We start from the raw sequence: 72,089 nt of genomic DNA on the forward strand, positions 1-72,089 counted from the left end.
AGATCTGTGTGGGCACTGGACTCTGATGCCCGTGATATACAATACCTGAGAGGAGAAGAGTGATTTGATCTGGTGACCCTTGTGTGTGATAGAACCCAGCGACAGAACCTGTGGGGTGTATGGGGTGAGACTGGTAGCTGTACCCCTTCTGCAGGAGTGCATTTCAGTGCGTGTACTGTAGAAGGGCATTTATCCTTGCACAAATATCCAGTGTCACACATCAATTAACTGGCACTGGGTGTTGCTTTAGCTAGCATTTATTGCCCATCCCTAATTACCCAGAAGGCAGTTAAGGGTTAAACACATTGCTGTGGGTCTGGAGTCACATGTAGACTAGACTGGGTAAGGATGGCAGTTTCGTTCCCTAAAGGGCATTAGTGAGCCAGGTGGGTTCTATGCTTCTATTTAATCCATCCTACCTGTGATCACAGCTGTTGATTCTGTGTGTCTGGGTGTTAATAGTCTCTGTCAGTTATTTCACCAACAGCATGAATATTCAGACAGTGCATTTGGAATTAAACCTCACTCTGAGTTGATCTTTGGGCTTTGAACATATTTTCTGTGGAATTTTAAAGGCAGTCATTGAACATTCCTGATGTAGTCAGACCATCATTACCTGTAGCTGTGTTAGATTTAACAGATTTCTGTCTGATTTGGAAATATTGAGGATCAGAAAACATAGCTCAGCAGCGAATAGAATCGCTAAAGTGTGGAAACAGACCCTTCGGCCCAACAAGCCCACACCTATCCTTGAAGCATCCCACCCAGACCCATCCCCTTATAACCCACCTAAGCTACACATCCCTGGGCCATGCGGACAATTTAGCATGGCCAATCCACCTCACCTGCACCTCTTTGGACTGTGGGAGGAAACCGGAGCACCCGGGGGAAACCCGCACAGACACGGGGAGAATGTGCAAACTCCACACACGCAGTTGCCTGAGGGTAGAATCGAACCCGGGTCCCTGGTTCTGTGAGGCTGCAGTGCTAACCACTGGGCCACCGTGCTCCTCCTTGTTGTCGGAACAAAGTCAACACAGATTGGAGATGTGTTACTTTCTGATTGAGTGTTGAAAGTTAAATGGTCGTATTGTAGGATTTTTGTAATGGCCTCTGCAGTTTATGAGCAGCTATCAGATTTTCTCCAGTTTCTTTCTGGTTAAATTAACTTTGCACGGAAGGTAGCTGCAGGGAGCACTGCCTTTGCTGGGTGTAGGACATTATTTCATTGTCAGCATAACGCTGGGCCTCTTCACTGTTTCAGCAGGAGCCTCTGACCTCTGGTGACTTTTGGTGTAAAATGTGACTATTTATTTCAAACGGGAAGTGGATCAGTAACAGAAGCATTTTGACGAGTTTTGTTTGGCCGTTCCTAGCTAGAATATCTTCCTCTGTCCAACCAACTGGATGGAACTTTAGAAGTAATAAATTCTCCTTTCTGTGAAGGCAAATGCAGCTCTCCTTATATTGTGTTAGCTCATAATTTCCTTAGCACTTTCATATAACCTTATTTTTAAGAAAAAGTAGGCACTTTAGCTAAATAATTGAGTTAAGTTGTTGCTAACTTGTATCGGTGATATCACATTTTGCTCCATCACCATTTGGAGAAGCAAAGATCTTTCTAAAAACATTCATTCACAGGATTGCCCATCCCTAATTGCCCGGAGGGCAGTTAAGAGTCAAACCACACTTCTGTGAGTCTGGAGTCATGTATAGATGAGAGCAGGTAAGGATGGCAGGCTTTCCCTCCCTACAGGGCTTTAGAGGACCAGATGGGGTTTTGCTGACAATGGTCATCATTAGACTCTGAATTCCAGATTTTATGTTCTATTGAATTCAAATTCCACCATGTGCTGGAGTGGGATTTGGTTCTTTCTATTTTTGTATACTTGTGGAGTGTGTGTGTTTGTGTGTGTTAGTGAGAAATAGAATGTATTTGTACATTTTGAATAGTTACAGCTTTTTATCTGGTTGGGTTTGTGCAATAGAAGTCCTTGTTTAATGGAAAAACACTTTGTCTGTTTTATTTCTCACAAAGCTGCACACCAGCCAATTTATAATGAACATAGAAAATAGAACATTACAGCACAGTACAGGCCCTTCGGCCCTCAATGTTGTGCCGACCTGTCATACCGATCTCAAGCCCATCTAACCTACACTATTCCATGTACGTCCATATGCTTATCCAATGACGACTTAAATGTACCTAAAGTTGGCGAATCTACTACCCTTGCAGGCAAAGCGTTCCATTCCCTTACTACTCTCTGAGTAAAGAAACCACCTCTGACATCTGTCCTATATCTTTCACCCCTCAATTTAAAGCTATGCCCCCTCGTGCTCGCTGTCACCATCCTAGGAAAAAGGCTCTCCCTATCCACCCTATCTAACCCTCTGATTATTTTATATGTTTCAATTAAGTCACCTCTCAACCTTCTTCTCTCTAATGAAAACAGCCTCAAGTCCCTCAGCCTTTCCTCGTCAGACCTTCCCTCCATACCAGGCAACATCCTAGTAAATCTCCTCTGCACCCTTTCCAAAGCTTCCACACCCTTCTTATAATGTGGTGACCAGAACTGTATGCAATACTCCAAGTGCAGCCGCACCAGGGTTTTGTACAGCTTCACCATAACCTCTTGGTTCCGGAACTCGATCCCTCTATTAATAAAAGCTAAAACACTGTATGCCTTCTTAACAGCCCTGTCAACCTGGGTGGCAACTTTCAAGGATCTGTGTACATGGACACCGAGATCTCTCTGCTCATCTACACTACCAAGAATCTTACCATTAGCCTTGTACTTTGCCTTCCAGTTACTCCTACCAAAGTGCATCACCTCACACTTGTCTGCATTAAACTCCATTTGCCACCTCTCAGCCCAGCTCTGCAGCTTATCTATGTCTCTCTGCAACCTACAGCATCCTTCGTCACTATCCACAACTCCACCGACCTTAGTGTCGTCTGCAAATTTACTAACCCATCCTTCTACGCCCTCAGCCAGGTCATTTATAAAAATGACAAACAGCAGTGGACCCAACACTGACCCTTGCGATACACCACTAGTAACTGGTCTCCAGGATGAACATTTCCCATCAACTACCACCCTCTGTCTTCTTTCAGCAAGCCAACGTCCGATCCAAACTGCTACATCTCCCACAATCCCATTCCTCCGCATTTTCTACAATAGCCTATTGTGGAGAACCTTATCGAACGCCTTGCTGAAATCCATATACACCACATCAACCGGTTTACTCTCATCTACCTGTTTGGTCACCTTCTCAAAGAACTCAATAAGGTTTGTGAGGCACGACCTTCCCTTTACAAAACCGTGCTGACTATCCCTAATCAATTTATTCTTTTCTAGATGATTATAAATCCTATCCCTTATAACCTTTTCCAACACTTTACCAACAACTGAGGTAAGGCTCACTGGTCTATCATTATCAGGGTTGTCTCTACTCCCCTTCTTGAACAGGGAAACCACATTTGCTATCCTCCAGTCATCTGGCACTATTCCTGTAGACAATGACGAGTTAAAGATCAATGCCAAAGGCTCGGCAACCTCCTCCCTGGCTTCCCAGAGGATCCGAGGATAAATCCCATCCGGCCCAGGGGACTTATCTATCTTCACCCTCTGAAGGATTTCTAATACCTCTTCCTTGTGAACCTCAATCCCACCTAGTCTAGTAGCCTGTATCTCAGTATTCTCCTCGACAACATTGTCGTTTTCTAGAGTGAATACTGTTGAAAAATATTCATTTAGCGCTTCCCCTATCTCCTCTGATTCCACACACAACTTACCACTACTATCCTTGATTGGCCCTAATCTTACTCTCATCATTCTTTTGTTCCTTAAATACCTATAGAAAGCCTTAGGGTTTACGCTGATCCTATCCGCCAACAACTTCTCATGTCTCCTCCTGGCTCTTCTGAGCTCTCTCTTTAGGTCTTTCCTGGCTACCTCGTAGCCCTCAAGTGCCCTAAATGAGCCTTCACATCTCTTCCTAACATAAGCCTTCTTCTTCCTCTTGACCACAGATTCCACCTCCTTCGTAAACCACGGCTCCCGCGCTCTACAGCTTCCTCCTTGCCTGACAGGTACATATTTATCTAGGACACACAGGAACTTTTCCTTGAATAAGCTCCACATTTCTGACAGATCACATCATTTAAAAACTTCAAAATCCTGCTGTGGTCAAATTAAGACGAGGGAGATGGAGAAGCTGTGTGTACCCATCCTCAGCAGATCACAACAGGGGTTTAGTTGATGTGGTATCATACTCCAGACTCGGCTATTTTGTTCTGTTCCTGCTTAACTTTTACAGCATGTCAAGTTTTAATCTTTAGGCTCTCCCAGATTGCAACCAGTTTAGTAGGTCCCAATGTTCTGTGTGTGGAGCAAGCTGTAATCCAAGATGAGAGTACAACAATGAGGGCCACAATGATGCAGAATCACACCACAAGGGGATAAGTTCATAGCCTGGCATTTGTGTGGCGTGAATGTCACTTGCCACTTGTCAGCCCGAGCCTGGATATTGTCCAGATCTTGTTGCATGTGAACACGGACTGCTTCAGTATCTGAGGAGTCATGAATGGTGCTGAACATTGTGTAATCATAGGCGAACATCCCCAACTCTGACCTGATGGTAGAGGGAAGATCATTGATTCAGTTCTCAGACACTCCTGGTGCCTCAAATGTCAGTAAATATAGTTTTGTAAGAGTAAGCAATATCTTGAATTTGTTTGTTCTCTATATGTAAAGATTGTACAGAATCAAACTGCTCTAGTGACTGTATGTATATGAAGGTTGTTTTATGAATAAAGTATGCTTTAGAACTTTAAACAGTGCAAGACAAGAAAAGTCTTGGTTTGAGATTGAAACAACCATTGTAGTTTGGTCTAAAGACCTCAAACAGGGGCTTTTCCCCCTTGCACCCTGGCAGCAGCTGGCCCCAGCTTTAGTGGGTCCCTCTGCACATAGTCCCAGGCCTTGGAGTGTGTCAGGGTCAGGGCCAACTCCTTGCTCTGGAGAACCAACACATTTCAGGCAGAGCTGATGGTCCTCCAGGCACAGTGATGTTGGTCTCAGTGTGCGTCCTGGGGAAACAGACCATACAGAGCCCCGCATCATGGAGCTGTTTGGGATGAACCTTGAAAAGGTCCACTGCATCTTTCTCCAGACTCACTCTGCAAAGGCACATTCCGGAAAGTGATGGCTTGCATGTGGAGGTATGCCATGGTGGGACGTTCTCCTCTTAGATGTGACTGTACCTTCAGTGCGATAATAATATGGGTGTTATACTTGGGAGGGTGAGTGAGTGAGAGAGAGGGAATGGAGCAGGAGACCATTTACACATCATGTTCAGACAGGGCTAAGTATACTTCTGGTTATTCAGACTTTTATTTGTGAGTGTCTGAGCAGGGCAGCATTTATTGCCCAGGGGGCAGTTAAGAGCCAACCACATTGCTGCGGGTCTGGAGTCACATGTAGACCCAGACCAAGTAAGGATGGCAGTTTCCTTCCCTAAAGGACCAGGTGGAATTTTCTTACAACAGTCTCATGGTCATCATTACACTCTTAATTTCAGATTTTTACAGAATTCAAATTCCAGCACCTGCTGTGGTGGGATTCGAACCCAGGTCCCCAGGGTCCTGGGTTACCAGCCCCATGACACAGTGTTACTGCGTCCCCATTGGCACCAATACGCGCTGCTGAGTAATGGAACGTTTGAGCACAGGTCCATGGAGACGTGGTCCTTAAAGGTACATGCCCTATACCACGATTGTTGATAACCAGAGAGACTTTAATTTAAAAAGTTCAGACAAAGAGCTGGGGTTTGGGGGGTGGGCAAGCAGGTGTTGGGAAGCAGGGGCTGGGGGCAGCAACGGGGCTTGAGAATTTGTTCAGACAATGAGTTGTTGTTATCTGGGAAGTGCTGACTCAAAGGGGTGTGAAAGCAGATTCAAAAGGCAATTAGAGAAATCTGTACAATAGAAAGCTCAGCAGGACAGAGCTGGAGGGGGAAGCAAAAATAGTGAGGCAGCTCTTTCAAAGGGATAGGAGACGAGTGATGGGCTGAATGGGGCCATCCTGTTCCATCTGATTCGATGATATTAACGGAGACGATCCCATCACCTTTGAATCCCATTGTATAGCCCAGTGTTTTGTCCTGTTACTGACACTGATGTCTGATCTTCCCTGCCCCAGCAATTTCTTTCTCCTCAGCTGTTGGCTCTTGAATACGAGGAACTCGTCCAAACCACCCCTCATTTCCCCAGGAAGGAATGCAGTTCCCTGTGAGGAAGCCACACACTGAGCTCAGGGTCTGGGTAATACACAGAGAGAGCAGTAAGCTGACGTGGAGACTGCGCGAGTGCCCACAGAGTGCTACAGACCCCCTGGATACAGCCATGGGACCCCTACTCATCCTGGTCAGTCTTTACCCTCTCATCTGGGCCTCCCACGTTAATCAACTTGATCCTAATGGGACCAATGTGTGTTCATCCACAAGGTAATCACTTCACTTCAATTTCTTACCGTAACTCCTCTCCGAATATACCAGGATCCCCAGTGATTCTTCAAATTATTCCCCGAATGTATCTTAATTTACCATCTCTATCTCTGTGTTTATCTCTTTTTATCACTAATCTGTTTGTCTGTCTGTGTCTCTCTCTGTGTCTGTCTCTCTGTGTCTCTCTCTCTGTGTCTGTCTCTCTGTGTCTGTCTCTCTTTGTCTGTCTCTCTCTGTGTCTGTCTCTCTGTGTCTGTCTCTCTCTGTGTCTGTCTCTCTCTGTGTCTGTCTCTCTGTGTCTGTCTGTCTCTCTGTGTCTGTCTCTCTGTGTCTGTCTCTCTCTGTGTCTGTGTCTCTCTGTGTCTGTCTCTCTGTGTCTGTCTCTCTCTGTGTCTGTCTCTCTCTCTGTGTCTGTCTCTCTGTGTCTGTCTCTCTCCGTGTCTGTGTCTCTCTGTGTCTGTCTCTCTGTGTCTATCTCTCTCTGTGTCTGTCTCTCTGTGTCTCTCTCTGTTTCTGTCTCTCTGTGTCTGTCTCTCTGTGTCTGTCTCTCTCTGTGTCTGTCTCTCTCTCTGTGTCTGTCTCTCTCTGTGTCTGTGTCTCTCTGTGTCTGTCTCTCTGTGTCTGTCCCATACTGTGTCTGTCCCACACCGTGTCTCCCACACTGTGTCTGTCCCACACTGTGTCTGTCCCACACTGTGTCTCCCACACTGTGTCTGTCTCCCACACTGTGTCTGTCCCACACTGTGTCTGTCTCCCACACTGTGTCTGTCCCACACTGTGTCTGTCCCACACTGTGTCTGTCTCCCACACTGTGTCTGTCCCACACCGTGTCTCCCACACTGTGTCTGTCCCACACTGTGTCTGTCCCACACTGTGTCTCCCACACTGTGTCTGTCTCCCACACTGTGTCTGTCCCACACTGTGTCTGTCTCCCACACTGTGTCTGTCCCATACTGTGTCTGTCTCCCACACTGTGTCTGTCCCACACTGTGTCTGTCCCACACTGTGTCTGTCTCCCACACTGTGTCTGTCCCACACTCTGTCTGTCCCACACTGTGTCTGTCCCATACTGTGTCTGTCCCACACTGTGTCTGTCCCACACTGTGTCTCCCACACTCTGTCTGTCCCACACTGTGTCTGTCCCACACTGTGTCTCTCACACTGTGTCTCTCACACTGTGTCTGTCCCACACTGTGTCTGTCCTACACTGTGTCTCCCACACTGAGCCTGTTCATCAGTGCGGCTGTGCCTCAGTTTGCCTGTCCTTTCATTTTCCTGTTTCTTACGGTGCCTTTCCGCTAGCCTGTCCCTGAGTTCGCCTGTCTCTGTGCCAAGCACCCTACAGCATTTCTCAAGCTGTAAACTGTGAGCAGCCATTGCCCAGTTGCTTGGGGTGGTTTGTTGTTCTCAGTGCCTGATGGAGCTGTGTATGTGACTCACACAGAAAGTGGGTGTATTGTGTTGAAGGTGTGATCTAAAGACCGACATGTTCTGCCTCTCTCTCTCTCTCTCTCTCTCTCTTTCTCTCTCTATTAAAACTGATGGGGCAACTACACAGAATGTGGTAATGATAGAGCAAGAGTGGCTGAGATCAATTTTGAAAAACTTTAAAAACTGGTATCATCACTAGCCTATTAATCCAGAAAAACCAGGACACATTCTGGGGACCTAGGTTTGAATCCCGCCATGGCAGATGGTGTAATTTCAATTCAATAAATATCTGGAATTAAGAGTCTAATGATGACCATTAATTCATTGTCGATTGATGGAAAAACCCATCTGGTTCACTAATGTCCGTTAGGGAAGGAAACTGCCATCCTTACCTGGTCTGGCCTACATGTGACTCCAGACCCACAGCAATGTGGTTGACTCCTAACTGCCCTCTGGGTAATTAGGGATGGGCAGTAAATGCTGCCTGGCCAGTGATGCCCAAATAGAGTTATTGTTGCACAGGCACAGGGCCTTCGGTGCAGCTCATGCAAAATGCCTTCTTCACCTGCAACTCCAACTTCAAGGAAATATGAACCTGCCCCCCCAAGGTCTCTTTGTTCAGTGACACTCCCCAGGACCTTACCATGAAGTGTATAAGTCCTGCCCTGATTTGAACTTTTCAAAATGCAGCACCTCACATTTATCTAGATTACGCTCCCTCTGCCGCTCCTCGGCCCTTCGGCCCATCTGATCAAGGTCCCTCTGTACTCTGAGGTAACCTTCCTCACTGCCCACTACACCTCCAATTCTGGTGTCATCTGCAAAGTTACTAATCATCCCTCCCATGTTCACATCCAAATCGTTTATATAAATGAGAGAAAGCCGTGGACCCAGCACCGATCCCTATGGCACACCCCCACTCACAGACCTCCAGTCTGAAAAGCAACCCTCCACCACCACCCTCTGTCTCCTACCTTCGAGCCAGTTCTGTATCCAAATGGCTAGCTATCCCTGTATTCCATGTGATCGAACCTTAATGACCAGTTTACCATGCAGAACCTTGTCAAATGCCTTACTGAAGCCCGTATAGACAAAAACAGAAGTTGCTGGAAAAGCTCAGCAGGTCTGGCAGCATCTGTGAAGAAAAATCAGTTAACGTTTCGGGTTCAGTGGCCCTTCCTCGTTTCTGTCTTGTTCCTGATTTACAGCATCTGTAGTTCTTTCAGTTTCCATATAGGCAAGGTCTACTGCTCTGTCTTCATCACCTTTCCTTGTCACCTCTTCAAAGGAAATCTCCTGCAAATGAACAGGAAATGTCTCTGTGTCCTGGTTTCCTTTAAATTTGATGACAGTTCCAGTAAAACATGGATTTATGTGTGTAATTACCCAATTCATACAGAACTGATAAAGCCCCAATCTGTTTGCATTCAACATATGTGTCCAAACCACCTAACAGATATCCACCCCACCCTGTAGAAACTCAAACCCCACCCTATAGAATCCAATCTCACTCTAAAAATGTAACAGCGTTTTATAAAAATCCAACCTCAGCTTAGAGATATACAGTATCCCTATGTAACTATAGTAACCCATCCTATAGGTGTCCCGCAGCAGTCTTTAGGAATGGTCTCTGTTAGGTCTGGAGGGTGTGGTGGGCAGAAAGTGTATAGATGGGAATAATGGGAGGGAAGGGGTTGAGGTGGGGTCGAGGGACAGAGCAGCACAATGAGGGAAATGTGTGGCAAGGAAGATGGAGGGAGATGGGGAGAGGAGATGGAGAAGGATGGGAGATGGGAGGGGTGGAGAGGGATGGATCGGGGGGACGGTGGAGGGCGATGGGGAGGGGTGAAGGGATTTGGGGAGGGGGATGGAGATATGGAGGAAAATGGGGAGGAGGAGGGGGATGGGTGATGGAGAGATGGAAAGGAATGGAGGATGGAGGGGTTGGAGAGAAGGAGGGCGATGGATAGGGGTATGGGGATGAAGTTGGAGAAGTGGAAGGGGATGGAGAAATGGAGGGGAATAGGAGGGAGATGGAGGGTTATGGAGACTTGCAGGGAGATGGGAAGGGATGAATGGCTTGGGGAGGGGTTGAGTCCTGGATTTGGGTATGGACCAAGTAACCTGTTTCTGAAACTCGATTGCTGAGACATGTGAATCAACCTTTGTTTGGCTCAGCTGGGAATGCACCAGCCAGTGTGATCAAAGGTCAACACAGAGAACAAGGAGCAGCCTGCAGCTCCCCCTGTGGGCCATAGGAATGTGAACTCACCTCCATCTCAGGCAACCAGCTAGTCCATTTCAAGCCCACCGACTCCCACAGCCACCTGGAATACACCTCCTCCCACCCACCCTCCTGCAAAAATTCCATCCCCTATTCGCAATTCCTCCACCTCTGCCGCATCTGCTCCCACGATGAGGCATTCCCACTCCCGCACATCCCAGATGTCCAGGTTCTTCAAGGACCGCAACTTTCCCCCCACGGTGATCGAGAACGCCCTTGACCGCCTCTCCCGCATTTCCCGCAACACATCCCTTGCACCCCGCCCCCGCCACAACCGCCCTAAGAGGATCCCCCTCGTTCTCACACACCACCCCACCAACCTCCGGATACAACGCATCATCCTCCGACACTTCCGCCTTCTACAATCCGACCCCACCACCCAAGACATTTTTCCATCCCCACCTTTGTCTGCTTTCCGGAGAGACCACTCTCTCCGTGACTCCCTTGTTCGCTCCACACTGCCCTCCAACCCCACCACACCCGGCACCTTCCCCTGCAACCGCAGGAAGTGCTACACTTGCCCCCACACCTCCTCCCTCACCCCTATCCCAGGCCCCAAGATGACTTTCCATATTAAGCAGATGTTCACCTGCACATCTGCCAATGTGTTATACTGTATCCATTGTACCCGTTGTGGCTTCCTCTACATTGGGGAAACCAAGTGGAGGCTTGGGGATCGCTTTGCAGAACACCTCCGCTCGGTTTGCAATAAACAACTGCACCTCCCAGTCGCGAACCATTTCAACTTCCCCTCCCATTCTTTAGATGACATGTCCATCATGGGCCTCCTGCAGTGCCACAATGATGCCACCCGAAGGTTGCAGGAACAGCAACTCATATTCCGCTTGGGAACCCTGCAGCCCAATGGTATCAATGTGGACTTCACCAGCTTCAAAATCTCCCCTTCCCCCACTGCATCCCAAAACCAGCCCAGTTCTTCCCCTCCCCCCACTGCACCACACAACCAGTCCAGCTCTTCCCCTCCACCCACTGCATCCCAAAACCAGTCCAGCCTGTCTCTGCCTCCCTAACCTGTTCTTCCTCTCACCCATTCCTTCCTCCCACCCCAAGCCGCACCTCCATCTCCTACGTACTAACCTCATCCCACCTCCTTGATCTGTCCGTCTTCCCTGAACTGACCTATCCCCTCCCTACCTCCCCACCTATACTCTCCTCTCCACCTATCTTCTTTTCTCTCCATCTTCGGTCCGCCTCCCCCTCTCTCCCTATTTATTCCAGAACCCTCTCCCCATCCCCCTCTCTGATGAAGGGTCTAGGCCCGAAACGTCAGCTTTTGTGCTCCTGAGATGCTGCTTGGCCTGCTGTGTTCATCCAGCCTCACATTTTATTATCAGAGATTCCTCCTTGGCTGTGTTGTCTCTCCTCACACAGTTTCAAAAGCCCTCATCACTCACACGCCCAGGTCTCATGGGCTTTTCTCGATTGGGGTTCATCCATCAAGGAGGCAACAGATTGAAGAACAGCCTTTCCTTAAATTCCCAGGCCATGGAACCAAATGCAGTGTTGTAGGGAATGCAGTATATATGGAATACAGCACATATGGAATGTAGTATATATGGAATGCAGCGTATATGGAATACAGCACATATGGAATGTAGTATATATGGAATGCAGCGTATATGGAATACAGCACATATGGAATGTAGTATATATGGAATGCAGTGCATCTGCTTTGTGACGTGTATGGGATGCAGAGTGTGAGAAATGCACGGTATCTGAAATGCAATGTATTTGTAATGCAGTGTATACGGAAAGCCATATGTTGTGAACGCAGTGCATATGGAATGCAGCACATTTGGAATGTGGTGTACATGGTATGCAGCATATATGGGATGCAGCATATATAGGATGCAGTGCCTACAGGATGTAGCGTATATGGGATGCAGCGCCTACAGGATGCAGTGTATACAGGATGCAGCATATATGGGATGCAGCATATATAGGATGCAGCGCCTACGGGATGTAGTGTATATGGGATGCAGCACCTACAGAATGTAGCGTATATGGGATGCAGCGCCTACGGGATGCAGCGCCTACAGGATGTAGCGTATATGGGATGCAGTGCCTACAGAATGTAGTGTATATGGGATGCAGCGCCTACAGAATGTAGCGTATATGGGATGCAGCGCCTACAGGATGTAGCGTATATGGGATGCAGCGCCTACAGGATGTAGCGTATATGGGATGCAGCTAATATGGGATGCAGCGCCTACAGGATGTAGCGTATATGGGATGCAGCTAATATGGGATGCAGCGCCTACAGGATGTAGCGTATATGGGATGCAGCGTATACGGGATGCAGTGTATATGGGATGCAGCGCCTACAGGATGTAGCATATATGGGATGCAGCGCCTACAGGATGTAGTGTATATGGGATGCAGCGCCTACAGAATGCAGTGTATACAGGATGCAGCATATACGGGATGCAGTGTATATGGGATGCAGCGCCTACAGGATGCAGCGTATATGGGATGCAGCGCCTACAGAATGTAGTGTATATGGGATGCAGCGCCTACGGGATGCAGCGTATATGGGATGCAGCGCCTACAGAATGTAGTGTATATGGGATGCAGCGCCTACGGGATGCAGCGCCTACAGGATGTAGCGTATATGGGATGCAGCGCCTACAGGATGTAGTGTATATGGGATGCAGCGCCTACGGGATGCAGCGCCTACAGGATGTAGCGTATATGGGATGCAGCGTATATGGGATGTAGTGTATATGGGATGCAGCGTATACGGGATGTAGTGTATATGGGATGCAGCGCCTACAGAATGCAGTGTATACAGGATGCAGCATATATGGGATGCAGCATATACGGGATGCAGTGTATATGGGATGCAGCGCCTACAGGATGCAGCGTATATGGGATGCAGCGCCTACAGAATGTAGTGTATATGGGATGCAGCGCCTACGGGATGCAGCGCCTACAGGATGTAGCGTATATGGGATGCAGCGCCTACAGGATGTAGCGTATATGGGATGCAGCACCTACAGAATGTAGTGTATATGGGATGCAGCGCCTACGGGATGTAGCATATATGGGATGCAGCGCCTACAGGATGTAGTGTATATGGGATGCAGCGCCTACAGAATGCAGTGTATACAGGATGCAGCATATACGGGATGCAGTGTATATGGGATGCAGCGCCTACAGGATGCAGCGTATATGGGATGCAGCGCCTACAGAATGTAGTGTATATGGGATGCAGCGCCTACGGGATGCAGCGCCTACAGGATGTAGTGTATATGGGATGCAGCGCCTACGGGATGCAGCGCCTACAGGATGTAGCGTATATGGGATGCAGCGCCTACAGGATGTAGTGTATATGGGATGCAGCGCCTACGGGATGCAGCGCCTACAGGATGTAGCGTATATGGGATGCAGCGTATATGGGATGTAGTGTATATGGGATGCAGCGTATACGGGATGTAGTGTATATGGGATGCAGCGCCTACAGAATGCAGTGTATACAGGATGCAGCATATATGGGATGCAGCATATACGGGATGCAGTGTATATGGGATGCAGCGCCTACAGGATGCAGCGTATATGGGATGCAGCGCCTACAGAATGTAGTGTATATGGGATGCAGCGCCTACGGGATGCAGCGCCTACAGGATGTAGTGTATATGGGATGCAGCGCCTACGGGATGCAGCGCCTACAGGATGTAGCGTATATGGGATGCAGCGCCTACAGGATGTAGTGTATATGGGATGCAGCGCCTACGGGATGCAGCGCCTACAGGATGTAGCGTATATGGGATGCAGCGTATATGGGATGTAGTGTATATGGGATGCAGCGTATACGGGATGTAGTGTATATGGGATGCAGCGCCTACAGAATGCAGTGTATACAGGATGCAGCATATATGGGATGCAGCATATACGGGATGCAGTGTATATGGGATGCAGCGCCTACAGGATGCAGCGTATATGGGATGCAGCGCCTACAGAATGTAGTGTATATGGGATGCAGCGCCTACGGGATGCAGCGCCTACAGGATGTAGCGTATATGGGATGCAGCGCCTACAGGATGTAGCGTATATGGGATGCAGCACCTACAGAATGTAGTGTATATGGGATGCAGCGCCTACAGGATGTAGCGTATATGGGATGCAGCGCCTACAGGATGTAGTGTATATGGGATGCAGCGCCTACGGGATGCAGCGCCTACAGGATGTAGTGTATATGGGATGCAGCGCCTACAGGATGTAGTGTATATGGGATGCAGCGCCTACAGGATGTAGCGTATATGGGATGCAGCGCCTATGGGTTGCAGTGTATATGGGATGCAGCGTATATGGGATGCAGTGTATATGGGATGCAGCGTATACGGGATGCAGTGCGTACACGGGATGCAGCGTGTACGGTATGCGGCGTATATTCAATGATCCAGTTTCTGGGAGACTGTCCTTAAGCTGCACAGGGTGCTCCAACATTAACAGCAGTTTCCCTGTTATTCTAGTGATCCGCCATTACTGAGCTGCTGTGCAGGCTGGAGGCAGCGAGGCAGTGAGTGCTCTGTCGGTACGTGCCTTTTACAATCTACAGTAAACATTGAAACATTCAGGTAAACCAAGGTGTTCTCCTGCGGCTGGGAGTGAATGGTAATATGCACCATCTCTGTGGTCAGGGACTGACATGGCACTGCCGTATGATTGGCTGTGCATTGGCAAGAGTCGGGTAATGCCATTGGTTGGGTAATCATTTGTTCAAAGCAGTGTGAACCGTTTGGTTGTGCGAGGAATCTGGAAGGGAATTGATTGGTCAGCGAGCTGACTGGATGTGATTGGTGGAAGCTGGGCTAACAGGGGATGGGTTGGCTGGTTACTTCTATCCAGGCAACAGATTATCCATCCCAGCCAGCCATGGTCAAAATTTACTTTCCACCCAAGTGTGTCGCTCTGGTTTCTAATAGAGTGACAAAAAAAACATCAATTATTACCAGTAACTTCCAATTCCCTCCTTAGTTTAGATTTTTTGACTCACTCATGGGATCTGGTGTGACTGGACCAGTACTTATTGTCCTTCCCTAAAGGGGATGGTGGGGGCGAGCTACCTTCTGGAACCACCTGGGGTAGATGTGTCAAAGTGGTCACACAGGATGGAGGGGGGACGGTGATATTAAACCAGGATGTGCTGGAGAAGCTCAGCGGCCTCTCACCACGTTTCGAGCGCAATGCGGCTGTTTATAAAGTCGTTTTTCGGAGCTTCTGCTCCTTAAAAGGTGAAAGGGAGGGAAGGTGTTTCTAGTTAAAAGTCACAGAGCGCAGAATCAGGCCCTTTCGGCCAACTAGTCCACACTGGCTACGTTTCCCAAATTAAACTGCCTGCGCTCGGCTTCTCTCCCTCTAAACCCTTCCCTCCTCATGTACCTGCCCAAATGCCTTTCAGATGTTGTAGCTGCGCCTGCACTTACCATGTCCACTGGCAGCTCATTGCACAAGAAAAAGTAGCCTCTCAGGTCCCTTATAAATCTTTCTCCTCGCACCTTAAAATGATACCCTCTAGTTTTGAACTCCCCTGACCTGAGGAAAATGCCTTTTCTATTCACCTTATCTAGGCCCACATGGTTTATTAAACTTCTACAAAGTCACCCCTCAACCTCCCACCTTCTGGTAACAAATGTTCCAGCCTATCCAGCCTATCCCTCCGATCCTGGGAAATAATTTCTGAGCCCTCTCCAGTTTAATAATACCCTTGCCCATAACAGGGCGACCAGAGCTGCATGCAGCGCTCCAGCTTGGGCCTCACCAACGTCCCTGTACAACCTCAACATGACGTCCCCCAACTCCTACACTCAATGGTCTGAGCAATGAGGGAAAGCATGCTAAATGCCTTCTGAACTACCCTGTCTACCTCCGATGCAACTTTCAACAAACTATATAGCAGAACCTTTAGGTCTCTCTGTCCTACAACACTCCCCAGGTCCCTACCATTAACTGTACAAGGCCTGCCCTTATCCTTTTTTAAAAAAATCAGTGTAGAAACAGGTACTTCGGCCCATTAAGTCCACACTGAACCTCACAGCATCCCACCCAGAACCAACCCCCTAATCTACACCTCCCTGAACACTATAGGCAATTTAGCATGGCCAACCCACCCAAAGCTGCACATCTTTGGACTGTGGGAAGAAACCCAGCAAACCCCACTAGACACAGGCAGAATGGGCAAACTCCACACAGACAGCCGAGGCTGGAATCGTACCCAGCTCCCCGGTGCTGTGAGTGCTAACCACTGAGACACCGTGCCATTTGTTCAACCAGAATGCAATACCTCGCATTTATCCAAATCAGACTCCATCTGCCCCTCCTCAGTCCATTGACTCAATTGATCAATATCCCTTTGTAATCTTCAATCACTTTCCTCACTGTTGAAATGAGATAAAAATGAAGTGAAACTGGAGATCAGCACAGCTTAGAATTAGAGGAAGTGGCGCTGACGGAGAAAGGAGTCAGAATGGTGCATGCAGTGGGCTGTAGCATTGAGAGTGGATTTCTGAATGTGAAGACAACACTGTTTAAGGGAGCTTTGGGTGTCTCACAGTTTCCTGTGATCCTGAGAGGATTTGAAGATTAGTGAAGCATCACACCAGCCTCGAAATGTTCACTCTGTTTCTCCCTCCACAGATACTGCTGAGTTTCTGGTTTGATTCCTGACCCTCCTTTGACTACAGTGTTGTGTTTTCGTTGCTCAGAGGCAGCTGGTGAATAGTGACGAGATCGGACAGTCGGCTGGGGCTCAGTAATCTACACTTCACACTCTCCCAAATTCACAGTGTGGAGTCACTAGATAACTGCCTGCGAACAGTTGGGGGGGTGAGATAACTCCTCAGAGGCCACTATCCCATCACTAACCTCTCAAATGTATCATCATGAGAAAAAAGCACTGCCCCTCAATAAAGTGAGGCATTCCTGGAATCAATATTCCTGACATTCTCCCTTTAATATCAGCCAGGGCTCCCTGATTGGACCAGACCCAGTCAGGGAACTCATATTCTATGAGGTCCACTTGGTTGACCTCGTTACAATCACTGCAGAGAGGTGGGATATCACAGGCCATTCATCCCCTATCCCCCTGTCGTAAGGGCTGTATTTAGGGCTTTGGGGTGAACGGGACCCAGCTCATGGGGTGGGAGCAGGGATTGTCAGGTGGAAGGTGTTGGGTTCAGATGAGACTCCAGTCCCAGACCCCACCTGCCCTCTTGGGTGACTGTAAAAGATGCCGCGGACCCTGTATTTGTAGAAGAGTTGGGCGGAGGGGTGCGTGTGGTGGTGCGGGGGGGGGTGGGTTTGTGACTGGGGCCAACAGTTACCCCGCCCCATTATCGGTAAGACTGGTGTCCCTGCAATCGTCATGTTGCTGTTGCTGTTTGTGGGATCCTGCTGTGCGCTGCTGCGTTCCCTGCATTCCAGCGGTGCCTGCACTTTTCAGCTGTGAAGTAGTTTGGGGCTGTTCGGGAGTTAGTGAGATCTTACCCTTCTCTGTGTGTGTGTGTGTGTGTGCAGCGATCTGTGAGGGTCCACATTCCTGTAGCCCGGAAGAGATCTGCATCCGGCCTGGTGTATGCCGCTGTCCCCCCGGATTCTTCGGAGCCAACTGCGTGACCAGTGAGTACTTCCTGCCCATCGAACCTCAGCTGACTATCCCCTTGCCCTGTGCCCTCTGGTCCCCAGGGTTGGCAGTGCTTTGAGCTATAAAACCCTCCCTCTGCTACCTCCCCTCACCACCCCACCACATCCTTTATAACTGGCTCCATGGGCCGCAGCCCTCCCTATCTCTGTAACCTCCTCTAGCACGTACCCTTCACTACTCCAACTCCATCCCTGGACCATTCCCCATCTCTCCGTCAGCTGCCTCAGCTCTGAGCTCCGGGGATTCTCTCTACATCCCTCTCCCTCCATCTGCCTCTCTCTTCCTTTATTCTTAACTCACACTCCTTTCAGCGAGTACAATGCCGGGGGCAGTGTGCCTCTGTCCTCATCGCAGTGTGGCGAGCTCCACATGAGTGTAGGTTGTTGTTGAACTGTAGCACCTGTCCTATCCACAGCTGCCCATAGGGGCTGGTCTGTCCCCCTCGCTCACTTCCTGTCCTGTTTGAGCTGGTGAGTGGAACCTAGGGTTTGGTCCTTGCTGTCCAGAGGTGTTGTGCAAACACATGAGTGTTTATCACAGTCTCACAGAGCTGGGGGCATTTACACAGAGCTGGGGGCACCTACACAGAGCTGGGGGCACTTACACAGAGCTGGGGGCATTTATACAGAGCTGGGGGCACTTACACAGAGCTGGGGGCATTTACACAGAGCTGTGGGATACTTACACAGCGCTGGGGCACTTACACAGAGCTGGGGGATACTTACACAGAGCTGGGGGCACTTACACAGAGCTGGGGGCATTTACACAGAGCTGGGGGCACTTACACAGAGCTGGGGGCATTTACACAGACCTGGGGGCACTTACACAGAGCTAGGGACACTTACACAGAGCTGTGGGATACTTACACAGAGATGTGGGATACTTACACAGAGCTGGGGGCACTTACACAGAGCTGGGGGCATTTACACAGAGCTGGGGGCTCTTACACAGAGCTGGGGCATACTTACACAGAGCTGGGGGCATTTACACAGAGCTGGGGGCACTTACACAGAGCTGGGGGCATTTACACAGAGCTGGGGGCACTTACACAGAGCTGGGGGCATTTACACAGAGATGTGGGATACTTACACAGAGCTGGGGGCACTTTCATAGAGCTGGGGGCATTTACACAGAGCTGGGGGCACTTACACAGAGCTGGGGGATACTTACACAGAGCTGGGGGCATTTACACAGAGCTGGGGGCACCTACACAGAGCTGGGGGCACTTACACAGAGCTGGGGGCATTTATACAGAGCTGGGGGCACTTACACAGAGCTGGGGGCATTTACACAGAGCTGTGGGATACTTACACAGCGCTGGGGCACTTACACAGAGCTGGGGGCTCTTACACAGAGCTAGGGACACTTACACAGAGCTGTGGGATACTTACACAGAGATGTGGGATACTTACACAGAGCTGTGGGCAATTACACAGAGCTGGGGGCATTTACACAGAGCTGGGGGCATTTACACAGAGATGTGGGATACTTACACAGAGCTGGAGGCACTTACACAGAGCTGGGGGCATTTACACAGAGCTGTGGCATACTTACACAGAGCTGGGGGATACTTACACAGAGCTGGGGGCATTTACACAGAGCTGGGGGCACCTACACAGAGCTGGGGGCACTTACACAGAGCTGGGGGCACTTACACAGAGCTGGGGGCATTTATACAGAGCTGGGGGCACATACACAGAGCTTGGGGCATTTACACAGAGCTGTGGGATACTTACACAGAGCTGGGACACTTACACAGAGCTGGGGGCATTTACAAAGAGCTGGGGGCACTTACACAGAGCTGGGGGATACTTACACAGAGCTGGGGGCATTTGCACAGAGCTGGGGGCACTTACACAGAGCTGGGGGCATTTACACAGAGCTGGGGGCACTTACACAGAGCTGGGGGATACTTACACAGAGCTGGGGGCACTTACACAGAGCTGGGGGATACTTACACAGAGCTGGGGGCATTTACACAGACCTGGGGGCACTTACACAGAGCTGGGGGCATTTACACAGAGCTGGGGGCACGTACACAGAGCTGGGGGCATTTACACAGAGCTGGGGACACTTACACAGAGCTGGGGGCATTTACACAGAGCTGGGGGCACTTACACAGAGCTGGGGGATACTTACACAGAGCTGGGGGCACTTACACAGAGCTGGGGGCATTTACACAGAGCTGGGGGCACTTACACAGAGCTGGGGGCATTTACACAGACCTGGGGGCACTTACACAGAGCTAGGGACACTTACACAGAGCTGTGGGATACTTACACAGAGATGTGGGATACTTACACAGAGCTGGGGGCACTTACACAGAGCTGGGGGCATTTACACAGAGCTGGGGGCTCTTACACAGAGCTGGGGCATACTTACACAGAGCTGGGGGCATTTACACAGAGCTGGGGGCACTTACACAGAGCTGGGGGCATTTACACAGAGCTGGGGGCACTTACACAGAGCTGGGGGCATTTACACAGAGATGTGGGATACTTACACAGAGCTGGGGGCACTTACATAGAGCTGGGGGCATTTACACAGAGCTGGGGGCACTTACACAGAGCTGGGGGATACTTACACAGAGCTGGGGGCATTTACACAGAGCTGGGGGCACCTACACAGAGCTGGGGGCACTTACACAGAGCTGGGGGCATTTATACAGAGCTGGGGGCACTTACACAGAGCTGGGGGCATTTACACAGAGCTGTGGGATACTTACACAGCGCTGGGGCACTTACACAGAGCTGGGGGCATTTACACAGAGCTGGGGGCTCTTACACAGAGCTGGGGGATAATTCCACAGAGTTGGGGGGACCTACACAGAGCTGGGGGCATTTACACAGAGCTGGGGGCACTTACACAGAGCTGGGTGCATTTACACAGAGCTGGGGGCACCTACACAGAGCTGGGGCACTTACACAGAGCTGGGGGCATTTACACAGAGCTGTGGGATACTTACACAGAGCTGGGGGCACTTACATAGAGCTGGGGGCATTTACACAGAGCTGGGGGCACTTACACAGAGCTGGGGGATACTTACACAGAGCTGGGGGCATTTACACAGAGCTGGGGGCACCTACACAGAGCTGGGGGCACTTACACAGAGCTGGGGGCATTTATACAGAGCTGGGGGCACTTACACAGAGCTGGGGGCATTTACACAGAGCTGTGGGATACTTACACTGCGCTGGGGCACTTACACAGAGCTGGGGGCATTTACACAGAGCTGGGGGCTCTTACACAGAGCTGGGGGATAATTCCACAGAGTTGGGGGGACCTACACAGAGCTGGGGGCATTTACACAGAGCTGGGGGCACTTACACAGAGCTGGGTGCATTTACACAGAGCTGGGGGCACCTACACAGAGCTGGGGCACTTACACAGAGCTGGGGGCATTTACACAGAGCTGTGGCATACTTACACAGAGCTGGGGGCATTTAGACAGAGCTGGGGGATACTTACACAGAGCTGGGGGCACTTACACAGAGCTGGGGGCATTTACACAGAGCTGGGGGCACTTACACAGAGCTGGGGGCATTTATACAGAGCTGGGGGCACTTACACAGAGCTGGGGGCATTTACACAGAGCTGTGGGATACTTACACAGAGCTGGGGCACGTACACAGAGCTGGGGGCATTTACACAGAGCTGGGGGCTCTTACACAGAGCTGGGGGATACTTACACAGAGCTGGGGGCATTTACACAGAGCTGGGGACACCTACACAGAGTTTGGTGCATTTACACAGAGCTGGGGGCACCTACACTGAGCTGGGGGCATTTACACAGAGGTGCAGTTACACTGCAAAGTTCCCCTTCCACAGCAGAGATGGCCAGTGGGGTTGAGCGGGGGCCTGATCTGAGATGTGTTTTAGTCCGGCACACGGGAAGAAACTGTCTGCAGGGCTGAGCGGCTCAGGAAGCCACAGGGACTCAGATTGAAGAGAGGTGATGATTGTAAGAAGGGGAAGTGAGAGGCCGTTTTTTATCTAGAGAGTAGTAATTGACCTGAGAGGGCTTCAGAAGGAGATTTAAAAGGAAATCAGAGACATGCAGGGCTCGGTGTTGTGGGTGGGTGCTGGGGGAGGGGGTGTGGATGAGGAGGACGCAGGGCATTGGGGCTAATTGGGAGGACACTTCCAAAGAGCTAGAACAGGGCATGATGAGCTGAATGGCCAGAGGTACCGCAACATGCTGACTGCACAAGGACCCCTCCTCTGCCTGGTGAAGCTGAATTTAATAGAATCAGCCAGGAGTCAGCTTCAGTTTTCCATCTCCCCCACTGATCTTTGAGGGAGGGGCTGGTTGGGAACAGTGCCCACGGCCAGCATGACCATAAGGAAGGGATAGCACTCGCTGATCTTCACTCTAAAACTCTACTCGACACCGACATACCACAGCAAGGCCCTTTGTGTTCAGCAGTGGTAGACTCAGAGTCACAGAAAAAGACCCTTCGGTCCAACTCATCCACGCTGACCAGATTTCCTAAACAAATCTAGTCCCGTTTGCCAGTGTTTGGCCCATATCCCTCTAAACCCTTCCTATCCATGTCCCCATCCGGATGCTGTTTAAATGCTGTAACTGTACCAGCCCCCACCACTTCCTCTGGCAGCTCCTTCCATACACGCACCACCCTCTGTGTGAAAAAGTTGCCCCTCAGGTCCCTTTTAAACCTTTCCCCCTCTCACCTTAAACCTATGCCCCTCTAGTTTTGGACACCCCCCCCCCCCGGGGTAAAGACCTTGTCTATTCACCCTATCCATGCCCCTCATGGTTTTATAAACCTCTATAAGGTCCCCCCTCAGCCTGTGACGCTCCAGGGAAAATAACACCAGTCTATTCAGCCTCTCCCTGTAGCTCAAACCCTCCCACCCTGGCAACATCCTCGTAAATCTTTTCTGAACCCTTTCAAGTTTCACAACATCCTCCCTGTAGCAGGGAGACCAGAACTGAACGCAATATTCCAAAAGTAGCCCAAACCACTGTCCTGTACAGCTGCAACATGACCCTCCCCACTCCTATACTCAACGCACTGACCAATGAAGGCAAGCGTACCAAACACCTTCCTCACCGCCCTGTCTACCTGCAACTCCACTTTCAAGGAAATATGAACCTGCCCCCCCAAGGTCTCTTTGTTCAGTGACACTCCCCAGGACCTTACCATTAAGTGTATAAGTCCTGCCCTGATTTGAACTTTTCAAAATGCAGCACCTCACATTTATCTAGATTACACTCCCTCTGCCATCCTTGGCCCATCGGCCCATCTGATCAAGGTCCCTCTGTACTCTGAGGGAACCTTCCTCACTGTCCACTACACCTCCAATTCTGGTGTCATCTGCAAACTTACTAACTGTCCCTCCCATGTAAACATCCAAATCGTTTATATAAATGAGAGAAAGCTGTGGACCCAGCACCGATCCCTCTGGCACACCGCTGGGTCACAGACCTCAGTCTGAAAAGCAACTCTCCACACCTACCCTCTGTCTCCTATCTTTGAGTCAGTTCTGTATCCAAATGGCTAGCTCCCCCTGTATTCTATGTGATTGAACATTGCTGACCAGTCTACCATGAGGAACCTTCTCAAACACCTCACTGAGGTCCATATAGATCACATCCACTGCTCTGCCCTCATCAATCCTCTTCGTTACTTCTTCAAAAAACTCAATCACGTTAGTGAGATATGATTTCCCACGCACAAAGCCGTATTGGCCATCCCTAATCAGTCCTTGCCTTTCCAAATACATGTATATCAGGTCCCTCTGGATTCCCTCCAACAACTTGCCCATCTCCGATGTCAGGCTCACCAGTCCATAGTTTCCTGGCTTTTCCTTACCACCTTTCTTAAATAGTGAGACCACGTTATCCAAACTCCAGTCTTCCAGCACCTCACTTGCAGCTATCCATGATACAAATATCTCAGCAAGGGGCCCAGCAATCACTTCCCCAGGTTCCCACAGAGTTTTGGGATATACCTGATCAGCTCCCACAGATTTATTCACCTTTATGCGGTTTGAGAAGTCCGGCACCACCTCCTCTGTAATAGGACATGTTTCAAGATTTCGCTGTTTATTTCCCCAAATTCTCTATATTCCAAATCCTTTTCCACAGTAAACACTGTTCCAAAATCCTCATTTAGTATCTTCCCCATTTCCAGTGGTTCCTAGCATAGGTAGCCTTTCTGATCTTTAAGCAGCCCTATTCTCTCCCTAGTCACCCTTTTGTCCTTAATGTATTTCTAAAAATCCCTTTGGATTCTCCTTAACCCAATTTGCCAAAGCTCTCTCATGTCCCCTTTTTTCCCCCGTCTGATTTCCCCATTAAATATACTCCTACTGCCTTTAAACTCTTCCAGGGAATCACTCGATCTCTACTGTCTTTAGCAGACATGTGCTTCCTTCTTTTTCTTGGCCGAAGCAAATAGCTGGTGAACTGCAGTGAGGCCCGTGTGGGAAAGCTGAGCAAATCAGGACACACCAAGTTGGTCAGAACCTGCCAGAATCAATCCCAACAGCCACAGGACAGCAGACCCTGGGGAAATTACAACAACAATAAGTTACATTGATCAAGCACCTTGAATGTGGTAAAACATGACAAGGCTCTTCACAGGAGCCTTTGCAAACTCATTCTGGCTCCATGTGATGTATGGGGAGATTAGGACGGATAGGAGGGTGTGTTTTAACAAAGGAGAGAGAGGGAGGCAGGCAGGTTCAGGGAGAGACTTTCCAAGCTCAGGTCTCAGGTAGCTGAAGGAGGATTGGGAGGAGAAACAGAGACTAGAATGGGACTCGGTTTGGGGTTTTTAAACATTTGTGGTTTCAGTTTTGATAAGGAGGATGTGATAACAGTGAGTGGCAATCCAACACCTCCAGCCTTGCACAGCTCTGATCACCCTGTGCTCACCCTCGGGCTCCCACAGCTGGGGTGGTCAATCACCTTTCTCTGGCCATTCTGGTTGCAGTCTTAATGGGCCACAGCCCCAGCTTCAGCGGGTATTACTAACCACCCCTATCCCCCACAGGACACTTTACCTGATTTCGCTATGCTCTGAAACATTACAAACTATTGTCACTGCATGGAAAAATCTAACAGACGCATATTACATTTATGTGTTATATCCTAACCTGACCTCCCTCAGGTACATAAGGGTCTGGGCTAACAGTGAAATGATCAGGTTACACAGGAGGAAAATTCTTCCTGTAGAGTGCAATGCTTCTGATGATCCCAGGGGAAGATGGAGTATGAAATCAAAAGACCCTCACATCACAGGATATGGTGAAAGCAGCAGCACATCTTCAAAGGTACAGGGGCATAGCTCATCACATCGTATAATGAGACAACATTCACTACTCCCTACGCATACAGATCAATCACATTCCATCTGCAACAGGTCCTTTCACCCCAGCTCCCTCTCTCTCTCTCTCACACACACACCTTCTCTCACACACACACACTCAGTCCCTCTTTCTTACACACACACACTCACTCCCTCTCCCTCTCTCACACACACAAACTCTCTCTCTCTCTCACACATACACTCTCTCTCACACACACACACTCTCTCTCACACACACACTCCCTCTCTCACACACACACACACACACCCCTTCTCTCTCACACACACACACACTCAGTCCCTTTCTCACACACACACACTGACTCCCTCTCCCTCTCTCTCTCTCACACACACTCTCTCTCTCACAAACATGCACTCTCTCTCTCACAAACACACACCCTCTCTCTCTCACACACACTCCCCCTCTCTCTCTCTCTCTATCTCATACACACACACACACACACACACACACACAGACTCCCTCTCTCTCTCTCCCTCACACACATTCACTCCCTCTCTCTCACACACACACTCACTCCCTCTCCGTCTCTCTCACACACACTCGAAACACACACACTCCCTCTCACACTCTCTCTCTCTCTCACTCACACACACACACACACACATACACACACACACACTCCCCTCTCTCTCTCAAACACACACTCTCTCTCTCACACACACTCTCTCTCACACACACACACATACTCCCTCTCTCTATATATCACACACACACTTTCTCTCACAGACAGACACACATTCCCCTCTCTCTCTCTCTCTCAAACACACACACTCCCACTCCCTCTCTCTCTCTCTCTCTCTCTCACACACACAATCTTTCTTTTTCAATTTAAATTCCATACTTTAGCTACTAATGTCTCTCACATTTTCTCTGACAGTCTCTGTTTTTCTCTCTCTCACACTGAGACCCACACCGTCGGATGGTCAGTGCTGAGGGAGTGGGCACTGTCAGAGGGTCAGTGCTGAGGGAGCGCCGCACTGTCGGAGGGTCAGTGCTGAGGGAGCGTCGCACTGTCGGAGGGTCAGTGCTGAGGGAGTGGGCACTGTCGGAGGGTCAGTGCTGAGGGAGTGAGCACTGTCGGAGGATCAGTGCTGAGGGAGCGTCGCACTGTCAGAGGGTCAGTGCTGAGAGAATGGGCACTGTCGGAGGGTCAGTGCTGAGGGAGCGAGCACTGTCGGAGGGTCAGTGCTGAGGGAGTGAGCACTGTCAGAGGGTCAGTGCTGAGGGAGTGGGCACTGTCAGAGGGTCAGTGCTGAGGGAGTGACACACTGTCAGAGGGTCAGTGCTGAGGGAGCGGGCACTGTCGGAGGGTCAGTGCTGAGAGAGTGGGCACTGTCAGAGGGTCAGTGCTGAGGGAGTGGGCACTGTCGGAGGGTCAGTGCTGAGGGAGTGGGCACTGTCGGAGGGTCAGTGCTGAGGGAGCGCCGCACTGTCGGATGGTCAGTGCTGAGGGAGCGCCGTACTGTCGGAGGGTCAGTGCTGAGGGAGTGACACACTGTCGGACGGTCAGTGCTGAGGGAGTGCCGCACTGTCAGAGGGTCAGTGCTGAGGGAGTGGGCACTGTCGGAGGGTCAGTGCTGAGAGAGTGGGCACTGTCAGAGGGTCAGTGCTGAGGGAGGGTCAGTGCTGAGGGAGCGAGCACTGTCAGAGGGTCAGTGCTGAGGGAGTGGGCACTGTCAGAGGGTCAGTGCTGAGGGAGTGGGCACTGTCGGAGGGTCAGTGCTGAGAGAGTGGGCACTGTCAGAGGGTCGGTGCTGAGGGAGTGGGCCCTGTCGGAGGGTCAGTGCTGAGGGAGCGCCGCACTGTCAGAGGGTCAGTGCTGAGGGAGTGACACACTGTCAGAGGGTCAGTGCTGAGGGAGCGGGCACTGTCGGAGGGTCAGTGCTGAGGGAGTGGGCACTGTCAGAGGGTCAGTGCTGAGGGAGTGGGCACTGTCGGAGGGTCAGTGCTGAGGGAGAGGGCACTGTCGGAGGGTCAGTGCTGAGGGAGCGCCGCACTGTCGGATGGTCAGTGCTGAGGGAGCGCCGCACTGTCGGAGGGTCAGTGCTGAGGGAGTGACACACTGTCAGAGGGTCAGTGGTGAGGGAGCGGGCACTGTCAGAGGGTCAGTGCTGAGAGAGTGGGCACTGTCAGAGGGTCAGTGCTGAGGGAGTGGGCACTGTCGGAGGGTCAGTGCTGAGGGAGTGGGCCCTGTCGGAGGGTCAGTGCTGAGGGAGTGACACACTGTCAGAGGGTCAGTACTGAGGGAGTGGGCACTGTCGGAGGGTCAGTGCTGAGGGAGTGGGCACTGTCGGAGGGTCAGTGCTGTGGGAGTGGGCACTGCCACCTGAGCTGAATGTAAAGGACTCCTTGGCTAATATTTTGAGGACGAGAAAGTGCTCTGTGTGTGTATGTTGTCTCACCTCCAGCATCATTGCAGCAAAATCCACCCTGTGCCCACATTAGTGTGAATCCGATTTCCTGTTCCGTTTGTCACTGGTGTTTGTGGGATCTTGCTGGGTAGAGTTTGGCAGCTGGGGCTTTGCTGTATTTGATTGGCTGTGTGAGGCACTGTCCTGTCAAGCGTGCGCTGAGGAGCTACGCGAATGCAGGAGTTTTTGTTGTTCTTTTGTTCCTGTCTCCCTGCAGAGTGCCCGGATCAGTTCTGGGGTCCGGATTGTCGGAATGTGTGCCCGTGCTATCCGAACGGGAGATGCGATGCGGTCACCGGGATGTGCTCGTGTTACCGGAGCCGCTGGGGGCCCCGTTGTAGCCGGAAGTGTGCCTGCGCCCATGGCCGGTGTGACAGCAGTACCGGGAGTTGCCAGTGTGAGGCAGGCTGGTGGGGGCACGACTGCAGCAGGGTGTGTCGCTGTGAGCCAGGGAAGTCGGCGTGTGACCCGCAGACGGGCAGATGCCGCTGTGCCCCCAGGTACTGGGGCACGCGGTGTAACCTGTACTGTTACTGTAACCACTCGGCATGCGACCAGTTAACCGGGGAGTGTGAGTGTAACGCCGGCTGGTGGGGGACCCTGTGTAATCGGCTCTGTACCTGCCAGCATGGATCCTGTAACAGCACCAACGGGCACTGTACCTGCCAGCCTGGCTACCAGGGCCCGAGCTGTGGCCAGCCCTGCACCGCCGGCCACTACGGGGAGAGCTGCAGGAAAAGGTAGGAGCTTCCTCACCCACCCACCCACCTCACACTCACTGACACACACATACTCACACTCACACTCACACACACACACACACACTCACACACACACACACTCACACTCACACTCACGCACACACACACACACACACACACACACTCACACACACACACTCACACTCACACTCACGCACACACACACACACACACTCACACACACATACTCACACTCACACACACACACATACTCACACTCACAGTCACACACACACACACACACACACATTCACACTCACACACACGCACACACACTCACACACACATACTCACACTCACACACACACACATACTTACGCTCACAGTCACACACACACACACACACACACATACTCACACTCACACACACACTCACACACACGCACACATACTCACACACACACTCACACACACATACACTCACACACACACATTCACACTCACACACACACTCACACACTCACTTACACTCACACACACTCACATTCACACTCACACTCACACACTCACTCACACTCACACACACTCACATTCACACTACACACACACACGCTCACTCACACTCACACACACACTCACACTCACACACTCACTCACACAATCACAAGCAGTGACTCACATCACACTCACACACTCACACTCACTCAGACTCACACACACTTTCACTCAGACTCACACTCACACACACGCACATGCTCATACTAACAGTCACACACACACACACACACACACACACACACGCACACATTGGGGAAAAGACACGAGATTGGGGAAAGGCAAGCTGCTATACAAATGCAGTGTGTTGTGGTTGCATTGTGAGCGTGGCTCAGTGTTTCGTACTGCTGCCTCGCAGCACCAGGGGCCTGGGTTCGATCCCACCCTCGGGTGACTGTCTGGGTGGGTTTTCTCCCACAGTTGGTGGGAATTGCAGGGTTACATGGATGGGCTGGGGCCTGGGTGGGATCCTCTTGGGAGGGTCGGTGTGGGCTGAATGGCCTGCCTGCACCCTGTAGGGACTGTATGTTGTGACGGTTTGCTGTAACAGTGTGTTCCCCCCCCTCCCAATGTAGGTGCAGTCACTGCAAGGAGCCAGAGCAGTGCTCCCCCAGTGATGGTTCCTGTCAAGCCTGCCAGCGAGGATGGACTGGGAGCCGCTGTGAGAGGCCGTGCCCCCCAGGAACACATGGAGCCAACTGCATGGACAGCTGCCCCCAATGCTGGCGTGGGGAACCCTGCAATCCTGTGACTGGGCACTGCCGAGCCTGCCCCAACGGCTGGTTCGGTCCCAGGTACGGTCTCCCCCACAAACCTCACTCGGTCTTACCAAACAGGTCGCCGGGACAGGCACAGAGGGCTCGGGCAAAACTGCGAATCCTTGCATTTCTGTAGCGCCGCCCACAGTCTCTGAAGCGCTGCTCAACACACTCGGGCCTTTCCTTAAAATGCCACGATCAGTTTCCACACAGCGAGTTCTCGAGGAAAAGAATTAGTGGACTCACAGGTTTTTCCCTTTCATCAGCGTTGAACATGCAACAGAGTCACAGAGAGGCTTGTAGAGTTCTCCAGCACAACAGACAGGCCCTTCGGCCCAAACTGCTCCATACCGACCAAAATGTTCAATATGGCCCATGTCCTCCTAAACCTTTCCTATCCATGTATTCATCCAAATATTGTTAATGCACCCACCTCAACCACCTCCACTGGCAGCTCATTCCTTATGTGTATCACCCTCTACGTAAAAAAAGTTGCCCCTCAGGTTCCCACGTGTTCTTTCCCTTCTTACCTTAAACTGATGCTCTCTAGTCCTCGATTCCCTAACCCTGGGAAAAAGACTGTGTGTTTCACCCTATCCATGCCTCTCATGATCTTATACACTTCTCTAAAATCCCCCCCCCCCAGTCTCCTACAGTCTAAATAAAAAGTCCTATCTTGTCCAACCTCTCCCTTAACTCAGTCCCTTGAGTCCTGGTAACATCCTTGTAAATTTCTCTCCACTCTTTCCAGTTTAATAATATTCTTCCTATAGCAAGGTGACAAAAACTGAACACAATACTTTATGTCCAACCTCAACGACATCATGTTCAACTGCAACATAACTTCCCAACTTCTACATTCAATATACGGAGTGATGGAGGCCAGTGTGCCAAAAGCCTTATTCACTGCCCTGTCTACCTGTGATTTCATTTTCAGAGAACTGTGCACCTGAACTCCAACTTCTCTCTGTTCCACTACACTCCTTAAGGCCCTACCATTCACCTTGAAACTCCCACCTTGATTTGACTTTCCAAAATGCAATACCTTACACTTAACTCTATTAAACTCCATTTGCCATTTCTCAGTCCACTTCCCCAGCTGATTAAAATCCTGCTGCAATTTCAGTTAACCTTCCTCACTGTTCACAATACCACCCATTTTAGTGTCAGCCGCAAACTTTCTGATCATGCCTTGTACAAAGAACAAAGAAAATTACAGCACAGGAACAGGCCCTTCGGCCCTCCAAGCCTGCGCCGATCGAGATCCTCTGTCTAAACCTGTCATCTATTTTCTAAGGGTCTGTGTCCATTTGTTCCCTGCCCATCCACGTACCTGTCCGGATCCATCTTAAAAGACACTAACGTGTCTGCGTCTACCATCTCCGCTGGCAACGCGTTCCAGGCACCCACCACCCTCTGAGTAAAGCACTTTCTACGCATATCTCCCTTAGACTTTCCTCCTCTCAGTTTGAACTCATGACCCCTAGTAATTGAGTTCCCCCACTCAAATCATCCAGTTCTCATCCAAATCATTGATATTGATAACAAACAGCAATGGGCCCAGCACTGACCCCTGAGGCACACCACTAGTCACAGGCCTCATGTCTGACAAGCATCTTCCCACTATTACTCTCTGCTTCCTACCATCGAGTCAATTGTGTATCCAGTTTGCCAGCTGTCCCTGGATTCCATGCAATCTAACCTTCCAGAGTATCCTAGCCTGTGGAATCTTATCAAAGGCCTTGCTGAACTCTGTACAGACTATGTGTACCACCCTGCCCTCATCAACCTTCATGGTCACTTCATCAAAGAACTCTAGCAGATTTATGAAGTATGATCTCCTACACACATAGCTGTGCTGACTCCTCTGAATCAAACCCTGTCTTTCCAAATGCATGTATATCTTATCCCTCTGAATCTTCTCAAGTAACTTACCTACCACAGAGATGAGGTGCACTGGTCTATACTTCTCAGGTTTTTCTTTGCAGCCCCTTCTCGAATAAGGGCACAATATTCACTACCCTCCAGTCTTCTAGGACCTCACCTGTGGCTAACAAAGATGCAAATATATCAGCCGGGGACCCCGCAATTTCTTATCTAGCCTCTTGCAGGGTTCTTGGATATATCTGATCAGGACCAGGAGACTTATCCACCTTCATACATTCTAGTACTTTCAACACCTCCTCTCATGTCATATGGATTGTCCCCAAGATATCGTCACTAACTTCCCCAAGTTCCCAAGTCATCATGTCTTTCCCCATAGTTGACATAGGGGAGAAATATTCACAGAGGCTGACCTCCTGCACTTTCACACCTCAATGCCCACTTTGGTCCATGAGAGGTCCTATTCCCTGTCTTGTTATTCTTTTTGCTTTGATATACTGAAAGAATCTCTTTGGTTTCGTCCTAGTCTTCTCAGCCAAAGCTAACTCATGCCCCCTTTTTGTCCTCCTGGTATTCTTCTTAAGTAAACTCCTGTATTCCTTGCATACCTCCCTCGATTCCAGCTGCCTGTTCCTCAGCCATGCTTCCTTTTTTCTGGTCAAAGCCTCAATATCTCTTGAGATCCAGGATTCCCTACTCCTGCCAACTATACCCTTCACCTTCACAGGAACATATAGACCTTGAATTCCAGCTATCACAGTTTAAAAGGCCTCCCACTTGCCAGAAGTCCCTTTCCCTGCAAACAAACTACTCCAATCAACCCTGTAAGCTCCCGTCTAATTCCATCAAAATTCGCCTTGCCCCAATTTAGAACTTGAACATGTGGACCAGTTTTATCCTTCTCCATAACGAGTTAAAAGTTAATATAACCCCAATAACTTCACTACATTCCCTTCTTGTTTCTTGGCTCTACCCACTTCGCCTCATTGGATGATCGCTCAGTTATATCATCTCTGACTACTGCTGTGATACTCGCCTTAATCAAAAATTCAACTCCCCCCTCCCCTCTTTTCTCCACCTCTGTCCCGCCTAAAGCACCTGTACCCTGGCACATTAATCTCCCTCCTTTAGCCATGTTCCTGTAAAGGCTATAATATCCCAGCCCCACATATCTATCCATGCCCTGAGTTCATTGGCCTTATCTGTCAACTCTGTTGTATTGAAATCAATGCAATTTTCCAACAGGCTCCCTGTCTCTGTTCTAGCCTGACCTGTGTCTTCAACTTACTGTTTCTGACTACTGTATCTTCTTCCAGCCTTGCACCTGCCTCCCTGCTGTTGAGGATCCCCCACTCTTCCAATCTAGTTTAAACCCTCCCTTGCGGCACCAGCAAATCTGCCTGCCAGGATATTGGCCCCACTCTGGCTTAGTTGCAACCCGTTCCTCTTGAATAGGTCACTTCTGCTGCAGAAAAGGTCCCCATAATCCAGGATGCTGAATCCCTGTCACCTGCACTAATTCTTTAGCCACGCATTCATCTGCCATATCCTCTTGTTCATACCTCACTAGCACACAGCACTGGAAGTAATCGAGAGATTACTACCATCAAGGTCCTGGTTTTTAACTTTTTTCCTAGCTCTGTATAATCACTGTACAGTACATCATCCCAATTTCTACATGTGTCATGTGTGTCACTGTGCTCAATGACTTCTGGCTGCTCACCCTGCCCCTTGAGAACATTCTGCTCTGAGACCTCCTGGATCCTGGCACCCAGGAAGCAACACACCGCTCTGGATTCCCGTCTGCAGCCACAGAATCTCCCTGTCGACCAAGTCTCCTATCACTGAAGTCCTGTTTACCTTCACCCTTTGCCGCTGTGCCTCAGAGCCAGTCATGGTGCCACTGGCCTGGCTACTGGTGCTTTCCCCTGAACAGTCATACCCCAAACAGTATCCAAAATGGTATAACACAGTGTGGAGCTGGATGGACACAGCAGGCCAAGCAGCATCTTAGGAGCAGGAAAGGAGACCTGAAACGTCAGCTTTCCTGCTCCTCTGAGGCTGCCTGGCCTGCTGTGTCCATCCAGCTCCACACTGTGTTACCGCAGATTCTCCATTGTCTCCTACTATCTCCAAAACAGTATACTTGTTTTTGAGAGGAATGGCCACAGGACATTCCTGCATCCTCTGCCTACTCCCTTTGCCTTCCTGGTGGTCACCCAGCTACTCCCTGCCTGCACTTTGTGTGTGACCAACTCACCAAAACTCTTACCTATGGTGTGCTCAGCATCTCCGATGATCCTGAGTGCATCCGGCTCCCTAACACGGTCTCCCAGGAGCTGCACCTGAGTGCATTTCCCACAAGTAAGGTCATCAGGGATGATGGACATCTCCCTGAGCTCCCACATCCTGCAGGAGGAGCAACTCACATCTGACATGCTCGAGAGGCTGAACAGGAAAGTTACAAACACTTCCAGTACTTTTTGCTCACCGCTGCTCACCAACGCCTCTCAAACCAAAGCCATGATGCCAGGCCCATAATGACCCACTCTTCAGTGCAGCAAACAACTTCCAGACTCTCATGTATGCACGAAAGTGATGCCTCTCACGAACTGTCACCAACGGAATTTACGAACCGTCCCACTTCTTCCAGTTAGACACAAGATACAGAGGACGGTCGGCTGCTGGGGGCCAAAGCACTGACCCTCCGACAGTGCCCACTCCCTCAGAACTGACCCTCCGACAGTGCCCACTCCCTCAGCACTGACCCTCCGACAGTGCCCACTCCCTCAGAACTGACCCTCCGACAGTGCCCACTCCCTCAGCACTGACCCTTCGACAGTGCCCACTCCCTCAGCACTGACCCTCCGACAGTGCCAACTCTCTCAGCACTGACCCTCCGACAGCGCCCGCTCCCTCAGCACTGACCCTCCGACAGTGCCCACTCCCTCAGCACTGACCCATTGACAGTGCCCACTCCCTCAGCACTGACCCTCCGACAGTGCCAACTCTCTCAGCACTGACCCTCCGACAGTGCCCACTCCCTCAGCACTGACCCTCCGACAGTGCCCGCTCCCTCAGCACTGACCCTTTGACAGTGCCCATTCCCTCAGCACTGACCCTCCGACAGTGCCCACTCCCTCAGCACTGACTCCCCAACAGAGCCCACTCCCCCAGCACTGACCCTCCGACAGTGCGACGCTCCCTCAGCACTGACCCTCTGACAATGCGGCGCTCCCTCAGCACTGACCCTCCGACAGTGCTCACTCCCTCAGCACGGACCCTCCGACAATGCGGCGCTCCCTCAGCACTGACCCTCTGACAGTGCCCACTCCCTCAGCACTGACCCTCAGACAGTGCGGCGCTCCGTCAGCACTGACCCTCTGACAGTGCCCACTCCCTCAGCACTGACCCTCCGACAGTGCCCACTCCCTCAGCGCCGACCCACCGACAGTGCCCACTCCCTCAGCACTGACCCTCCGACAGTGCCCACTCCCTCAGCACTGACTCCCCAACAGAGCCCACTCCCTCAGCACTGACCCTCCGACAGTGCCCAATCCCTCAGCACAGCTGTGTGTGTGTTTGAAATGAGTTGACCTGGCCTGACCCATGGGGATACAGGGGTCTGACCCAGGCTGTGCTGGGGTAGATATTGAATGTTTGATCTGGGAGTTGGTGCTCTCTCTCATTTCAGGCACATTTACCTTTCGCTTGTTTACAGGTGTGACAGTCGCTGTGTGTCTGGGATGTTTGGTCACAACTGTTGGTCCGTCTGTCCTGACTGTAACCACGGAAACTGCCACCATGTGACAGGGGAGTGTGTCTGCCATGAGGGATACACAGGGACCAGGTATGGAAATCCCAACGCCGCGTGTCAACACTAAAACCCTGAAACTGAGCTCCAACCACACTCCAAAACAAACAAACTGTGCAGGACACAGTGTTTATTCAGCAGGGTAAGGGTCACTCACTGTGTAACTGTACAGGGTACAGTGTTTATTCAGCAGGGTAAGGGTCATTCACTGTGTAACTGTACAGGGTACAGTGTTTATTCAGCAGGGTAAGGGTCACTCACTGTGTAACTGTACAGGGTACAGTGTTTATTCAGCAGGGTAAGGGTCACTCACTGTGTAACTGTACAGGGTACAGTGTTTATTCAGCAGGGTTAGGGTCACTCACTGTGTAACTGTACAGGGTACAGTGTTTATTTAGCAGGGTAAGGGGCACTCGCTGTGTAACTGTACAGGGTACAGTGTTTATTCAGCAGGGTAAGGGTCACTCGCTGTGTAACTGTACAGGGTACAGTGTTTATTCAGCAGGGTAAGGGTCACTCACTGTGTAACTGTACAGGGTACAGTGTTTATTCAGCAGGGTAAGGGTCACTCACTGTGTAACTGTACAGGGTACAGTGTTTATTCAGCAGGGTTAGGGTCACTCACTGTGTAACTGTACAGGGTCAGTGTTTATTCAGCAGGGTAAGGCTCACTCACTGTGTAACTGTACAGGGTACAGTGTTTATTCAGCAGGGTTAGGGTCACTCGCTGTGTAACCGTACAAGGAACAGTGTTTATTCAGCAGGGTAAGGCTCACTCACTGTGTAACTGTACAGGGTACAGTGTTTATTCAGCAGGGTAAGGGTCACTCGCTGTGTAACTGTACAGGGTACAGTGTTTATTCAGCAGAGTAAGGGTCACTCACTGTGTAACTGTACAGGGTCAGTGTTTATTCAGCAGGGTAAGGCTCACTCACTGTGTAACTGTACAGGGTACAGTGTTTATTCAGCAGAGTAAGGGTCACTCACTGTGTAACTGTACAGGGTACAGTGTTTATTCAGCAGGGTAAGGGTCACTCACTGTGTAACTGTACAGGGTACAGTGTTTATCCAGCAGGGTTAGGGTCACTCACTGTGTAACTGTACAGAGTCAGTGTTTATTCAGCAGGGTAAGGCTCACTCACTGTGTAACTGTACAGGGTACAGTGTTTATTCAGCAGGGTTAGTGTCACTCGCTGTGTAACCGTACAGGGTACAGTGTTTATTCAGCAGGGTAAGGCTCACTCACTGTGTAACCGTACAAGGAACAGTGTTTATTCAGCAGGGTAAGGGTCACTCACTGTGTAACTGTACAAGGAACAGTGTTTATTCAGCAGGGTAAGGGTCACTCACTGTGTAACTGTACAGGGCCAGTGTTTATTCAGCAGGGTTAGGGTCACTCGCTGTGTAACCGTACAAGGTACAGTGTTTATTCAGCAGGGTAAGGGTCACTCACTGTGTAACTGTACAGGGTACAGTGTTTATTCAGCAGGGTAAGGGTCACTCACTGTGTAACTGTACAGGGTACAGTGTTTATTCAGCAGGGTAAGGCTCACTCGCTGTGTAACTGTACAGGGTACAGTGTTTATTCAGCAGGGTAAGGCTCACTCACTGTGTAACCGTACAGGGTACAGTGTTTATTCAGCAGGCTAAGGCTCACTCACTGTGTAACTCTGCAGAAAGATTATGTGGTTCACAATCTAAGAGTTCGTTAATTTTGCGTGCCTCCTTCGTCTCAGGCCACAGCTGAATATCCCGTGACGATCTTTTGCTGTGTGTTTTATTTCGCTCCATTCCTCCAGGTGTAATGTTTCCTGAATATCCCGTGACGATCTTTGCCTGTGTGTTTTGTTTCACTCCGTTCCTCCAGGTGTAATGTTTCCTGCTTCAGTGGGTCTTATGGAGTGAATTGCTCCAGTTCCTGTCTCTGCCTCGGAGCTTCCTGTGACCCTGTGACCGGACACTGTCCTTTCAGTGAGTCTCTCCTTTGTTCACTCTCGCTCCTACCACTCACATTGGCCTTGCTGTGCCCGCTCTCACTGCACCCCCTCTAGCACTGAGCCTTGTTTCTGTGAACCCCCCTCCCTCGGATTGTTCTGTGCCCCTGTGCTTGACCAGGATGTCTGGATTCGCACCTATTTACACTGGGTAGGACACTGCCTCCTGAGTGAGCTGCAATATGGGCTAAAAACACAGGAGGAATCTCCTCCCACGGAGGACTTGTTTGATTTGGAAAAACAGGGTAGTCCTGAGATCATGGCTCATGCCTGACCATCCACCCTCACCATGTTCACCAACAGGCCACCTCTAGGTGAACTGTTCCATTGAGTATGGTTAATGGGTTGGGGGCCATGATTTGGAGGAAGGTGTAGGTGGTCTGATCAGCAAGTTTGCTGATGACACAAAAATTGGTGGAGTAGCAGATAGTGAAGGGGACTGTCAGAGATTACAGCAGAATATAGATAGACTGGAGAGTTGGGCAGATAAATGGCAGATGGAGTTCAATCTGGGCAAATGTGAGGTGATGCATTTTGGATGATCAAATTCAAGGGTGAACTATACAGTAAATGGAAAAGTCCTGGGGAGAATTGATGAACAGAGAGATCTGGGTGTTCAGGTCCATTGTTCCCTGAAGGTGGCAACGCAGGTCAATAGGGTGGTTAAGAAGGCATATGGCATGCTTTCCTTCATTGGGCGGGGTATTGAGTACAAGAGTTGGCAGGTCGTGTTGCAGTTGTATCGGACTTTGGTTTGGCCACATTTGGAGTACTGTGTGCAGTTCTGGTCCCACATTACCAAAAGGATGTGGATGCTTTGGAGAGGGTGCAGAGGAGGTTCACCAGGATGTTGCCTGGTATGGAGGGTGCTAGCTATGAAGAGAGGTTGAGTAGATTAGGATTATTTTCATTAGGAAGACAGAGATTGAGGGGGAACCTGATTGAGGTCTACAAAATCATGAGGGGTATAGACAGGGTGGATAGCAAGAAGCTTTTTCCCAGAGTGTTGGACTCAATTACTAGGGGTCATGAGTTCAAAGTGAGAGGAGGAAAGTTTAAGGGAGATAGGCGTGGAAAGTTCTTTACGCAGAGGGTGGTGGGTGCCTGGAACGCGTTGCCAGCAGAGGGGGTAGACGCAGACACGTTAGCGTCTTTTAAGATATATTTGAACAGGTACATGGATGGGCAAGGAGCAAATGGACATAGACCGTTAGAAACTAGATGACAGGTTAGACAGAGGATCTCGCTCGGCGCAGTCTTGGAGGGCCGAAGGGCCTGTTCCTGTGCTGTAATTTTCTTTGTTCTTTCTTTGTTCAATGTGGACCAGTTGTGGGGTTGGCAATGTCTGCACAATAGTCCCAGGAGAGAGGCGTCGGGAAATAGGGAATTGGGGCAGAAAGAGACCACTCAGCCTCATCCAGAGGGCCATCCCATTGAGTGAGAGGACACTGATGTGCGAACTGTCCACTTCGAACTGTCACCAATGATATTTCAGCACCTTGATTGTGAACAATCTACCCACTTTGGCCTCAATAAAATTCACACAATCTTTTTCCATTCCCTGTCAAGGGATAATTCGAAAGATGCATGAAAGGAACCAACAGATTCTCCTGGTTTCTGCTTTACATGGTGCAGAATGGGATTAGACTGGGTGGGATATTAAAGGGAGCGGGGAGTGAGGGGGGAGAGTGGGATTAGACTGGGTGGGATATTACAGGGAGTGGGGAGTGAGTGGGATTAGACTGGGTGGGATATTAAAGGGAGCGGGGAGCGACGGGGGGAGAGTGGGATTAGACTGGGTGGGATATTACAGGGAGTGGGGAGTGAGTGGGATTAGACTGGGTGGGATATTAAAGGGAGCGGGGAGCGACAGGGGGAGAGTGGGATTAGACTGGGTGGGATATTAAAGGGAGTGGGGAGCGACGGGGGAGAGTGGGATTAGACTGGGTGGGATATTAAAGGGAGCGGGGAGTGAGGGGGGAGAGTGGGATTAGACTGGGTGGGATATTACAGGGAGTGGGGAGTGAGAGGGAGAGTGGGATTAGACTGGGTGGGATATTAAAGGGAGCGGGGAGCGACGGGGGAGAGTGGGATTAGACTGGGTGGGATATTACAGGGAGTGGGGAGTGAGTGGGATTAGACTGGGTGGGATATTAAAGGGAGCGGGGAGCGACGGGGGAGAGTGGGATTAGACTGGGTGGGATATTAAAGGGAGTGAGGGGGAGAGTGGGATTAGACTGGGTGGGATATTAAAGGGAGCAGGGAGTGAGGGGGGAGAGTGGGATTAGACTGGGTGGGATATTAAAGGGAGCGGGGACTGAGGGGGAGAGTGGGATTAAACTGGGTGGGATATTAAAGGGAGCGGGGAGTGACGGGTGGAGAGTGGGATTAGACTGGGTGGGATATTAAAGGGAGCGGGGAGCGACGGGGGGAGAGTGGGATTAGACTGGGTGGGATATTAAAGGGAGCGGGGAGTGAGGGTGAGAGTGGGATTAGACTGGGTGGGATATTAAAGGGAGCGGGGAGTGAGGGAGGAGAGTGGGATTAGACTGGGTGGGATATTAAAGGGAGCGGGGAGTGAGGGGGGAGAGTGGGATTAGACTGGGTGGGATATTAAAGGGAGCGGGGAGTGAGGGGGGAGAGTGGGATTAGACTGGGTGGGATATTAAAGGGAGCGGGGAGTGAGGGGGGAGAGTGGGATTAGACTGGGTGGGATATTACAGGGAGCCGGGAGTGAGGGGGCAGAGTGGGATTAGACTGGGTGGGATATTAAAGGGAGTGGGGAGTGAGGGGGGAGAGTGGGATTAGACTGGGTGGGATATTACAGGGAGCCGGGAGTGAGGGGGGAGAGTGGGATTAGACTGGGTGGGATATTACAGGGAGCCGGGAGTGAGGGGGGAGAGTGGGATTAGACTGGGTGGGATATTAAAGGGAGCAGGGAGTGAGGGGGAGAGTGGGATTAGACTGGGTGGGATATTAAAGGGAGCGGGGAGTGAGGGGGGAGAGTGGGATTAGACTGGGTGGGATATTACAGGGAGCCGGGAGTGAGGGGGGAGAGTGGGATTAGACTGGGTGGGATATTAAAGGGAGCAGGGAGTGAGGGGGAGAGTGGGATTAGACTGGGTGGGATATTAAAGGGAGCGGGGAGTGAGGGGGGAGAGTGGGATTAGACTGGGAGCGGGGAGTGAGAGGGATTGGATGTTGCTGACATTGTGTGTGTGTGTGTGTGTGTGTGTGTGTGTGTGTGTGAGTGTGTGTGTGTGTGTGTGTGTGTGTGTGAGTGTGTGTGAGTGTGTGAGTGTGTGTGTGTGTGTGTGTGAGTGTGTGAGTGTGTGTGTGTGTGAGTGTGTGAGTGTGTGTGTGTGTGTGAGAGTGTGTGTGTGTGTGTGTGTGTCTGTGTGTGTGTGTGTGTGTGTGTGTGTGAGTGTGTGTGTGTGTGTGTGTCTGTGTGTGTGTGTGTGTGTGTGTGAGTGTGTGAGTGTGTGTGTGTGTGAGTGTGTGAGTGTGTGTGTGTGTGTGTGTGTGTCTGTGTGTGTGTGTGTGTGTGTGTGTGTGTGTCTCTGTGTGTGTGTGTGTGTGAGAGTGTGTGTGTGTGTGTGTGTCTCTGTGTGTGTGTGTGTGTGTGTGTGAGAGTGTGTGTCTGTGTGAGTGTGTGTGTGTGTGTGTGTGTCTGTGTGTGTGTGTGTGTGTGTGTGTGTGAGAGTGTGTGTGTGTGTGTGTGTCTGTGTGAGTGTGTGTGTGTGTGTGTGAGAGTGTGTGTGTGTGTGTGTCTGTGTGTGTGTGTGTGTGTGTCTGTGTGTGTGTGTGTGTGTGTGTGTGTGTGAGAGTGTGTGTGTGTGTGTGTGTCTGTGTGTGTGTGTGTGTGTGTGTGTGAGAGTGTGTGTGTGTGTGTGTCTGTGTGTGTGTGTGTGTGTGTGTGTGTGTGAGAGTGTGTGTGTGTGTGTGTGTGTCTGTGTGTGTGTGTGTGTGTGTGTGTGTGAGAGAGTGTGTGTGTGTGTGTGTGTCTGTGTGTGTGTGTGTGTGTGTGTGTGTGTGTGTGTGTGTGTGTGTGTGATGGTTTATTATGGTTCCACCTGGTCTGTGAACAGCCTTGGGATCTTGCTTTGCCCCTCAGGCAGAGGCCACCCAGCATTGTGACTCCTTTCCATTTTTTGCAGGTAAGGCGGGGATAGTGATCGCTGTCATCATGGTGACTCTGCTCATCCTGCTCTGCCTCCTGTGCTGCTGCTGCTGCTGTGGAAACGTTAGTGATGATCCCAAGAACAGGTAGGGGTGCCCACCCTGACCCCCCACCCCTGCGCTTTCTCCAGCTAATCTGGCCTGAGGCATGGGAAGATCCCTCAGCCCTGCACCCAGCATTCCCAAATCAGCTCATTCCATCGCTGGGTACAAGTGTCTGTGACACTCTCAGTGTCCGAATCCCACCCCTAACTGCCCCTTGAACTGAGGAGTTTGCTGGGATAGTTCATAGGGCTATTGAGTGGTAACCTCATTGCTGTGGGCCTGGAATCACGTGTAGGCCAGGCTGGGTGAGGATGGCAGATTTCCTTTCCCCTTAGAGACCTCCTCGAGCCAACATTACATTCCTAATTTGCTGCAGACTTCACATTTCACCATTTGCCTTTTGTGGGTTAAAAGCCCATTACCCTGAGGGGCGGTGGCGGGTCGGGTCGGGTTTGTGGATACCCAAGCCAGTCACATTACCATTACACCGCACCAACAACACACCACAGGGCATTTCACTGTGTCACACCCTCTGAGAGATTGACAGGCCTTTCAATCAGAGCCCGCATGAAGCCTCACACGTCTCATCGTGAGACCATTCAGCCCATCCCTGCCAGTGCTAGCTCTCTAAAAAGCTGTACAGACAGTTCCATATCCCTGCTGTTGCCCTCCCGTCCTGTAAATGTCTCCTTCTCAAACATTTACCCAATTCCTTTAAGCGAAGGTTCCTGTTAAATCTGCTCCCATGGCCCCATCATGCAGCACTTTCCAGAATCCTCATCTCCGTCTCCTTGGGTTTGCTTCATGATTACCTTCAGGGGTTCCTGTGGCCGTTAGTGGAAGCCATTTTCCCTGTTCACCCTCATCAAAACCCACTGCGAGCAGCTTCTCCTCTCTGGGGAGAACAGTTTCAGTGCCTGCAGCCTCTCATGGCCAAAGGTCCTTACTCCTGGGGTCTGGTCTCAAAATCTCCTCTCCTGTACACAGCTCCGAATAACCAGTATATCCCATGATGATGCACCGATTAACCCGGTGTTGGGGGAGCTGGTGACCTAGTGGTATTGTCACTGGGCTGTTAATGCAGAAACCCAGATGTTGTTCTGGGCACCCGGGTTGGAATCCCACCACGGCTGATGGAATTTAAATTCAATACAATAGCTGGAATTAACAATCTAATGATGACTGTGAATTCATTGCCAGTTATTGGGAAAGCCCATCTGGTTCACTAATGCCCTTTTTGGAAGGAAATCTGTCATCCTTACCTGGTCTGGCCTACATGTGAATCCAGACCCACAGCAACATGGTCGACTCTGAACTGTCCCCTGGGTAATAAATCCTGCCCTAGCCAGCGACACCCTCATGCCATGAATGAGTAATACAGGAAATATACTTTTTACTTTCTAGGCATTTATGGGATGTGGGAACAGGGGCAAGCCATTTGGCCCCTCTAACCTGCTCCAGCATTCAAATAAGATCACAGCCAATCTGGTTTTAGCCTCAATCCATTCCCTTGCCTTACAATCAATAGACCCCGTCTTCACTGAAGGGGTTGGAGGTGGAGCTGATCACCTCATACTCCAAGAGGCAGATACCAACCCCCCCCCCCGGTGAGCGAGAATGTGCCAGGGACAGGGGTGTGGGTGCGTTGCTGATGTTGCTCACTCTCTCCTGGTTGTTGGGGCAGGACGCCGGAGGAGGAACACAGTCCATTCGTGCGGATGAAACACCACGTCCACGGAGTTCTGCTCAATCTTGGTTCCGGAATGCCCTGCTTCTCGTTTGGAAATCAGAAACTTCCCAAAGTGACCGGTGAGTGGAGAGGTGGGCCCCAGCGCCCCCCCCCCCCCCCCCCCCCGACCCTGGCGTCAGTTCTGATCAGTAGCTTGCTCTGTTTTAGCGTAAACACCGAATAAACTCACCAACAAGCAGAGAGAGTGCTGCAGGAGCCAGACCTATCTGTGGAGAGAGAAACAGAATTAACGTTCTGGGTCCAGTGACCCTTCTCCACAACCAGCACTGAAGAAGAAGCATTGAAGACTGAAACGTTAACCTGGTCTCTCTCTTCACAGATACTGTTGTAGGAATCAGTTTGATAAACCTTCGCTGCACTCCCTTAACAGCCAGAACACCCTCCCTCAGATATGGGCTCCTACCTTGCTCTCAGCAAGGCTCCTATAAAATTACTGTAAGATGTCACTGCTCCTGTATCTCACTACAAAGGCCAGCGTACCCTTTCCCTTCATCACTGCCTGCTGCACCTGTAATGCTTATTTTCAGCAGCTGGCACACAAGGACACCCAGGTCTCAAACATTTTGTTGGAGTAACATACATGCACAGTTGCCTGAAGCATTTCTGTGCTGAGATAACAAAGTGTGAAGCTGGATGAACACAGCAGGCCAAGCAGCATCTCAGGAGCACAAAAGCTGACGTTTCGGGCCTAGACCCTTCATCAGAAAAGCTTTGCTGTCTTTGTTTATGAACAACAACAAATATTGGAAATTTGGCCTTCCCTACAATTGTAAATAGACCCAAGGTATCTCTGCGCCAATGCTGGGCAGTATTTGCATACTGGTGCGGCATTAGTAAGGTGTGTTAATTGACTGGACCCAAAGTGGATAACATCACTCTGACCCACATATTTACTCACTCACCTACACGTCTATCCTAATCACCCTCCTACATCTCTGCTGTCTCCCCACAGCTCACCTCCCCACCCAGCTTTATGTTGTCTGCAGGCTTGGAGATAGTACATTTAGCCCCTTATGTAAACCCTTCATGTATTTTGTGAATTATCAGATAGCATCATGTTGGTTCTCTCCCTGATGACCAATGGTATGTGAGGGAAGGTGAGGATTGACATGGTGCTTGGCCAATAGCAGGGATGAAGCTGGGGCTCCTTTCAGGATTGATGTGTTTGGGGGCCAATAGCAGGCAGGCAGGAGGGTGGAGCCTGTCCAATCAGAGTTGGCAGCCCTCAACAGATGGGATGTCTCTGGCATTTCTGACTTGAGGTTGGGGAGTGGGACAGCTGTTGCGGTCAATGGCAGCTCACTATTGGGTACAGCCCTGGGGCTGGGCTCCATGTCTGTGAAGGACCAACACCCCCCCACCCCACCCCAGTCTCCGTGGTCCTAATACCTTCATCACCATTCTCACCCCATCCACCGGCAATAGAACCAACACCTAATCATCTGCTCATGACCTTATCTCTGTGGTCTTGCTGTGTCCTCACAGGCTGTGACATTTCCTGCACCGTTGTAGGGTCTACACTTCAGGAGCATTTCATTCTTGGGTGCCCTGGGATGGTGAATGGTGCTTTTAGTGATGCAATTTCTTTCTTTTCCTGATGCCTTCTGTTTTATGCCTTGAAAAGGAAGAGCAGCATTTTGCTGGGAGTAACAGGAAATGCGGAAATGTCACAGTAGTTCTGAAGAAGGGTCCCTGGGCTAGAAACATTAACCCTGTTTCTCTCTCCCGAAGCTGCCAGACCCGCTGAGATTCTCGATTATTCTGTTCTTGTTTCAGATTTCCGGCATCCGCAGTCCTTCGGTTTTACTGAAATGCTGCAATTTGGGAAATTGAAAAAGTGCAAATCCACATAATTCTGTTCTCAGATGTTTGATGCGAAATAAACGAGTGTGTCGGGGTGTGAGTGGGGATGAGTGTGAGTGCGTCAGGGTGTGAGGGTGTCTGGGGGTGAGTGTGAGTGTGTCACAGTGTGGGTGGGGGGTGAGTGTGTCAGGGTGTGAGTGTGAGTGTGTAACTCTGTGTGTTTTCCTGCAGTTTCACACCATGATGCAGACGTTAGTTTTAACTGCAGCTTCATTGACTCGGTGTCTGCTGGCTGGGACTCGGTGTCATTCTCCTCCTTCGAGACTGACCAAGAGGAGCCTGTCTACTGTGTACCCCCTCAGGAAGGTGAGGACCAATGGAGTGTTCAATTCGTGCGGATCAGGGGCGGGGACTGGGACATGGACGTGGACAGGGACAGGGACTGGGACAGGGACAGGGACTGGGATATGGATGTGGACAGGGACAGGGACTGGGACGGGGACAGGGATTGGGACAGGGCCAGGGACGGGGACAGGGACTGGGACAGGGACAGGGACGGCGACAGGACACACATACAGAGAACTCCCCTACGCCCACACAGCCCCCAGACTGCCGTCACACAGGGGGACACGGCCAGTCACTATTGGCTGCCCGATGGGAAAAACAAACGCAGGAATTATTTGGAATGACAGCACTGGATTCCGGAAGCTGCCTTCTTTACTCTGGAGTGTAGCATCCTGGATGTGCGATGATGAACAGATTTGACGAAGGCAATTAGTTCATCCCTAAATTACAGAATGCATGGGGAGGTGATAGTGACCACATGGCAATAATCAACCATAAGGTCAGAAGTGGGGATGTTCGCCGATGATTACACAATGTTCAGCATCATTTGTGACTCCTCAGATACTGAAGCATCCTGTGTTCGAGTGCAACTAGATCTGGACAATATCCAGGCTCGGGCTGACAGGTGACATTCGCTCCACACAAATGCCAGGCTATGACCATCACCAATAAGAGACAAGCTGACCACTGTTCCATGACATTCCATGGTGTTACCATCACTGAATCCCCCACTATCCACATCCTGGGGGTTAGCATTGACCAGAAACTCAACTGGACTCACCACATAAACTCAGTGGCTACAAGAGCAGGCCAGAAGCCAGGAATACTGCAGCGAGTAACCCCCTCCTGACTCCTCAAAGCCTGCCCACCACCTACAAGGCACAAGTCAGGAGTGTGATGGAATACTCTCCATTTGCCTGGATGGGGGCAGCTCCAACAACACTTAAGAAGCTCGACACCATCCAGGACAAAGCAGCCGCTTGATTGGCACCACATCCACAAACATCCCACTCTCTCCACCCCCAAAGCTCAGTCACAGCAGTGTGTACTATCTACAAGATGCTCTGCAGAAACTCACCAAAGATCCTCAGGCAGCACCTTCCAAACCCACGACCCACTTCCATCCAGAAGGATAAGGGATGGAGATACATGGGAACACCATCCCCTGCAAGATCCCCCCCAAACCACTCATCATCCTGACTTGGAAATATTTCGCTGTTCCTTCACCATCATTGGGTCAAAGTCTTGGAATTCCCTCCCTAAGGACGTTGTGGGTCAGCCCACAGAACATGGGCTGCAGTGCGTTCAAGAGGCAACTCCCCCCCCCAACCTTCTCCAGGGGCAACTAGCAATGGGCAATAAATGCTGGGCCCTGCCAGAGATGCCTGAATGAATTTGAAAAAGTATCTAAGAAATATCAAAGGAAACAGAAGGCATTAGTATCTGGTGCGGAGAATCAGCAGCTTCAGGCTGAGAGATACAAACTCATGGTGAATTGCAATGAGAGGATGATCTAAACATTTTTTTCTTTATTTCCCAGGAAGTGCGTTGCTGGCTCCTGGATCCGGCTTTCAGGAATTGAACTCGCGGTGCAACTATTTCCCGGGGGAGCAGCTGGAGGCAAACAGCGAGGACATGGTGCAGCCGCTGAACATTCCTCGCACCTCCAGCATCGTCAAGGCTCATCGACCCTCGGTCTCGTTTGCTGAAGGCACCAAATTCGCGCCTGAGCTGAGACGGGGCTCGATGCCCGAGAGCAGGGCCATCCCTGCGGCCAATGCCCAGAGGAAAAGGAAGCTGAGCTGGACGTTCAGTAAGTTATCAGCCATTGTGTCAGAGCCTGGGCATAGTGACTGCCTCTCTGCAGGATGCCAGCGTACCAGCTCCCCTGGTGTTGTCTACCCTGTGAATGGTGCCCACTCCTGCTCCAGTGAGACCTCTCCCAGGGTGGGTGTTGGAGAGGACAGGAGCCCCCCCACCGCGGACCTCAGAGACCCTTCGGATTCAGAGCCGAGGGGCTCCCAGCTGACACCAGCTGATGCCCAGGTTGGGAGCATCAGCCAGAAGCTGCCGATGGGGAAGGCCCAGCGCTCCTCCAGGATCTGGGCCAGCACCGTGGAAGGGGTCGGAGTTGGGACGGTGCAGGCAATGCTGAGAAGGTTCGGAAGCTTCCAGAGACAGCGTGCTGCTCCCCGGGAGGAAATGGGTCCCCGAGCCCGGGGAGAGAAGGTCTCCAAAATGCAGCGCAGGCTGCAGAAGAAACTCGAGCCAAGACCATCAGAGAGTGAGGTCACCTCTTCCGATGAGCCGTGCCCCTCGGCCGCTCAGCAAGGTCCAGCAGGAGGGAATGGCACCCTGACCAAAAAGGCACTAATCCCAACCACGCCCATCCTCCACAAACTGGTGGCCAATGTCGCAGAGGGCACGGAGAGACGGCTGGACATGGTGCCCCCCTCCAGCCAGTCAGAGCACCCCCCTCAGCAGGAGCACGAGACCCCTGAAAGCAATCAGCGGCCCTGTCCGAACGCTCTGTAAAGGAATCCCAGAGACAGAGAGAGACCTGCTATGAGAAACAGAGATGGGGGGGGGGGGTTCACACTGACCCAGGAGGTGGGGCAAACAGTGCCCAATCTCCCCTAGGAACGAGGGCAGTGGGGGGAGAGTCAGGGGAGAGGTGGGGTGGTGGTCGGGGGGTGGGTAGGGTTGCTGCAAAATGGTGCTCAGTGCTGACCCTGATGCGGTCCAATACATAAAACACCCCACTTTGGGGATGCTCTGGATAAGACCCTCGGGAGAATGGGGGGGGTTTTGGCAGAATGGGGTGGCATCGGGAGAATGGGGGGATTCAGGAGAATGGGGGGATTGGGAGAATGGGGGGGAGGATTGGGAGAATGGGGGGGATTCAGGAGAATGTGGGGAGGATTGGGAGAATGGGGGGGATTGGGAGAATGTGGGATGTTCAGGAGAATCGGGGGGTGCTGGGAGAATGGGAGGGAGGATCGGGAGAATGGGGGGATTCGGGAGAATGGGGGACTGTCGGGAGAATGGGGGGGATCAGGTCAGTGGGGGATCAGGTCAGTGAGCGATCATGTTAATGTGGGATTAGGTGAAAAGGAGTTGTTATAAATAAACTTTGGGAAGAGAGATGAGCTGCTGGATTGCTGGGTCCCTTTTACATTCTGTTAAAACTTCCCGACCTTCCTCTCATTGCCCTGGATACTGAGACTGACCACGGGGAGTGAGCAGAGACGGAGGGAAGCCCGCATTATTGAACAGATTGAATTCTCAGTGCCCGCCCGGAGTGATAGTCCCCCATTCCACCCCCTCGCCCCCCCCCCACCCCCGCAGTGAGAGAACAGCCCTGTATAACCCTTAGAAACAGCTCAAACTTCCCTAATCCCAATGATCAGAGCAGTCTCTGGGATGCCCTGAAATCTGGACCCAGTTAGGGTTGAGTTTATGGTGAGAGATTTCCCAGCGTGGTGATTGTGAATTCCTGGTTATTTGACAATGACCATCCTGAGAAGTTTTCCCCGGGTTGACAGAGAAGATAGCCTGATAACCCCTACCATGATACTGAGGAATGAAAATCCCACCCCCACCCCCCCGAAACAATGATCGCATTCTGCACTTATCCCAAGCCCCTCATGTTCCCAATGCCCCTGACAGCCATCACCAATCTCTGGAGTTTTAATCAGAACCTCAGATTGTTAAATCAAAGTGGAATATGTCCTGGTGTTTGGAGGTTGGGGTGGTTACTTGCTGAGATTGGAGGTGGGGGTGAGCAGGAGGCTTGGTCTCTACAGTGTGATATTGCGGACTGGGTCAGGATGGAGTCAGACAGAAACACTGACAATATTTCTGTGTAATGTGAAATATTATTTTCTGTAAAAAGTACTTATAAAATTTGCATTACAGTTTGTTACAAATGATTGGCGATAGCTGCAAATGATGCCATGTGTCTCTCACACTCAGTCATAACAGGGAAGGTGAAGCTCTAATGGGCACTATGCATTTCACATTCACTTTCCCACTTCCACAGCAATGTTTCCTTCCTACATGGGGATTAACAGGCAAGCCTTGTCTGAGAGAGCACAGCAGTCGTCCTCTCCTTTCCTTCCAGTCGCCCTCTCGTCTTCAGCGCTGACTGAACACCTCATCCAACAGGATACTGCTCCGACAGTGCCCGCTCCCACAGCACAGACCCTCCGACAGTGCCCACTCCCTCAGCATTGACCCTCCGACAGTGCAGCGCTCCCTCAGCACTGACCCTCCGACAGTGCCCGCTCCCTCAGCACTGACTCTCCGACAGTGCCCACTCCCTCAGCATTGACCCTCCGACAGTGCAGCGCTCCCTCAGCACTGACCCTCCGACAGTGCCCGCTCCCTCAGCACCAACCCTCCGACAGTGCGGCGGTCCCTCAACACTGACCCTCTGACAGTGCCCACTCCCTCAGCAGCAACCCTCCGACAGTGCGGCGGTCCCTCAGCGCTGAACCTCCGACAGTGCGGTGCTCCCTCAGCACTGACCCTCCCACAGTGCTTGCTCCCTCAGCACTGACCCTCCAACAGTGCCCACTCCCTCAGCACTGACCCTCCGACAGGGCGGCACTCCCTCAGCACTGACCCTCTGACAGTGCCCACTCCCTCGGCACTGACCTTCTGACAGTGCCCACTCCCACAGCACTGACCCTCCGATAGTGCCCGCTCCCTCAGCAGTGACCCTCCGACAGTGCCCGCTCCCTCAGCACCAACCCTCCGACAGTGCGGCGGTCCCTCAACACTGAACCTCTGACAGTGCCCACTCCCTCAGCACCAACCCTCCGACAGTGCGGCGGTCCCTCAGCACTGAACCTCCGACAGTGCGGTGCTCCCTCAGCACTGACCCTCCCACAGTGCTTGCTCCCTCAGCACTGACCCTCCAACAGTGCCCACTCCCTCAGCATTGACCCTCCGACAGTGCAGCGCTCCCTCAGCACTGACCCTCCGACAGTGCCCGCTCCCTCAGCACTGACTCTCCGACAGTGCCCACTCCCTCAGCATTGACCCTCCGACAGTGCAGCGCTCCCTCAGCACTGACCCTCCGACAGTGCCCGCTCCCTCAGCACCAACCCTCCGACAGTGCGGCGGTCCCTCAACACTGACCCTCTGACAGTGCCCACTCCCTCAGCAGCAACCCTCCGACAGTGCGGCGGTCCCTCAGCGCTGAACCTCCGACAGTGCGGTGCTCCCTCAGCACTGACCCTCCCACAGTGCTTGCTCCCTCAGCACTGACCCTCCAACAGTGCCCACTCCCTCAGCACTGACCCTCCGACAGGGCGGCACTCCCTCAGCACTGACCCTCTGACAGTGCCCACTCCCTCGGCACTGACCTTCCGACAGTGCCCACTCCCACAGCACTGACCCTCCGATAGTGCCCGCTCCCTCAGCAGTGACCCTCCGACAGTGCCCGCTCCCTCAGCACCAACCCTCCGACAGTGCGGCGGTCCCTCAACACTGACCCTCTGACAGTGCCCACTCCCTCAGCACCAACCCTCCGACAGTGCGGCGGTCCCTCAGCACTGAACCTCCGACAGTGCGGTGCTCCCTCAGCACTGACCCTCCCACAGTGCTTGCTCCCTCAGCACTGACCCTCCAACAGTGCCCACTCCCTCAGCACTGACCCTCCGACAGGGCAGCACTCCCTCAGCACTGACCCTCTGACAGTGCCCACTCCCTCGGCACTGACCTTCCGACAGTGCCCACTCCCAGAGCACTGACCCTCCGATAGTGCCCGCTCCCTCAGCAGTGACCCTCCGACAGTGCCCGCTCCCTCAGCACCAACCCTCCGACAGTGCGGCGGTCCCTCAACACTGACCCTCTGACAGTGCCCACTCCCTCAGTACCAACCCTCCGACAGTGCGGTGCTCCCTCAGCACTGACTCTCCGACAGTGCATCCTCCCTCAGCACTGACCCTCCGATAGTGCCCACTCCCTCAGCACAGACCCTCCGACAGTGCGGCACTCCCTCAGCACTGACCCTCTGACAGTGCCCACTCCCTCGGCACTGACCTTCCAACAGTGCCCACTCCCTCAGCACTGACCCTCCGATAGTGCCCGCTCCCTCAGCAGTGACCCTCCGACAGTGCGGCGCTCCCTCAGCACTGACCCTCCGACAGTGCGGCGCTCCCTCAGCACTGACCCTCCGACAGTGCCCACTCCCTCAGCATTGACCATCTGACAGTGCCCACTCCCTCAGCACTGACCCCCTGACAGTGCCCACTCCCTCAGCACTGACCCTCCGACAGTGCCCGCTCCCTCAGCACTGACCCTCCGACAGTGCCCACTCCCTCAGCACTGACCCTCCGACAGTGCAGCGCTCCCTCAGCACTGACCCTCCGACAGTGCAGCGCTCCCTCAGCACTGACCCCCTGACAGTGCGCGCTCCCTCAGCACTGACCCTCCGACAGTGCCCGCTCCCTCAGCATTGACCCTCCGACAGTGCCCACTCCCTCAGCACTGACCTTCGGACAGTGCCCACTCCCTCAGCACTGACCCTCCGACAGTGCCCACTCCCTCAGCACTGACCCTCTGACAGTGCCCACTCCCTCAGCACTGACCCTCCGACAGAGCCCACTCCCTCAGCACTGACCCTCCAACAGTGCGACACTCCCTCAGCACTGACACTCCGACAGTGCCCACTCCCTCAGCACTGACCCTTTGACAGTGCCCACTCCCTCAGCACTGACACTCCAACAGTGCGACACTCCCTCAGCACTGACACTCCGACAGTGCCCACTCCCTCAGCACTGACCCTCTGACAGTGCCCACTCCCTCAGCACTGACCATCTGACAGTGCTATCCAATCTCTGGGCTCCTATTTGCAGATGTTTCTGACTGAGTTTATCCATGGGCCTGTGAGAAGGGTCTGGAACACTTTTCCCTGCTCGAACACTAACGATCCTGCCTGACTTTCCTCCCAAACCATCAAACAATCTCTGGCAGTTTAGCCACAAGCGATTCCCAGTGTGTTTACTGGAGTCTCTGCAGTAGAGAGGTCAAAGGTGGCTGACAGCATCCGCACTGCCATTGTGTTCTGTGACCTTCACTTATTGAGCACAGGCTAATCTCTTCCTCTCTCTTTCGGGCTTGTTAATCCTAAACTTGAAATAACTTCCTCTACCTTGGCTTTTTGTTGTAATAGTTTTGATTAAGAAGGGAATTGTGTTGTTCCTGCCACAGCGCCTTCTGGAGTTCAGTCAGGGATGGGTGACACTGTCAGCATTTTGCAGCGACACCCACATCCGCAAATGGTTTTAGAAAAACAGTTGGTGAATTGTGTGACTTCTCAAAAATGCTCTGCATGACCTGCTCTCATTTTCTCTCTCCTGTCTCCTGCTGGTTTTTCAGAGAATCACTCTCCCACGATAAATCCTCAACATGTTGGGCAAATTAAAGAGATGTCTTTGGATAAAAGATTATCAACACTGCCATTAACACTTAGCCTTGAGAGGGGGGTATTTTGTCATGATATCTGCCAAGTATTTCTCGTTCGAATGCCTGCAGTGTGAGAGCATGCCATTCAGTCCATCACATCCACACTGACCCTCTGAAGAGCGTCCCACCCACTGATTCTGTCCCTGTAATCCTGCATTTCCCATGGCCAATCCACCTAATTTACACACTCCTGAACACTACAGGCAATTTATCATGGCCGATCCACCTAGCCTGCACATCTTTGGACTGTGGGAGGAAACCGGAGCACCCGGAGGAAACCCACGCAGTCACGGGGAGAATGTGCAAACTCCACACAGACAGTCACCCAAGGGTGGAATCGAACCCGGGTCCCCGGCGCTGTGAGGCAGCAGCGCGAACCACTGAGCCACCGTGCCACCCTGGTTACGTCCAGCTTCATGAGGTGAGCAGCCTGGATCGTGTTTCATTCAACCCAAAGTGGACAGCCCCACATTTTCCCAAATACTCTGCACGCGTGCTTTTTTTAACCAAAGTGGAGGGCCTCACATCTTCCCCCATTGTTTTCCATTTGCCATGTTCATGACCAGTTCCCAAGCCTTCCAAATCCTCTTAATGTTTCACATCTTCCTCAACACACATTTCTTACTTAGCTTTATACCATCTACAAAGTTGGAAGTAGGATGTTTGGACTCACATCCAGATCATTGACAAATACTGTCGTCAACAGCTGGGGACTGTTTACTGATCCCTGTGGTACCCCATTAGTCACAGGGAGAATGAATCATTTATTGCTTCTGTTCTCGGACTGTTAGTCAATCTTCAATCCACGACAGTACTCTACCTCCAGCACCATGTGTTTTAATGCTACTAACTGATATCCTATTCAGGACTTTATCAAAGCCCTCTGAAAAATCCAAATAGGCTACATCCATCATATCAGAGATAACGGGAACTGCAGATGCTGGAGAATTCCAAGATAATAAAGTGTGAGGCTGGATGAACACAGCAGGCCAAGCAGCATCTCAGGAGCACAAAAGCTGACGTTTCGGGCCTAGACCCTTCATCAGAGAGGGGGATGGGGAGAGGGAACTGGAATAAATACGGAGAAAGCGGGAGGCGGACCGAAGATGGAGAGTAAAGAAGATAGGTGGAGAGACTATAGGTGGGGAGGTCGGGAGGGGACAGGTCAGTCCAGGGAAGACGGACAGGTCAAGGAGGTGGGATGAGGTTAGTGGGTAGATGGGGGTGCAGAACACCTCCGCTCAGTTCGCAACAAACAACTGCACCTCCCAGTCGCAAACCATTTCCACTCCCCCTCCCATTCTCTAGATGACATGTCCATCATGGGCCTCCTGCAGTGCCACAATGATGCCACCTGAAGGTTGCAGGAACAGCAACTCATATTCCGCCTGGGAACCCTGCAGCCCAATGGTATCAATGTGGACTTCACCAGTTTCAAAATCTCCCCTTCCCCTACTGCATCCCTCAACCAGCCCAGTTCGTCCCCTCCCCCCACTGCACCACACAACCAGCCCAGCTCTTCCCCTCCACCCACTGCATCCCAAAACCAGTCCAACCTGTCTCTGCCTCCCTAACCGGTTCTTCCTCTCACCCATCCCTTCCTCCCACCCCAAGCCGCACCCCCAGCTACCTACTAACCTCATCCCACCTCCTTGACCTGTCCGTCTTCCCTGGACTGACCTGTCCCCTCCCTACCTCCCCACCTACACTCTCTCCACCTATCTTCTTTACTCTCCATCTTCGGTCCGCCTCTCCCTATTTATTCCAGAACCCTCTCCCCATCCCCCTCTCTGATGAAGGGTCTAGGCCCGAAACGTCAGCTTTTGTGCTCCTGAGATGCCGCTTGGCCTGCTGTGTTCATCCAGCCTCACATTTTATTATCTTGCACCCATCATATGTCTGTTTGTAACATCCTCAAAACAGTTTCAACTTCCTCAAACATAATTTTCCATTCACAAACCCATGCTGTTTGTGCCTAATCAGATCATTTTTATCCAAGTTTGCACTTATTACATCTTAAACGATGGATTGTAGTATCTCCCCTATTCCTGATACAAATGCCTGGCCGGCTGTTCCCTGTTTTACTTCCAGCTCTTTTCGAAAATAGTGAGGTACTATTTGCAAAGCACCCAATTTGCAGCATTAAACAGCGTCTCCTCCGCGCTGCAGGATGTGATCTCTGCTTATTACGTTCCACACTTTTCATCCTAATGGCATCGCTGGGACAGAATTGACCTCATTAACTGTGAAGGCTTGATTTTAGTTTATTTATTCAGTGCAAAACATCCTGTAAAACTTTTAGCGCGATATCTTTTCTGAACACCCTGACCTCATCATTCCCGGTATTTGGTCTTTAAGAGTGTGAAGTCTCGGATCACTTTGTTTAGGTACATTTCCAGGTCTCGGAAGATGATGTATCCTTGCAGCTTGCTGTGCCAGTCGTGGCCTGGGTTCAGGACATTGTTGGGGACAATCAGGTCCCAGGGCTCCGGGGTCGTGCTGTTCAGAGCTGAGATCTGGAAAGACACAAACCATACAGAGTCTGAACAGGAGTGAGGGCTCTACACATTCACGAATCGTTACCAATAACAGCGTGTCAGTAAGATCACTAACTCCTCAGAACAAGCATTGGGGAGAAAATGCCTTCGCTTGTGCAAGGGGTCAGAACCAGACGGCCATCAGTGTACAACACAGGCACCAGTAAATCCAGTGGGAAATTCAGGAAAAACTCTTTCCCCAGGGACTGAGGTTGGGGGGGGGGGGGGCGGGGGTGGTGATATGGGTCTCACTCCCACAGGGAGTGGTGGGGTGAGGGGAGAGAGGAATGTGGGACTCGCTAAGGCCTACGTCCCTGTAACTTCCACTCTCACTTTGGTCAGACGCCCTGGGCACAGCTTGTCCTGGGGCCGTGTCAACTTTAATTACCCACAATCCCTCCAACACACTCACACACACAGACACACACACACAGACACACACACACACACACACACACACACACACACACACACACACACAGACACACACTCACTCACAGACACATGCACACTCACACACAGACACACACGCGCGCGCGCTCACACACACACACAGACACACACTCACACACACACAGACACACACTCACACACACAGACACACACTCACACACACACACAGACACACACTCACTCACACACACATGCACACAGACACACACACACACACACGCACACACAGACACATGCACTCACACACACGCACACACACACTCACACACACACACGCACACACACACAGACACACGCACTCACACACACAGGCACACACACTCACACACACACACACACACACTCACACACACACTCACACACACAGACACACGCGCGCGCACACGCACACACACACACTCACACACACAGACACACGCACTCACACACACACACACACTCACTCACACACACACTCACACATGCACACTCACACACAGACACATGCACTCACACACACAGACACACGCACGCACACACACTCACACGCACACACACACAGACACACACACTCACACACACAGTCACACACTCACACACACACACGCACTCACACACACACACACACACACACACACACACACACACACACAGCCTGCTGCACTGAAGCTGAAACCCTCTTGTTCCTCCCGGGGAGTGCTGATAGATGTGAGTGAAAGCTGCCACTCAGTCCCCAGTCCGTCTTACAGAGCCTGAGAGCCACAAGGGTTACTAGTGACAATCTCTATCAAAGCAGTGGAAATGGCGGAGAGAGAGAGAGATGCAGACTGATTGAAATGCTGAGATAGATAATGGATTATTCGTTGGAATTGCTCAAACAAAGGGAGTTCGAACATTAGCGAGAGACTTAAGAAGGAGGCAGGTGATAAACCCAAGGGCAGTAATGAAAAGACAATTGGCTGGTTCCCCCTGGTCTTTCTCCCAATGAGGGATGTGGTAGGGGGCTCAATAAATGAAAGAAAATTAGACACGTGTTTGAGGGAAATCAATTCTCTGGAGCCACCAGGTGGGGGCGTGGGCCTGCCTGGATTGTTACATAGAGGGCCAGTATTGGCTCAATGGGCTGAGTGGCCTCTTCATGTGCTGTAAAATTGTGAGACTGTGAAACTGTCCTGGCACGCCCTCCCCTCCCGTTCAGTATCAGAGGAGCTTCACTCTGCTATTCCAATATTCCCAACACCCCAACCCCGAGCCCTCTTGTACCTGGGAGTTGAGCTGGGAGATCAAATCCCGGAGATCTAGGGAAACCACTTCCATGGACTTGCTGATTCCTGACTCCTGGCAATCTGCCAGTTCGTCAATCCATTTAAAATCCACATGGATCCAGAAGGTGTAGAGATCCTTGGTATTAAGCAGTAAGCGATCCACATCCTGCAGGTCACAGCAGAGACTAGCTGAGTCCCGAGAGGGGTAACTGAGGCTGGGGGGAGGAGGGAGGGTGGGGGTGCCTGAGGAGGGTGGAGTACGCGGTGGTGGAGGGGTTACGGGTGTGAGGGATGGGGTGTGTGGGAGAGGGGGTGGGGGTGAGCGGGCAGGAGTGAAGGGGTGGCAGTGACGGTGAAGGGGGTGGGGAGTAAGGTTTGGGGGGGTTGGGGGTGTTAGTGAAGGAAGGTGAGGATGAGGATGAGGGGATGGGATGAGGGTGACGGGGAGGGGGGAGGGTCAGGGTGGCAGAGAAGGTGGTGGGTGGTGAGTGTAGGGGGACTGAGGTAGCATGGGCGAAGTGAGATGGGAGATTGGTCGGGGAGGTCGGGGACATGGGTGGGGTGGGGGTGGGGTATGGGATGGGGAGAGACAGTGAGGTACAGTCGATGAACAGACCGTGCGTCAATGCGTACCTGCATTTGCAGCCAGCTGCTGTAGTCGATGGTGGTAGTTGGTAAACTGTGCAGGATCATATTGTAATCTTCAAAGGATGAGCTTCCCATCTTGTCCTGTTTCTAAATTCGGTCAAAAGCATTGGGTTGGAAAAGCGTTCATTTCTCCAGGAGCAAGAATACACAAAGAGACTTTGCCCACGTGAGGTGGACTCACATTAGAAACCCTATTCAGCTCCTTGGGTGTGCTCCATATATCAACATGATCCCTGGCTGATTCTCGATCTCAATGCTCTATTCCCACTTCCTCCCCACACACCTTGATGCCATTAAAAGCTAAAAATATACCCATCTCTTTCTTGGACATATTCAGTGACTAGAGAATTGCATACCCCACCTTGAGTGAAGAAATCTTTCCTCATCTCAGTCCAAAAAGGTCTATCCCATTTCGCCACACACTCTCCCCTGGTTCTAGACTCCTCCAATCGGGAGAACGCTGTCTGCATCTAGACTGTCCCGTCCCGTTACAATTTTATATGTTTCAATCCTTCTAAATGCGAGTGAATACACACCCAGTTGGACCAAAATCTTCTCACGGGACAGTCTCACCTAACTCAGAATCAGCCGAGGGAAACCCGCACTGCCCTCGCTCTATGGGAAGAATATCCTTCCTTAGGTGGGGAGACCAAAGCTGCTCACCCTACTCCAGATCTGGTCTCACCAAGGTATAACTGCAGGAAGGGGCGATGGTGTGCATGGACTAGTCAGCCAGAAGCCGAGACTAATGCACTGGGGATACAGGTTCAAATCCTGAACAGAGTGGCCCTACTAGAATTCAAATTCAATCAACATTAAATTTAACATCAACTCAGTGGGTTAACGCTGCAGCCTCACAGCGCCAGGGACCTGGGTTCGATCCCACCCTCGGGTGACTGCCTGTGTGGAGTTTGCACATTCTCCCCGTGTCTGCGTGGGTTTCCTGCCACAGTCCAAAGATGTGCAGGTTAGGGTGGATCGGCCACGCAGCATACGCCTGTACTGCCCGGGGACGTGCAGGCTGGGGGTATATGGGGAATGGGTCTGAATGGGGTGCTCTGAGGGTCGGTGTGGACTTGTTGGGCCGAATGGCCTGTTTCCACACTGCAGGGACTCTATGGAAGATATTCTTGGCGATGAACTTAAATCATCTTGTAATGAAGGCCAATATACCTCTGGAATTCCTAATTGCTCGCTGCACCTGCCTGTCTACACTCATTGACTGGTTGGTAAGGCCACCCAGATCCCTTTGTACATCTGCAACCGATCTCCACTCTCTTCCTTTCTTTTTTTCACACCAAGTGCATGGTGCTGACTGGGCTGAGCCAGGAGTGAGGAACATCGATAAACCTGAGCAACTGCTACAATAATCCAGAATTTTCCGGGTCAGTTTTTCTGGTTTGGATCCCAAAATCCCAACGATAATTTGCCTGTTGGGGTTTAAAGGAGGGCCCCTAGTCTAGAAGTCACCAATCAGCTTTCAGATCCGTGTTCACGGGGAACCTGACAGCTCAACATCTAAAGTGAATAGCAAGAGGATTCTGGTTCTTACATATTTGATGAGTAGATCTCGGACTTCCTGGAGGATCTTTCTGGCCAGGTTGAGGCTGCGTTGGAAGGTGATGTTGAGGGTGCTGGTGTCAGTTGATGATGAGAGAGTGAGGAAAGAAACCGAGAGAAGCAGCAACATAATGTTTGTCATTGATCCAACCTGGAGAGATGACAGAATGGTGAGGGTCTGCTGAGAGTGAGAAACAGTTAACATCAACCTTCTGTCACCTTCCGCTCAATGGAAGCCTTGGCCAAAGACCCAGCATTCCAGCCCCACATCGGAGACTGGGATATACAGGTAGCGGGGCCTGGAAACCATCCAGGCTTCAGCTCTCAATGTACAGGGAATATGCACTTCACTGAAGGGCCAGTCAATGACCATCTCCAAAAAGGCAGAAAACATCCATTTCCCAATGCCATTCAAAGACACAAGTACCATCAAGCAGCCCTAGGTCCACATCCTGAGGCTACTATTCTCAAAACTCAAGAAACTCAACACCATCCAATCCAAGGCCTCCCCCGGCCTTGATTGGCACCACATCCACAAATATCCCACTCCCTCCAGCCCCAAAGCTCAGTAACAGCAGTGTGTACTATCTACAAGATGCTCTGCAGAAATTCACCAAAGATCCTCAGGCAGCACCTTCCAAACCCATGACCACTCCTATCCAGAAGGACAAAGCAGACACATGGGAACACCACCCCCTGCAAGTTCCCCTCCGAGCCCCTCACCGTCCTGACTTGGAAATATATCATCCTCCCAACACTGTCGCTGGGTCAAAATCCTGGAATTCCCTCCCGAAGGTAATTGAGGGTCAGCCTACAGCACATGGACTGAAGCTGTTCAAGAAGGCAGCTCACCCCCACCTTCTCAAGCGGTGCAACTAGAGACGGGCAATAAATGCTCAGCCCAGCCAGCGATGCCCATGTCTCATCAGTGAGGACAAAACCCCCTGACAGCTGTTCGGCCTTGAGGGTGTGCCACACTGACTACACGACCAGGAACACCAGGAGGCAATGCAGGCCCTTCACGCTGCTCCAGCTTGCCCAGCCTCAATCCTCACAATCCGACAATTCTATCCACACCCCAGTAACCCCCAAAGCGCCCGTCCCATCACAAATCAATCTTTCTCTGACATGTCGCAATGTGAAATTCATTATCAAATCAAGTCAGATCGCACCACTGAGGGAGCGCCGCACTGTCAGAGGGTCAGTGCTGAGGGAGACCACGCTGTCGGAGGGTCAGTGATGAGGGAGCGGGCACTGTCGGAGGGTCAGTGCTGAGGGAGCGCCGCACTGTCAGAGGGTCAGTGCTGAGGGAGCGCCGCACTGTCAGAGGGTCAGTGCTGAGGGAGTGGGCACTGTCGGAGAGTCAGTGCTGAGGGAGCGCCGCGCTGTCGGAGGGTCAGTGCTGAGGGAGCGCCGCACTGTCAGAGAGTCAGTACTGAGGGAGTGGGCACTGTCGGAGGGTCAGTGCTGAGGGAGCGCCGCACTGTCAGAGGGTCAGTGCTGAGGGAGCGCCGCACTGTCGGAGGGTCAGTGCTGAGGGAGTGCCGCACTGTCGGAGGGTCAGTGCTAAGGGTGCGCCGCACTGTCAGAGGGTCAGTGCTGAGGGAGCGCTGTACTGTCGGAGTCGGACAGTATTTGTGTAGCTGTTGATGTCTCTGAAAGAGGTTTTCTCTGCATTCTCACTGCGCTGCCTTTTGGATCTTGCTGTGTGCAAGTGAAGTGGTCTGCTTCTCAGATCGCACTGTGATTATACTCTGCAGGACAGTCATTCCCGAGATTCTAAAAGCGCTATAGCCATGTCAGTGTTCCCGTTCTGATTTCAGTAACATCAGAGTCCTGTCTGATCATGAGAGTCGTGTACTCACCATCGTGAATGTGTTTGCCGTTGTTCGCTCTCTGACTGGCAATCCTAGGTTCCTGCCTTCCACATTTATAGATCCCAGTTCATCCCCCGCAGCAGTGTGACTGAGTGAAAATCCAGCTTGTGCGTAATGCCATGTGTTTAAAGTGAATGTGCAACCGTGGTTTTCGGAACGTGAGGGAGTTTTGTGCAGTCATATCTCACCGTGGTTATCCTGTCCTTTCCACCATGAACAGACCACAAACCGAAAGCCTGGCTGAAAGACCCGCTCTTGGGCAGTCATATCGCAACAACGGCTTCTCAACTGAGCCTTGATCGATTACAGAAGATAAGGTGCCGATGAAGAGAGAAATCTGACATATTGGTGTGGGACAGTTGGAGCTGATTGTGGTTTAGTAATGGGAACATGATGTAAATCAAAGCAACACGTCTTTCAGTGGTGCCAGCAGAGTGAAATGCGCTATTCAGTACAATGCATCAAAGCTCGACCTGAGCAAAGAGTAAAATATAGCTCAATAGGCCTGTCACACACCAAGACAGTGCTAACACATGATGCCTTTCTAGACTAAACCCTTTTATCTCTATGCTGTCTGCATCCCTCTACTCCCTGCCTGTCGAAATGCCTCTTAAACAGTGCTGTTGTACCAGTCTCCACCATCTCCTCTGGTAGCACATTCCAGGCACTTACCACTCCCTGTGTAAAAAATTCTGCCTCTTATATCTCCCTTAAACTTACCCCCTTTTACCTTAAACCTATGTCCCTGACTAACGTGACATTTCTACCTTCGGAAAAACACTCTGCCTGTCCCTTCTCTGCATTCTTCTCATCGCATTGTACACTTGCATCAGATCAATGGATGCTTTGGAGACGGTGCAGAGGAGGTTCACCAGGATGTTGCCTGGTATGGAGGGTGCTAGCTATGAAGAAAGGTTGAGTAGATTAGGATTATTTAGATTAGAAAGACAGAGTTTGAGGGGGGACCTGATTGAGGTCTACAAAATCATGAGGGGTATAGACAGGGTGGATAACAAGAAGCTTTTTCCCAAGTTGGGGGGACTCAATTACTGAGGGGTCATGAGTTCAAAGTTTAAGGGAGATATACGTGGAAAGTTCTTTACACAGAGGGTGGTGGGTGCCTAGAACGCGTTGCCAGCGGAGGTGGTAGACGCAGACACGTTAGCGTCTTTTAAGATGTATCTGGACAGGTACATGGATGGGCAGGGAACAGATCCTTAGAAAATAGATGACAGGTTAGACAGAGGATCTCGAAGGATGCAGTCTTGGAGGGCTGAAGGGCCTGCTCCTGTGCTGTAATTTTCTTTGTTCTTTGTTCTTGCTCTTTATAACTTGCTCAGCCTCCAACGTTCGTTTGTCCAATATCCCCCCACTCCACCAAACCAGGCGACATACCAGCAAACTGTTTCTATACCCTCTCTAAAGCTTCTTCTGGTGGTGTGACAAACGCACCCGGACACCATATTCCAAATGTTGTCTAACTAAAGTTCTATACAGCTGCAACATGATTTGTCCATATTTATATTCAGCACCTTGATCGATGTAGGAAAGCATGCTATATGCCTTCTTGACCACCTTCTATCCACTTGTGTGGCCACTTTCAATGAACAGTGAGCCTGTACATCTAGATCCCTCTACTTGATGTACTAAGGGCTCTGCCACTTACTGCACATTTCCCTCCTGGATTAGATCTTCCCAAACACATCACCTTGCATTTGTCTGGATTAAACGTCATCTGCCATTTCTGTGCCCAAATCTCCAATCTATCTACTCCCAACTGTGTCCTGAATTTCTCTTGTCGTCCAAGGTTCCTGAATCTTGCCATCCTTATCCTACGTTTTCACAGGAACATGATGCTCCTGAATCCAAACAACCAGCCTTTCTAAGATTCCCCACATGCCAGGTGTGGATATACATTCAAACAGCTGCCTCCAATCTACATTCCACAGTTTCTTCCTGATGTTGTGGCTGTTATCTCCCTAAGATACTTTCACCTAAGGACTACGCTTATCCTTATCCGTAAGTAACTTAAAACTCAGAGAATTATGGTCATTGCTCCTGAAATGCTCCCACACTGAAACTTTGATTACCTGGCCAGGCTGTTTCCCAGATACCTGGGTCCAGTCTGGCCCCATCCCCAGTTGCACTACTTAAATATTGTTTCAAAATGCCCTCTTGCACAGACCTAACACATTCACCCTCATCCAAACCCCTGGCACTAACCACCAAGTTCAAATCAATACAAGTTAAAAATCACTCACCACAACAATCCTGTTGTTCTTACAATTTTCCATAATCTATCCACATATCTATTCCTGTATCTCCCACTGGCTACCGGGAGGCCTGTAGTACAATCTCATTGATGTAACTGTACCTTCCTGTTCCTGAGCTCTATCCATAATGCCTCGCTGGATGAGCGCAAGATATTCCCCCCTCAGTGCAGCTGTGATATTCTCCCTTATCAGTTACACAACCCCCTCCCACCTCTTTTACACCCCTATCTCGCCCGAAACATCTAAATCCAGAAACATTAAGCTGCCAGTTTAGTCCTTGTCTCAACCAAGACTCTGTAACGGCTACAACATCATAGTTATAAGTATAATTCCAAGCTCTAAGGTCATCTCCCCTACCTGTCATACTCCTCCCATTAACACATACAGCCCTCTAGGGCAGTTCAATTCATCCCAGCTCATGTTCTTTACCCATATTCCTGTCAATACTTACCCTTCAGACCATTGTCCAATTCTCCCTTTGATAACCACTAAAGACCCTGCCTGGAGCATACCCTCAGGCGGAACAGTCTAGACTCTAACCACCCACTGCATGGGAAAGATGTTCCTCATGTCACTGTTACATATGAACACGCAAAACTGGGGCAGGAGGAGGCCTTTCAGCCCCTTGGGCTTACTCTGCCTTTCAATATAGTCGTGGCTCTTCTGTTTGTCTTTGAAACCCCACATTCCCATCTATTCTCGATTACCCTCAATTTCGTTGCCCAACAGGAATCTTTCCATCACCTCCTTGAAAATATTCACTTGGAGCAGGGAATCCTTGCTTTTATATTCAATTCCTCTTGTAATAAATAACAACAAACCATCAGTATTCCTAACCACTTGCTGTATCTGCACATTCACCCTGTAATGATTCATGCACCAGAATACCTAGGTCCCTCTGCACTCTGGAGATGCTTCCTAAATACTGAAAAATGGTCATTTTCATGTAACTATTCATTCTGGGTATTAAATTTGAGAATATACACATCTATTTATGTTTATTTTATATACATGTTCGATATATGTTGATATGAAGTTCGAGAACACGGCCTGCAACAGGATTTCTTGAGTTTGGTTAAACATTTTCAGGAAAAGGGAAATAGTTAGCCTCATTTCTCTAGAGTTTAAGAATGTGACTTGTGGCATTTCTGTGTTTTCTCTGGGAGGTGACGGGGAAGCCCTCATAAAGGAGATTCCTTCCGAGAGAGGTCAGATGAATCAGATTGTGAAAGGATAGTGGGATCTTCTCGTAGCTCCAGCTCACCCAGCTAAGTATCCTGTCCTTAACTTGGCTGTGAAGTTTTTACTTTAAACCGTGTCTCTTCTGATAAAACCTCCTTTATTGTGGGTAATCTGGGACTTTTTAGCTGGTGGGGAGTTTGTAAACAGTTTGTGGTTCAGCGGGGGATGTTGCAGTAGAAGGAGTAAGAGGCAGATTCAGAGACTGAGGGCGTGCTGAGAGTCGGGGGTTTGAGTGAGCTGCTCACTTGTACATAATAAACACTGCCACAATTTGCTGACATGTGGGATCCTGCGTACCAGCGAGGCGTTTTACAGTGACGTCTCAAACTCTCCGGGAACCCACTTTAGCACAGGAACAGAAACGGGAGTTGCTGGAAAAGCTCAGCAGGTCTAGCAGCATCTGCGAAGAAAAACAATCAGAGTTCCGGGGAAGGGTCACCGGACCCGAAACGTTAGCTCTGATTTCTCCTCCACAGATGCTGCCAGACCCTGCTGAGCTTTTCCAGCAACTTCTGCCTTTGTTCCTGATGTACAGCGTCCGCACTCCGTTCAGTTTTTGCTTTAGCGCATAGTGAAGTGTTGGGGATGAGTTACCATATTTGTGTACAGCAAGATCCCACAGCGATATAACAAATGGATGGACAGCTAGTCAGTCCTGGATGCTGTTCTCTACTTTCTTTGCTTCATCCTGGGCCGAGGAAGAATTTATAACTGGGAGACAAAACGATCTCTCTTTCTCTACTATCTGTCTCCTGGGTTGTAAAAGGGAGGCCGATACAGTATGACCAGTAAGTACAGCTCAGGAAGGACAGTCAAACAGCCAGAACTTCCAGTTGGACCAAATGGTGACAGTGTGTCATTCACTAAAAGCTACACTAACAAATCAAAATGATAGTGAGCAAAACACAGTCACAACTCAGAGATATTGAACAGAAACAGGAAAACAAACTTTGCAAGAGAAAATCGGAGAGAGGCCTGAAAGTTTTCAGCCAAGCTTCAATGAGGCTGTAGGGGTGCCACACTGACTGGATCACATAAAGCCAGCAGGAGGCCATTCAGCCCACTGAGCCTGCACTGAAATTCAACTGGTCCTCGAGCTCAACTGCACCTGCCATCGCTCTCCCTCCATCAGTAAATCGTCAAAGTACCTAGAAATCTGTCAATACGACATAGGGTCTAGGCCCGAAACGTCAGCTTTTGTGCTCCTGAGATGCTGCTTGGCCTGCTGTGTTCATCCAGCTCCACACTTTGTTATCTCGGATTCTCCAGCATCTGCAGTTCCCATTATCTCTGATATGACGTAGCAACTGCACCTCTAGGACAGAGAACCCCAAAGATTCGCAGCCCTCTGAGTGAAGACACTTCCTCTCATCTCAGACTTACAACCCTCTGTTTCCCGAGTCTCAGACCTGGTGTTGTGCCTAGTTGTGGTCCCTGTAGCCAGTGTCAAGCATTCTCCCAGTGACAATCCAGTTAAAGCGATTACAAAGTCACATTGTTCTGAACTCTGGGAAATAGAGGCTTAAGCTCCTCAGTTTGTCCGCTTTGGTCAGTTTTGTCATCCTAGGGGTCAGACCATCAATCTTCATTGCACTCTTTGTAAAGTAAATATTTCCTTCCTTCCACAAGTATACTAGAATATAGACAGTATTCCAGGTACAGTACCCAATGCTCTAGATATGGTACACAATGTTCCTGGGGCTTTCACATGATTGATTTGGTTCAAGTTGATTTAATCTGGGTTTTTACTTTTAATTGTGGAGAGAGAGAAGAGAGACTGTTTGGGATGATATATCAGTCGATAGGAAGCAGGCTGATGGAATGCAACATTCTCTGAATAAATCCATTCTCAAAAAATATCCAGAATGTGTGACTTCATCAATCACTGACTAGCTTCGTGTTGGTAGGTGAGTAAGATGCAGGAGGAGGCGCTTGGCTCCTCTGGTCTGCTCCTCCATTCGATAACATCAGATAGGATTCTTAAGGGGAAATGCTGAGAGGATGTTTCCCCTCATGGGAGAGTTGAGGACCAGAGGCTCAGAATAAAGGGGCACTGATTTAAGTCTGGGATGGGGAGGAATTTCTTCTCTCAGAGGGTTTGTGAGTTTTTGGAACTCCTGGCCACAGGGAGCTGTGGGGGCGCTGAGTCCTTGTGTATATTAATGACTGAGACAGATAGTTTCTTGATCAGTCGGGGAGTTGAGGGTTATGGGAAAGTGGGTGTGAGGAGTGTCAATCAACCATGATCCTATTAAATGGGGCACCAGGCTGGAGAGGGCTGAAAGGCTTTCTCCTGCTCCTGTTTCTCATGGCTTGATGGTCACCATGGCTGATCTGTTCACTCTACATTCTTGTTTATTCACAACAATCTTTCACACCTTTGCTTAGCAAGGGTCTAGCCACCTCTACCTTAAAAATATTCCAGGACTCTGCTTTTGAGGAAGAGAGCGCCAAAACACCGGTGACACTCTCAGAGAGCCCGTTTTTCTCTTCTGTATTTTAAATAAGTGAGCCATGATTTTTAACCATTGACCTCCAGTGTCCTGTATATATGTAAGGTCAGCAGATTTTGCTACATACCCTCAAATTCCCTTAAGAAGGGAAAGGGTGAGAGGCCACGCTGTTCCTTGTGACCCAGCATTCACCGCATCCTGCCAAGCAGAGCATGTTTAAAACATGGTACATGGACGTGAATGCTCGGCTAAAGGAACATTCTCTGAAGGTTAGAAACTGTTCCTTTTGTTTTTGGAGAATGGGTCCCTGAGTGTGCGCTCGGCCGGTGAAGCATGAGTGAGACGCCTTATGAGCCTGACCAATAATCTTCAATTAACACCATAAGACATAGGGAGCAGAAATCAGGCCATTCAGCCCATCGAGCCTGCTCCTCCATTCAATCACGGCTGACAAGTTCCTCAACCCCATTCTCCTGCTTTCTCCCCATAACCCTTCATAATCAAGAACCTGTCTATCTCAGCCTTAAATGTACTCAATGACCTGGCCTCCACACCCTTCTGTGGCAGTGAATTCCATAGATTCACCGCTCTCTGCATGGAGTAGCTTCTCCTTATCTCCATTCCGAAAGGTCTCCCCTTTATTCTAAGGCTGTGCCGTCGGGTCTTTGTCTCAATTAACTGTGAGACCAGCTATTAACACCATTGGGATTGTTCAGTATGTGCTGCCCATTGCAGATTTATGTCTGAGAGCTGTATGTTTTTGAACTCTGTCAGCATTAGACGGCTGGGTACAGTGTGAGAAATGGCTGAAGGTTGATTCTATCACAGTGAAGTACAGTCTATGTACAGCCTTAGGGGTTTGAGACTTGCATTGCGCATTTTCTGCATTTGAGACTGCCTTGTGCACTGACACCAGCTGAGGAAATCTGTAAGGAGACAAATCTGCTGTTTACTGTTCCAAAAAATAGGAGTGGAGCCTCATATGGGTCTGACTGGCGGGGTCTGTGGTGTGGTGTGTGGCAGAATCGGGCAATAAGTTGGTGAGGCCCTTCTTTTTGTTGAGATCACCTTACTCCACCTTAGACACTTTCAACCAGGGCAGTGGTCACCCTGGCAGAGGGGAGAAGGTAGACCTCCTTTCCTACAGTGCTGGGCTTTCCTCCAGGTGCCCAAGACTGCAGTGACCCTGGGGTTGGAGGGTGTGGGGGCGAATGGGTGCCAACATTGCAGTCGGCTGCCCGCGGCCTGGGGGTCATGGTTTCCACTGCCAGGCCCTGGGGGAGGAGAAAGCCCTACCTCAGCCCCACCCCCACCAGCAGCACCTAACGGCCCCTGCCCAGAAAGTGGGGCACAATGCCCCCTGACTGCCAGTTAAACAGATGTAGCTGGAGAATCCCAGTAGGATTCAGCCCAATGTACCCCTGTCAGCCCCAAGTCCATCTCAAAGATTGGGACGAGTGGCAATAAATTTGCCCGAGGATGTGAGCAGGGTCTCTGACACCTCAGGATGCCCATCGGAGAATCAAAACCTCTAGACTGAAGGAGGACAGGTCAGACTCTACCATCCAGTGGCATTATAGCATGGACAGGATGGGCTGAATGGCCACTTTCTGTGCCATAACGTCTCTCTGAGCTGCTGGTTCCCGGTGGATTCACAAGAACAATGGGTGGAGACAGAGCTACCTTCGGACGTTGGGATAGAATGCAGCAAGCTTCCCACATTGTGAGAACAATGTGTCCCATTCCACATGCGCAGAGGGTCGGGGGCCTGGGGTGGGGGCTGATGAAGCCCACAAAGGGCTGGAGATGTGCTGTGAGGCACAAGTTAAGGAAGCAGCAGGTGAGATTTCAAATCTCCAGAAGATGGGCTGAGATGGAGAGATTTTTAGTGAGGGAAGCAATCCAGGGCTATGGGGAAAAATGAAGCTGGGGATGACTACATCAGCCATGATCTCACTGAGTAGCAGAGCTGGTCCGATAGGCTGAATGGTCCTGCTTCTGTTCCCCACCCCACCCCCACCTCTTCCTTGCCTTATGGCCACAGAGCTTACATCGGTGATGAGTTGAACTTCAGCCCAGCGCTGGGCAGCTTCGTGCTCGGGATGTTCGAAACTCCTGAAGGTGAAACACTTTCATAACAGTTCAACCTTTAGGATGTCCCCGGCACCCAGTCCATCACTGGTTAAACCGGCTTTGTGAGGATGTGAGGAGAGACAACTGGTTCAATGTCAGTGGGTTCGATGTCAGTGAGAAAGGCTCCTAGATCAGAGATCAAGATGTCGAATCATTTTGAGTGGTGCATACTGGCAGCGATTACTGGAATGTCCAACACTATCACTCAGAACAAGTGTAATCCTTCAGGCTCTAATGGTCAACATCACCCGGTGGATAGTCTGGGGAAATATAGCTAGTGCAATGCAGGCTCTGCAATAAATATAAGATGGTTTTCTCGAACAGGATGCAGAGGAAATGAGTTATTTGAGATATCACATTGCACAGCAGGAAAGGGTCAATTAATTATGTTGTCATGAGGGAAGATGAACCATAAAATGAGAGGAATTTTCACTCATTCTGGAAGTAACTTAGATAATGTAAGACTAGGATTTTAAATCCAAGTGAAGGAAGGTACGAGGGGCTGCAGGAGATTGGGAATCTACAGTAGATTGACATTTGAGTAATTAATACCTGATTCACAAAAACCAACACAAAAAGCTAAAGGAAATTTATCCAAACCTCAGCTAGTGATTGATACCAGTTAAAGATAGTACTCAGTCAGAGGGAAATGCCCAAAAACTAGCGAAAATAAAACAAGCCACAGGATTAGGAGTATTTTAGAGCTCAGCAAAGGAAGAACAAGTATTCGATAATGAAAGCAAAAATAGAATTTGGATGTAAAATAGCAAGAAACATAAAAACAGACAGTAAAAGCTGCTCTATGTGTATCCAAAGGTAACTGAACAAAGATAAAGGTGAGCACATTACAGGAAGAGACAGGAATTCACAGGAGGGAATAAGATAATAGTGCAGAAACTAAATAAATCACTTGGGTCAGACTTTGCAGAGGCAGATATTAGAAAACCAAGGGGTGAGCAAGAATGAGGAACTGAAAGAAATTAGTGGAAAAAAAAGTACTGGTGAAATGAGTAGGACTGACAGACACCAAATCCCCTGGACCTGAGGTTTTAAGCCCCCAGTATGTCGAAATAGGTGGCTGCAGAGATAGTGGGTGGAACAAGAACAGAAGTTGTTGGAAAAGCTCAACAGCGTCTGGCAACATCTGTGAAGAAAAAATTCAGAGTTAACGTTTCGGGTCCGGTGACCCTTCTTCAGAATTGCTGAGCTTTTCCAGCAACTTCTGTTTTTGTTCCTGATTTACAGCATCTGCAGTTCTTTCAGTTTTTATTGAGATAATGAATTCATTAACTCTGGCGGTCACTTTCCCATGAAACTGTAATGTTCAAGGTTCCTGTAATCAGTGGAAAAGGAACGAAAATGGAAAAAATATAGACCTATTTCATAGAATCGCAGAATCCCTAAAGTATGGAGGCAGGCCATTCAGCCCATCGTGTCCACACTGACCCTCGAAAGAGAATCCCACCCACACCCACCACCCTATCCTATCCCTATAACCTAGCCCCCGACATCAGCCAGGGAAATATAATGGCAGGATTTGATGAAGTGAATGTGGACTTGTGGAGGGGAAATCATATTTGAGAAATCCATTGGATGGTTTTGAAAATGTAACCAGCAGATTGATGAAGGGGAATCAGTGGATGGACTATATTTAGATTTTTGAAATGCCCTCGATACAAGATGTTAGTAATTAAAATGAAAGCCCGTTGGGTTTGGGGCAATGTGTTCACACGGATTGAGAATTGGTTCACAGATAGGAGACAGTGAGAGCAAACAGGTCATTCTGGTGGAGTCCCATAAGGATCAGAGCTAAGCATTCCAGTTACTTGCAACCTCTCTCAATGCCTTGGGTATGAGGACCACCAGCGTTCTGATGAGACAGCATAGTGGCTCAGTGGTTAGCACTGTGGTCTTGCAAAACCAGGGACCTGGGTTCGATCCCAGCCTCAGGGGACTGTCTGTGTGGGGTTTGCACATTCTCCCCGTGTATGTGTGGATTTCCTCCCATAGTCCAAAGATGTGCAGGCTGGGTGGGTTAGCTGTGGAAAATGCAGTGTTACAGGGTTAGAGTTGGATGCTCTTTGAAGGGTCAATGGCCCTCTACCGCATTGTAGAGATTGTACGATGATGTGGAGCCTGAGTGAGATGGGAATGAGATCTGTAAGGTGGATGCAAAGAGTTTTCAGGAAGATTTAAACAAGGGGCAAGGAGATCACAGATGGAACAGAATGTGAAATTTCTGTGGGAAAAACTGAAATGGTGAGAGATTGGGAAGTATTGGCGCCCCAAAAGGGACTTGGTCAAACATGTTCATTAGCAACAGGCTTGTTGGCCTTCGTTTAGAGGTGATTCGAGTGCAGGAGTAAGAGAATAGAGGGCCAGGCACAACTGTAAGGAGCCTGAGTGAGACTGCACATGGAATATATTGGGTACAGTTTTGGCCTCTTCATCTGGACAAAGCAGGAGTGCAACCGTCCTTTGGCTTATCCCTGGGACTGTCACCCCCTCCCTCCTGAGGAGGCTGGGCCCATATTCTCTGGAGTCTTGAAGAATCTCATTAAAAGCTTCGAAAGGGTTGACGGTTTGACAGGGAGAGTTTCTCCAGCGGTGAATGCCTGTGGAACCAGAAGGAGCCAACCACTTCAGTCGAAGATGAGGACGACCTCATTTCTCTCAGGAGATATTGGAGCTTGAAAAGTCTCTGTCGCAG

The 72,089-nt window shown here is 50.6% G+C and overlaps 2 protein-coding genes across 2 annotated transcripts; one reads left to right on the plus strand and one right to left on the minus strand.

The window, feature by feature from the left end:
* Positions 1 to 6,329: 6,329 nt before the first annotated feature.
* Positions 6,330 to 48,094, plus strand: scarf1 (scavenger receptor class F, member 1). The gene is made up of 11 exons (XM_059655290.1): positions 6,330 to 6,507; positions 14,716 to 14,777; positions 17,759 to 17,860; positions 27,873 to 28,395; positions 29,487 to 29,705; positions 35,275 to 35,403; positions 37,235 to 37,338; positions 41,519 to 41,627; positions 43,270 to 43,394; positions 45,370 to 45,504; positions 47,024 to 48,094. Exons 1-11 carry the CDS (start codon positions 6,407 to 6,409, stop codon positions 48,016 to 48,018), a joined length of 2,604 nt encoding a protein of 867 aa, XP_059511273.1. The 5' UTR covers positions 6,330 to 6,406; the 3' UTR covers positions 48,019 to 48,094.
* Positions 48,095 to 55,292: 7,198 nt separating this feature from the next.
* Positions 55,293 to 61,290, minus strand: LOC125464445 (uncharacterized). The gene is made up of 5 exons (XM_059655337.1): positions 61,267 to 61,290; positions 59,394 to 59,552; positions 57,827 to 57,928; positions 57,192 to 57,359; positions 55,293 to 55,475 (listed from the first exon to the last, which is right to left on the minus strand). The coding sequence occupies exons 1-5, from the start codon at positions 61,267 to 61,269 to the stop codon at positions 55,293 to 55,295; spliced, it is 615 nt and encodes a 204-aa protein (XP_059511320.1). The 5' UTR covers positions 61,270 to 61,290.
* Positions 61,291 to 72,089: the final 10,799 nt, after the last annotated feature.

The sequence above is a fragment of the Stegostoma tigrinum genome, chromosome 27, assembly GCF_030684315.1.
Source record: "Stegostoma tigrinum isolate sSteTig4 chromosome 27, sSteTig4.hap1, whole genome shotgun sequence".
Classification (NCBI taxonomy): domain Eukaryota; kingdom Metazoa; phylum Chordata; class Chondrichthyes; order Orectolobiformes; family Stegostomatidae; genus Stegostoma; species Stegostoma tigrinum.

Coding starts and splice junctions, on each gene's coding strand:
- scarf1 (XM_059655290.1), top strand. CDS start 6,407: ATGGGACCCCTACTCATCCTGGTCAGTCTTTACCCTCTCATCTGGGCC. Junction 28,396..29,486: donor GGGGAGAGCTGCAGGAAAAG/GTAGGAGCTTCC, acceptor CTCCCAATGTAG/GTGCAGTCACTGCAAGGAGC. Junction 37,339..41,518: donor GACCGGACACTGTCCTTTCA/GTGAGTCTCTCC, acceptor CATTTTTTGCAG/GTAAGGCGGGGATAGTGATC.
- LOC125464445 (XM_059655337.1), bottom strand. Junction 57,360..57,826: donor GCAGCTGGCTGCAAATGCAG/GTACGCATTGAC, acceptor TGTGACCTGCAG/GATGTGGATCGCTTACTGCT. Junction 55,476..57,191: donor TCTCCCAGCTCAACTCCCAG/GTACAAGAGGGC, acceptor GTGTCTTTCCAG/ATCTCAGCTCTGAACAGCAC.